Source organism: Nymphalis io, chromosome 23, assembly GCF_905147045.1.
Source record: "Nymphalis io chromosome 23, ilAglIoxx1.1, whole genome shotgun sequence".
Taxonomy (NCBI): Eukaryota; Metazoa; Arthropoda; class Insecta; order Lepidoptera; family Nymphalidae; genus Nymphalis; species Nymphalis io.
This window is the reverse complement of record NC_065910.1, coordinates 2762596-2825093: the sequence shown is the minus strand read 5'-3', so window position 1 is coordinate 2825093 and position 62498 is coordinate 2762596. Positions and strand designations below refer to the sequence as shown.

General features: G+C 32.9%; 2 protein-coding genes across 2 annotated transcripts; both read right to left on the bottom strand.

Annotated features, from left to right (window-relative positions):
* Positions 1-3650: 3650 nt before the first annotated feature.
* On the bottom strand, positions 3651-32215 carry LOC126777444 (odorant receptor 67c-like). The gene is made up of 9 exons (XM_050500454.1): positions 32048-32215; positions 30820-30916; positions 30527-30631; positions 29733-29821; positions 26835-26901; positions 4688-4792; positions 4350-4438; positions 3903-3969; positions 3651-3716 (listed from the first exon to the last, which is right to left on the bottom strand). The coding sequence occupies exons 1-9, from the start codon at positions 32209-32211 to the stop codon at positions 3651-3653; spliced, it is 849 nt and encodes a 282-aa protein (XP_050356411.1). The 5' UTR covers positions 32212-32215.
* A 17078-nt stretch (positions 32216-49293) lies between these two features.
* LOC126777664 (F-box/LRR-repeat protein 14) lies at positions 49294-51956 on the bottom strand. Its single transcript, XM_050500785.1, has one exon. The coding sequence runs from the start codon at positions 51775-51777 to the stop codon at positions 50446-50448; it is 1332 nt and encodes a 443-aa protein (XP_050356742.1). The 5' UTR covers positions 51778-51956; the 3' UTR covers positions 49294-50445.
* Between the last annotated feature and the right edge of the window lie 10542 nt (positions 51957-62498).

Below are 62498 nucleotides of genomic sequence, written 5' to 3'. Positions count from 1 at the left end.
CTTCAGGGCCGTGTGAAATAGGATACCACTTCACACACACCACACCTCACGCATCCACGGTACCAGGGTTACACCCGATGTTTTAAGCCCCGGGCGTTGGGGCTGTGGGAAAGCCGAGACGTCACCGACGTCATCTCCGCCGAGCAGGATCGACCCTTTTCCATTCCCGCTCCACCGTATTCTCCAAAACAACCGTGACCGGTCATTACCTGCGTAAGTCGGAAGGTGACCCCTCGCTTTCGTCTCATCCAGGACGCTCGAAACCTTATGCTTACTCGTCTGACGCTCGAAGTTTCAGTTAGACTACCACGTACCAAACACTAAAATGGTTACATCAAAAGCTTTATAAATGTGAGAGGATACAACAGAAGTACTATTGATGAGATTTATAGTAATTATTCATAACAACAATAAAATAAAACAGCGTTGTGAAGCGTAAAGTTGGAATAATTAAAGTCTCTTAAAAAAATGGACGTCGCCCACTTAGTGCTAAAGTACTGTAAGTATACTGTTAAGGCCTTCGTAACAGACGGAGGTTTTGAAATCGTAAGTTTTTGCAGTCCCGTGCCTCGGAAAACACATAACCCTGACGTTGGCGCAACTAAACTCTCTAGAGTCGTGCCGGATTACGAGAAATTACGAAAGTGAGGGGAATAAAGTACTGTGTAGGCACATATTTATGATATTCCCGTTCACACGCGCAAGGACGGACGACGTTAAATCAATTATTAAAATTTAAGCAAAAAAATCTAATTTAATTGTATATCAGTGTATCATGATTTTTTTTTAATTCATTCAACAGACTCTAACCTGATAAACCAAGTTACACGATTCCATTACCATCGTAAAATAAAAAAAATGGGTCATTGTGCAGATTGTAGATCAAATTTAGTATTTCGCGCGCTTTCCACAAAATACCGGGAACGTGCAAAAGTGAAGTTTTGTTTTGTCGCGTTTGTCATGTATCTTGATGGGACGTGCAACTGCGTACCAGGAGGACTTTTTTTTATCATCTGTGACTTAAATTGATACAAATATATTTTACGAAAATACTCATTTTAGGATTTTTTAAATAAAATAATAAAATTTAAATCGAGTCACGCTAATTTATTTATCAGAATGAGTAAATAAATGTGTGTGTAATTTATTTCCCGGATAAAATAAATATGTTCTAAGCAAACCAAACTATTAATTAGAATCGTCTTGACCATTTTCTTTTAGAAATATTGCTTACAACACTCAGAATTAATAAGCTGTGATTCATTCATAATATAATATCTATAGTCTTTTGCGCAACATATTTTATTCAAGGTAACTTAAGTAACAAATCAATGTAATATAATGCAACGCCAGACAAAGCAATTGATAGTAAATATGACACCACTCTTCAAATAAATATTATAAGTGTTATTGAAATATGATTGTGTTTAGAAATACGATAAATCGATGTTATATAATTGTCAATAACTTGTACTCAATTTAGTTTTTCTGGTAATTTATAGCAAGACAACTTTTTTTAAAGATTATTTTTCATTGCAAATTATGATATGTTTATGATTTATATTTAAATTGTAAATAAATCTCCGCTAATAAATAAAGCTGTTCATAAATATGTCTCGTATATTTCGTAATATTACGAATAAATTGTCAAAGTTATATCCCAAAATAACTAAAGTAATTAGTAATATGATTTCATTATTATAAAAATGTAAAAAATTTGTAAATGTAAATTATACACAAAATAATTCATTGTAAGTCGCGGCGTGTAGTTGAACGTCCCTCACACCCCTGCTCCACTTGTTGCTTCAACTCGAGACTTATTGTAGCTGCGACGGGACGCTGCACAGATAAAAAATTTCCGCCATGTGTTTTTTACTTTTTATAATTACGCTGCTTCTGCTCAAGAGATTGTTTTTAAAGCCACAGCTTTGGATAATAAAATATTAAAGTATTTTAATACCAATATTAACTATATTTTTTTATTTGATAAATAATTAATCTTTTCTGTCATTCGGGTTTCAACTTTCATTGTTTAAAATGGTACAAGAAAAGTATTTTGTCTGTATGTCGTAAAAATGAGAAAATAATATTTGAAACATACCTACATTTAAAATGTATTTTTCAAAGATAAATGAAACCTGTTTTGAAAAACACATGATTAAAGAGTCTATGGCTCTATGCATCAAGCACAACGCAACTTGTTGCATAGAAAAGAAAAAGTTACTGAGCACCGCCAGACCTGTGACTGATATTTATTAGAAGTGACATCAATAGTCTGTTTTTAATCTTTATTAAATATCTAAGATATTATGGTAATCCAAACGATTGCCATATAATTTATAGTTATTTGTAATAATAAATTTAAATTATTCAAAGCGAAATAACGTAATATTATATATTATATACGTAATATTATATACTTAATATTTAGACTCAAGTCAAGACAAATAAGAAAATTTGACGTAGAATTTGCGCTGTATTATTGGTCGAGATCTTGATAATAATTTCGCAAAAATAGGGCCTTTTTTAGTCTTTGAGTTTTGGTGAGGATGTTTACAAATTTTTGGAAGTAATATTTATGTTAAAAACTAGTTAAGTGGAGTTGTGAAGTATTATTATAAGAAAATATATATTAGTACAATAGTAGATATTCTATTATCCAGTGTTCCGTGATCGTGTATTCCAAACAACCGAAAAAAGATGGCCACAAACTGATTTATCCCCGTGAACGATACAGGACGCTCTAAAAGACTTCGTAATCCACGTGCTTTTAAATGCACAGATTAAAAAGTACTAACAGATATCACGTCGCATTTATTTTCAACGTTTCGTAATAAAGGTAAAAGTATAAAATGAATGTCTTTATAGTGCGCGTATCGTTACTGTGTTACCGTCATTTTAATCATTAACCGTTATCGAATTTGATTCCAAATTTTGACATAATTATCAAACAATAGACCGTAGCTATACTGGGTAAATTTTCGGTGCCTATTTTTTTTAATTTAAATTTTTGTCCAAGGTCTTCAAACATACTATAACAAAATATAAATTACTAATAATTAAAATGTATAACACATTTATAAGTGATAAAAATATATTAAATACTAAGATAATTTTCTTATTTGAAGTTTACGAGATAAAAGTTTTATATAGTTAGAATTGTTACACAATAATAACGGTAAAAATAAATCGATGTTTGAAGAAATAAATAAATAATAATAGAAAATAAACATTAAAATGTCGTCCAAAGCAAATATGAAGTATCTATGAAAATTATTTTTTGTCAATGAATATAATATTTTGTGACAAGTTTTTAAATATTTAAAAAGGCAACGTTTCCCTTTTTATTATATTTCTTTATTGCACGGATTCCTCGGGGCGAAGTATTTTTTAACTTGGCTTTTATATCTTTCAGTACACTTTGGCACTTGTTTAAATTCTTAAAGTACTATGTGGTATTAAGCCTTAATAATAAATGAACTATAAAAAAATTAATAACAACATTTACACTATAGCGAAACATTATATTTTTCTTCAAGAACAGTGTGACAATTCTATTAAAAAATTAATAGTTTTGAATCAAATTCAAATCTATTTATTCTTCCTAGCCATTAAAAACAAATTAATAAAATAATGACAAATTTTAAGGCCTAATTTTTAGTTGGATTGTAAATGGTTTTGAGTAGAGCGAAATATGACCAGGAGCTGCTTAATATCTGAAAAACAAAACAATAATAACATTACGTAATAAATTCATTACAAAACTGAACAGTTTCTTAAAAAGTTACGTATACGTCATTCGAAATTTAAAATTGGAACATAATAAAAAAAAATTAAACTCTTATACAACAGATTTTTGAACGGTTCTGAAACATTTCTAAAATTAGCCTTACAATACGCACACTCATAAAAGCCCTGAGATTGACGTCAGAGAACCCGAAGGCAGTCAGCTTGCAAGGTTTTTGAGCTCTGAAAAATTATATTGAAATAGATTAAAAATATAAAATGGTACAAGAAAAATTCTAATTTTAAAAATTAAAATATTAAAACGTTAATATATAAAATCTTCGACTTCTGATTTCAAAATTTTATGAATGTAGATTTTACAAAGAGCTTTAATACTGGCCGTAATGTATCTGCAGGAGCCATTAGTATTCGAAAAGAGAACAAAGAAGGTCATAAATGTTGGTGTATATATATATATATATATATATATATATATATATATATATATATGTGTGTGTTATATAAAGTTAGGTTCATTTAAGACACAGTGTTCCCTGTAAAAATATAATACACAAATAAAATACACGATTTCAAAAAACAGTTCATATATTGTATTCACATACCTGCTGTGTACGATTATCAATATTTTCCGCATTTTAGCATTTAGGTAATACCATTTACAGTTATATACAGCATCCTTTACTTCCATGCTCTAAAAATAAAAAAACAGAACTGCAGTGCTATTCTGTAAGAACACACTTCATTACCCGCCCGTGAAATGTTGACAACCGACTTATGGTGATATTATTTTAATGCATGTATTCTTAAAAGGCATTCTAAATGAAATTATAAAAAATCATGGTCCATCTCATGGGATATAATACGTCGCGGTCCTTGTCTTGTTATATACATATGTACGACTGTCGATGATGAGTGTGGTACCTACACTTGTGTAACTTACAGATTTCATCAGAAGATCACCAAAGAAGCAAAGTAAATATATTTGTAGTAAACTCGCAGTCAGAAACACGAGGAACGTGATCGCAAACGTGACATTTTGTATAGCCTGGAAATTATACAATAAATATTTAATTGTATATATTTGTTCAAAATAATGTATATAATTCTTTACATATGTGGAGAACACACACACACACACACACACAATAAATATATATATATGTATAAATTTAAAAACAATATTATTTAAGATGCAAACCATAGTGGTCGGCGTTGTTAAAAAGTAACGAAGGCTTGTGCCTACGCGCCGTCCACGATCGTCGCAGCGGGCAGTGATTTTTTACTTGTATTACCCTCCACAAGTTATATACTTCCATCGCCCTTAAGATAATTGTTTTCTCATCTAGGTTAAAAATTATCGTTAATGCGATTCCAAATATTCTTTCGGTTCTGATTATCGTGATTGAATTTATACGTACATTAGTGTTCTCCTGACTGTATTGTGTCGTGAATTATATGTGTGCGTCTGAAATAATTAGTGACTTATTTCGTCCGGTAATAGCCTTTCGAACATAGTTAAGAGTTAGTTGCATTTGAACTGCCATCACAACTAAACATAAAATACATAAATGGTTATTATTAACATAGGAGAATTATTGATAAATTTATCTAGGGCATGAAATTATTGAAAATGTCTAGGTTAGGGCTTGTTAAAAAGGTTTTGGTAAGTAGCACTCACTCACCAGATATTCTACCACATAACAGCTGTACTTATACTAAGTACGTATATAACATATGTATGTAACAGCTGTTATGCGTGTTGTGTTCCGATTTAAAGGGTGATTGAGCTAGTGTAACTACACGAGGATACATAATATTACTTCTACACTGCGAATGTCTTGGTGGTGACCACTTACCATAAGGTGGGCCGTAATCTGATGTGAGTTTTCAAGATATATTTTTATATAATAAAACATGAACAAAATAAACATTTTGACATATCATCCGCAATCACTAATTGAATTTGTTAGTCATCTAAATTATATAAAATTTTAGCTGATCGCCCCGGCTTCGCACGGGTAGATAAAACGAAAAATGTATTTTGGATAGGATTTGCGTAAAATCCTTAGTGAGCGTCTACGTCGGGGAAGGAGTAACTGTGACAAATTTCAAGTTAATCGGGCGGATGGTCTAGGAGATCTCATGATGGGTGGTAAATCGCTTATATAAACAGATAATAAATAAATATCCTGGGACTGTGTGAATAATTCACACACGGCCATCTGATTCCAAACTAACCAGAGCTTGTACTATGGAAATCAGACAGTTGATATACTACAAATACTACTTTTCTTTTATAAATACATACTTATATAGATAAATTTAACTAATATACATATATAGATGGATTTAATGTTACTCGTGCAATTGTCATATATTTACATATCCTGCGACAAAAACACAAATACAACAATACTGAAATGAGAATTTAATTACAACTACGTTGAACCCCGTCAGACAGATGAGTACGGAGCTAGAGATGAAATTGTACAACGTTGACTTCGCATAAATCATTTCCAACTTATTCGACAATCTGCGGACAATCAAATTACATTAAAATAATCAAAAGTTACATAATGATGCAATTATTAATCTCATGACTTAATTTACGCACATCGACCATTCGTACCGGAGACTGGTTAACCAAGCATGATATTTTATTATGAGCACAGACTTGTGCACTACACAAGTCTGTGCTGAAACACAAGTTCTTTCTCTATATTACTCCATTTTGTTAATACGGTTGGTTTGCATAGAATTTACTTGTTGTTAGATCTTTGTGCATTACCAAATAGATTACTTATAAGAGTTGTATTCTGATATGAAGAGTGATTGAACCAGTGTAACTAAAGGCACCAGGGACATAACATCTTCGTTTCCAAGGATGATGGCGCATTGACAATGTAATTTGGGCGATGGTGTCCACTTACCATTAAGTGGTCCATTCTTTACCTATTTTATAAAAATAACAGGAGCGGAAGGAGAATAAACCTTCTAAACTATAAAACAAAAGTTTTATTTGCTTGACCCGAGAATTGATTCCGTCTTGAATTTTTAGCCTGCGAATTATCACCAAACGAGAAATAAAAAAAAGTCCATTCTTATTATACCTGTTAGAGAGAAACATCCATTTTTAAAATTTCTTATAGCCGTTTAAAAAACCAAACCTTTATGATGATGCCTTCGTGTCTGTCTGTCGCTGACTATGTCCAACTTAGCAACCGAAAGAAAACACTTAGTACTACCAACGGCCTGGGCGAGATTGCTACGGCGCCCGTGTAACCGCTAACCAAACCCAAGCGAAAAATGTAAATAAAAAAACAAAAGCAATGAATGAAATTATTAAAAAATTAGTTACTTTGGCACCCTTACTGGAAGAGCTTTGTGCAAGCTCGTCTGGGTAGGTAGCACCCACTCATCAGATATTCTACCGCAAAACAGCAGTACTTGGTATTGTAGCGTTCCGGTTTGAAGGGTGAGTGAGCCAGTGTAATTACAGGCACAAGGGACATAACATCTTAATTCCCAAGGTTGGTGGCGCATTGGTGATGTAAGCGATGGTTAACATTTCTAACAAGGGCGTTGGTAACCACTTACCATCAGGTGACCCATATGCTCGTCCGCCTTCCTATTCTATAAAAAAAACCCTGGGCCATCACCCAAACGTTACTGTCACTGTTTGTTAACAGTTATAGTAACGGTTAACCTATTGGTTAACACTAACAGGTGAAGTTTAATAGCACATCTTCTCACTAAAATGTATCAAGAAATGTAGAAATCTGACCGTATCAATACTTGATGCCATTTGATCAATTCGACGAGTTCAGCTTCAACCAATCCGAGATCATGGTTCGATAAGTAATTGTTCTTCTTGACGATATTGCTCAAATCGTGCTGCAGCAAGCGAAACTGCACGCGAAGATGTGTACAGCTGACGTAGAGGATATGATCCGCACCGCAGATATTAGCCAGGACTACGGCAACTAAAATTATAAACATTAAAAGGATTCCACAGGCTGAGATGGGGGCTCAATCAAGGAGCCACATCGCTCTGGCCGCTCTGGACCGCGGCACTGGAGTGAACACTCGTGTTTGCGCCCATACTTGTGCTTTTTAATTTCTATTATGATGTACTAGCTGTGAGACTGGCCAGTGTGATCGATTTCAAATTAGTAGAACTATATTTTATAATCCTTTATGTTCAAGTTTTTTTTTCGTATGTATTTCAGTCATTAAAATCGGTCCAATGGTTTTCATATCTAAGTTTTTCATTTTCTATACATGTTTTTTTACAAAAAAAATATGTTTAAACTCACCCGACCAAAATTGATGGACATACACGAACGGCCAATATCTAATATCGTGTGAATCAAAGGGATATTTTATCAAAAACGGCAACAATAAATCAACTTCCTCTGTTTTAATATAAATCATTACAATCAGAATAAAAGGACTGATCGTGAAAGCCATTAATAGTACAAGATTCAATATAAAAGAGGATTTCAAAATGAAGTGTAAGAAATTCAAGGCGTCACTCCTTATGGCATCTCTTTTATCGTCGATTTTATCATCTCTAGCTTCAAGTTCTCGTAATTCTTCAATTAAATCACAAATATCATCTTCGTAGTATATTATGCATATTGCTTTGATGTTCGCTAAAAAGCTGAATGTGATGCATGGCGCCACATACGTCACTTCGACAAATGTTTTACCGGTTGTAATACCGTCAATGAACCAGCAAATAGCACCAAGTAAATCACTATTCAGCCATATAAAGTTAATTATATATATCAGACGAGTTTTAATTTTTTTTATCTGTTCTAGTTTTTTGCTTTGCACCATAAGGCCGCTGCAGAGTAGTATGAAGTTCATTTTCTTTATTGATTCGTTTAAATAATTCTGGTTACGATCTTCCATATTGTACTTCTCAATTTTATGTTACGAATGCGGTAAGAAACCGAAGACGGGTTAGTTTTTAAAGACTGTTTCATGTATTTAAACGCTCTGTAACGCCTATTATAATTATTAATTATTACACAAACATGTTATTAGGTGATTAAATAATGATTTTTAATATTATATGTAACTGTTTTTTTTTTAATTTCATTTCTTCAAAGGTATATTCGATGGCACAATGTCTTTTCAATGTGTATTTATGAGGTTATTAAAAATTTTCAAAACGAGAAAACTTATCTTGATTTTCAATTGCAATTAAAACTATTTATTGAGTGGTAGGGTTTTTACATAAAATGGGTCATTTATTTAAATAAAAAATTTTTGATGGAATTCAAATTTTAGAATTTTTTCGTTCTTTAAAGATTTTTTGGTTTGGAAAACGTGGCCTAACTTGTCGCCGCCACTTATAGACATTGGCGCAGTAAGCGCTATTAAACATTCCTTACATCGCCAATGCGCCAACCTTGGCAATTAAAATGTTATGTGCCTGTAGTTACACTGGCTTTTCACTCTTCAAACCGAAACAATGACAAGTATTGCTGTTTGACGGTAGAATATCTGTTGAGTACCCACAAAGTTTCACAAAGCCGTACTACCAAGTGTAATTTTCAATTTTTCTATATATATTGTTTTTGTTATTTAATTTTTGTGATTGGATTGGTCGAGTTTTTATTTGAAGCGTATATTCAGAAAAATATTTCGATGATAGACTTAAAATTATTTCGGGAATAAAATGTTTTATTTCAATCGTATCACATTCGAAATAAGATTTATATTTATTTTTTAGGGAAACATACAATGTGATGACAATTATAGCATAATATAAAATAATAAATATATCAGCTAAGTGTCCACAGATAATAAATCAGACAATCTTCAAAATTTATAATAATAAAAAATAATAAGTAATAACAAAATAACGCGAATAGAACTTATGCCTGAAAATCTTTTTTCATAGTTAAAAAACTACGGATTCATTCCGTCGTGTGCATATGACGCTAAATGTGTTAATATTTAGCTTAAATCCAATTAATATATATTATTAGGCGCTACTTAACGTGTATTATATTGTTGAATACAAAACGTAATTAAAAAATAATTTACATACAATAAGGTGATTATGAAGCGCGAGTTCCATTTACATTTAGATTCTATATAAAAATAATACTAAGCATGTATTATGTATTGGTACTTGCCCGGGTTTGAACCCACGATCATCGGTTAAGATTCACGCATTCTAACCACTAGGCCATCTGGGGTATATTTAATAAGAATGTTGTAAATTATTAGTTATATCTTATATTAAAATATACTTTATAAAGAAGGATTTTTACAAACACTTTCGATCCGTTTCAGGTTATATTAGTTTTCGTCAGCGGCTTCGTCCGCCTGTCTGGGGGTTGAGCAGGAGTTTGGTGAGAAAAAAAGCAGCTTTTGTCCTTCCTTGTGATTCAAGCTTGCTTCATACTAAAAATATATCCACAATAACCGACTTACATTCCATCTTAAATTAAAATGTTACACCGAGAAGTCGATTGACAACGTACGCAAATTATATATAATTTATCGTCACCTAGAATAAGCTCCAAACCTTCTCCTCAAAAAGGAGAGCCTTAGCCCAGCTGTGGGACATTAATAGGCTGTTACTGTACTGTTATCGTCACCTCGAAACATCGTTAGAAAATATTTGTCGTCCATCTACTATCGATACGCAACAAAAAAAACAATTTTCGAATATCTTGTTCGTGTTGGTATTGCTATTGCCTTAGCATATAAATTAGGTACATTCTACATTGATATTTCCTTATGTACCTTATTTAAATTCCTATCGATGAAACTTGTATTACGTGCTAAGGCCGATGGTAGTCCGTGACAATTAATATCTCTCTGAGTTATTATGTTTATATATTGTGTATATGTAATATTTAATTAAAGTAAAGTAATAACCTGTGAATATCCCACTGCTGGGCTAAGGCCTGATCTCATATTTTTGAGAAGGTTTGGAGCTTATTCAACCACGCTGCTCCTATGCGGGTTGGCAGAATTTCAGTGAAATTAGACACAGACAGTGCAGATTCTCTCACTATTTTTTTCTTTACCGTCAAGCAAGAGATGAATTATGAACACAAATTAAGCATATGAAAATTCATTGGTCAAGCACCCGGGTTTGAACCCACGATCATCGGTTAAGATTCACGTGTTCTAATCACTAGGCCATCTAGGCTATATTTAATTAGAATGTTGTAAATTACTTGTAAAATCTTTTATAAAAATATACTCTTTAAAAAAAGATTTTACAAACACATTCGTTTTAGGTTAAATTGGTTTTCGTCCGCTGCTTCGCCCGCCTGTTGGAGGGTGTTTGCTATAAAAAAGTAGCTTTTGTCCTTGCTTGGGAAGCTTGTTTCATACTAAATTTAATAAAAATCGGTTTAGTGGTATAACCGTGAAAGCGTAACAGACAGACGAAATTACTTTTGCATTTATAATATTAGTATATGATGTAATGCTACCAATCAAACCAGTTTTCTGGTGAAGTTCGATCATTTATCTTATTTTTATTATTGATATGATGTTATCATTTCCTACTGAATATAAATATTTTGTTATTTAAAAAAAGACATAATTTATATATTTTTTTATTAAAATAAAACACAATTTTATCACTATATTCAAGCTATCAAAGATAATATAATCACAACGCCTTACAGATAATTAAAATATATTCAAACCATGGCATTTACATAAAGATAAAGATTGTCGCCATAAAAATATATATTACTTCTATATACTATAGCGCTTTCACCGCGACTTCGCTCGTGTTATTCAGAATTACTAAATACCAATTTCCGTAGCTCTTTCTTCAAAATTTTTTTTTTTTTATAAAAGCTTTCATCCCCATAGTGACAAACACTACTCGTACCTATAAGGGTTAAATTATCAAAAATCCTATCCTACTCTGTAAAAGGTAGGCACATTTTAATACTTCTTCTGGTGGTTTTTTTATGTTATAGGTACGAAGACAAATGGGCCACATGATGTTAAGTGGTCACCACCACCCATAGACATTGGCGATGTAAGAAATATTAACAATTCCATACATAGTCGATGTGCCACGAACCTTGGGAACGAAGATTTTATGTCACTTATACCTGAAACTGCACTGGCACACTCGTTCTTCAAAAACCGGAACGCAACTGAGTATTGCTGTTTACCGGTAGAATATGTCACTTGTATACTTTAATGTGTAGATTATGAAACATTTGCACGAGAAAAACTATCTCGATATCCAATGTCGACGTGACTGTAGACACATGCAGATTCACGAAACATAAAGAACGATATTTATGTTAAACTATCACGAACTTAACATAATTATAGTGTAAGAAAATTATCAGTTATTATCTTTTATATTTTAGGGTTACTTGATATAAAAAATAATCCGGTAAATTATATCTTTTGTAAAAAAAAAAAACGATTGTGGTGTTGATAAGTTTTAAATTACAACGCATTAAAAAATTCTATTAAAGAATCTCTTTTTCTGTCCGTTCTTCTATCTCCCTCTCTATGTATAGATGTCTGTAAATTGTGATACATGACGTACTTAAGTTATATGATTGAAAAACGCATTGCAAGATTCAATTGACGAGCCGATTGGCGTGGTTGGTAGATACTTGCCTTTTCTCGCCGAAGGTTGTGGATTCGATTCCCATCCAGGACATCCCATTTGTGTGCATGAACATGTCTGTTTGTCCTTAGTCTGGGTGTAATTTTCTATATAAAAATGTATTTACAAAAGAAAAATAGTATACATATACTATCAGCATATCAGTTGTCCGGTTTCCATAGCACAAGCTTTGTACAAGCTTAATTTGGGATCAGATGGCCGTGTGTAAAAATGTCACCAGGATATTATTATTAATAATTGTTTTTCTGGTTTCAACAGCAACAGGAAAACATTGGTAAAAATCACTTCTGTAAAAAATTAACATCGATATAATTGAAAATCTTCGCTGAGGTTTATTTTGTCGAATCATTATTACTGGTTGTCCTTAACACAGCTTATTGAATTAGCCTAACTAGGATAGCCAGTAATTGATCTTAATTTGATTTAATGACAATGTTATTGTCCAAGATCAAACATTTAATGTTCAAATAGGTATTTTAAAAAAATAAATTTAAAAATCTTCAAGATGCTTTGAAAAACTTTTGTGATTTATTTATTTTTTGTTAATTTCTATATCTTTGACTGATTAGTTGATTAGTGAATCATATTACAAAATCTAAATTAAAGGGCGCTTTAGGCTTTTCGGAAATACACAAGTTTTAGATGAAAAGGAAAGATGCGTCTACAGTCAAAATGACTTATAAAACGTTGCTTAGTAGATTTTCCTTCAAATCATATTTGTAGTTTCATGAAATGTCACAAAGGATTATTTCCTTCAATTCAACTATACCTACGCATGACGTCATGTTTAGAAAATTAAAAGTATAATTGAATTCGAAATCACGTCCTTGAAATCTATCACAAGAGTCAGTTGTTGTCAAATTTGACTGATATTTATATGAAAAAAGGTATAATAATGTCTAGGACACTCACACTAGTGTGTTTTTGTACTAAATCTATGTATGCGTATGTGAGCGCCCCCGCTGTGCGACAGACTGCGTATTGACTATGGGAATTTTGACATAGGGTTGATTCGTTTAGTAATTTAAAAAAAAGATTAAATTTTTATATTTAATCTGTAATAACGTATAAAAAGCTGTTGAAATTAAAATACTAAAATTCAGACAAAACTTCGAACTTATATTTAATCCTAACTAATGTTATAATGTAGCCGAAATGGCCTACTGGTTGGCCTAGTAACGCCTGAATCTTAACCGATGATCGTGGGTTCTAGCCCGTGCAAGCACCACTGAATTTTCATGTGTTTAATTGGTGTTGATAATTTATCTCGTGCTTGACAGTGAACGAAAACATCGTGAGGAAATTTTGCCACATGTGTATTCTACCAACCCACATTGGCATACCTAACACCTTACCCCTTAAGAGAGTTATATAAATGAATATATATACGGATCTCGCTAAGCGTTTGAAAACAAGATAAAACATTATTGTTTACTTTTGAAGCTTTAACGAATTTATATTGAAGACAAAAAACGTTTATTGTGCTTTATATAAATCATGGAATCCATTGTATTGGCTACATAAAATTTAATAGTTTAGTCAATTAACAATTGTTTATGGTTTAATTAAAAGTGTGTTTCCCTTTAACCTATAAACACTATTAAAAAGTTAATATATTCAAATTGCATAAAACACTTTAGTATGTGTCTGTTTTTTCGCTTATTCATTTTAAACTTGAAACATTTGGTATAATTTATTGACATTTATCAAGCACGTAAAGCCTTGTCCTGCCCCGGAACTCATTCGAATCGTGTCAGATTATGTGAGTAAGAAAGTGCACCTGTGTTTGCGCACACACTTGTGTTCTATAATACGTCCTGCGCAGTCGACTTGAGATTTGCCGCCGTGGTCGACGTCTGTCAGGAAGACAACATGTGATATTTTTAATAATAATGTTGTGATTTGTTATTTGCATAGTGTAAAAGTGTAAAAATAAATTGTTGTTTTGTTGTTTTAATACTTTATCAAGCCCTATTATATTGCTTACATGACTTACTATGATAAAATATAGGTTACCTGTTATTTGGCGGTAGAGCCTTATAGTACAAGCCTTTCTGTTTGGATACCACCCACATATCCCAATCAGCAATACATAATATTGAGTTTTGATTTGAAGGGAAACTGAGCGATTGTAACTACAGGCGTAAGGGATAAAATCTCTGTTTCATTAAAATAGTGGTGCATTTTAAGGGATGTTTAATATTAGTACGAGATGTCCGGTCGCCTACCTATTTTATATATTAAAAAAACAATAAGCAAAATTTGTTTATGTATCAAACCTGTGTTTACCGGATTGACACCGGTTGCGACGTGAATGTTGACAAATACACCACGAGTTTTATCGAGGATGTGTATCATATCGCTTCAACTAAGTCTATTTGGAAAATGGACTTGATATATAACTTTTTAAGGGAACTTACGCACTTACACAGCATTTTTACTGGTGGTAGGGCTTTGTGCAAGCTCGTCTGGGTAGGTACCACCCACTTATCAGATATTCTACCGCAAAACAGCAATACTTGATATTGTTGTGTTCCGGTTTGAAGGGTGAGTGAGCCAGTGTAATTACAGGCACAAGGGACATAAAATCTTAGTTCCCAAGGTTGGTGGCGCATTGGCTAAAAGCGATGGTTGACATTTCTTACAATGCCAATGTCTAAGAGCGTTGGTGACCACTTACCATCAGGTGGCCCATATGCTCGTCCGCCTTCCTATTCTATAAAAAAAAAATCCTTTATATATGTATATGTCACCGCAAAAGTTAATCGTTATTTTATAATAAATCTTGACATATAAGCTATCAAACAATTTTGAGCAGTGGGACAGTCACAGGCTGTTGATGTACTGTTGCTGTATATAGTTTACTATAACGACTGATAATTCCATGATGATAAGTGATCGCCACCACCCGAACACATGAGCACTATAAAAAATATTAACCATTCATTATAACACCAATATCAACCTTGGGCACTAAGATGTTATGTCCTTTGTGTCTGTAGTTACCCAGGCTCACTAACCCTTTAAACCGGAACAAAACAATAATAAGTATAGCTGTTTGACGGTAGAACATGATGAATAGTCGGTACCTACATAGACGGGCTAGCACAAAGCCCAACCACCGAGTAATATTCCGTTCCCTATAATATAATGACCAGATCACAATATCTCCAATGAACGATAATTTTCCAATTATGAGCTTTTGGATTGTACTGCCTTTACTTCAACAATTGACAGAGCCTGAGAGGATAGTATTATTTTTGTAATTCAAATATTTAGTTGAAATAACACAAAAATTTGGTTTCCTAAATTTGTCGTCCTCAGATCTAGGCTTCCTAGGATTAAACTTAAATTCACCACTGATTTGATTATGATGATTGTGGCCAATAGGTCGCTGCGCAGGTCATATTTTAGTGCACAAGTGTTTGCGCAAACAGTACACTTTCTTTTCGTTGCCTCTCATAACCTGATGTCTTAGCTAATAGAAGAATTTTAACTTTAACTGAAAGAACTTTAACTGATTATAATACTCTTAAATCTTTGGCGAACTTTTTGGTATAAAACTTTTTTGGAGGGTACAAATTTCGAGACCGAATTTAAGTATAAAGTTATCCTATTACCATGTATAGACTTGCGTTGGCTTTACTTTCTCTATTAGGTAATGTTAATTATCTTTTTTTATTTATTAAATTAAATAAAAAAAAAAACCTAATTTAAAATGAGCTCATCGACAACCCTACGTTCCCATCACACCCCTTACCCGTCAAGCCCCTGCAGTGTTTGGCAAGTGCACACACGCACACAATCAGACACGCACACAAAAAATTGACATGCCATAAATTCAAAGAACCTGTTCTTTAGGGCTATGTCGTATTTATTTGTGGGCCATTATAAACAAACTTTTGATTAATTTATACATCTGAAATTGGACTCTATATCTATGACGACAAGACTTATCTAAAATGTATTATTAATTTTGTAAATAGGCTTAATAAAGTTTAGATATAGACCGTATAATTACGGGGATAAAAATCAAAATTCAGTGTCTTTTAAGTGTCGAATGTCAAGGCATTTCTCGTGAAATAGTGTAATTATAAATAGATTTCTCGGTTTTTGGTTACATTTTTATAATGAAATAGACGTTAGAGGTGACTTTTCTTTTCAATTTATATATCCCAGAATGAAATATGAGATTTACTTTTCAAATTCAAAGAAATTAAAAAAAAACGCAATAAAGAAATTACTTCTAATAGGAAGCTACCAGTACAGTTCTCTTTCGACGTTGTGTTAATGGCGGCCTTAGAGAAGGAAAGAGGAAAAATATAATTTAATTAAGTAAAAAAAACAGAAGGCAAACGAGATTCCCACAAGGTAAGTTCACTTCTGACCTTGATAAAGTTAGCTTAATACAGTACATGTTATGTTAAAGCAGGTTTGTATACCAAAAGTAATTTATATAGTATAAATTAAAAAAAAAGCGTCAAAATTTATCGAATAGGAAACCTATTGTTTGATAAAAAGCTTATATGAATTCGAAATATTTAATTACCCACCTTTTTAACTGTTAAAGATTTATTTCACTTTATAAAAATACCGATGTTTATTAGACACAGTATACCTTCAGTATAATCATAATTTATAAAAAAAATCAAAGCCATTTTTCATTAACTTACTTTTAAATACAAATAATAATAATGTCCTCCAGACCGATTTCATTCTCAAGAGAGATTAGCCAACTACGCAGATATTATAGTGCACAAGTGTGTGCGCAAACACAGGTGCAATCTCCCCTAGCTCTCATAATCCAATGGGACAGCAATCCGACACGACCGGAAACAGTTCAGGCGCAGGACAAACGGCTTTACGTGCTTTCTGAGGCACGGGAGTCTACACACTTCCAACTTCCAGACTCCGGGTTGCTACTGAGAATTGTCACAGAAAAACCCAATAACTTTTTATTGGCCCGACCTGGGAATTGAACCCTCTGGTCTGCAGCCTTACATCAAGCGATTAGACCAACGAGGCAGTCAACTTTTAAATACATTCATTTCGAAATCCTCTATTCAATACACCCTTAATTTGTACTAAATATACTAGGTTATATGGTCTCCAGAATATTAATTCATTTGCAAGAATTAATCAAACGAACTACGCGCGAATTTAACCAAAACGAATGTTCTTTTAAATATAAAGTCCACAATATGAGTATATCTCACGATTGTCTCATATGCTTACAATGTAAGCAGGCCCACTGCATGCCGGCGATCCCGTGACACGCCCCCCCCCCCCCCAAAGATACGGAGTGAGTCCCGCTGGTTTTAATGGAAATTCGATTGCGCCGAAGGCGATTTCATATGGAGGATAACCGGCTCGGAGAACCAATGTTAGGGGTTACCCGGTAGTATTGGTACTGTGAGACTTCAAATTAAAACAAACGAGTATGTATTCTGGGATAGTGTAATTGTTTTCTAATACTGAATTTTTAAAAATTTATATTGTACTTTGAAAAAAACATTCTTATAGCGCGATGTAAAATACATCTAACACCATCTATAGACGAGAATATAAACTAAATAATATTAAGCATAATGTATTTCGATCTTGAACACACGTGAATGCGTTTTTCCAGCGAGAAAAAAAAGGCAACTGCAAACCAATGCAAAGAACGAAGCCGCTAAATGCCCATACGTATATTAATATGATTTGCCCATTTGTATCATTTGATACTTTAGTTTTATCACCGCGGCCGAAAGGTTTTGGAAAAACACAGTTAATTTCAAGAAGGTTAAAGAAGAAGATTGTTGTTCTATTTCACGAGACGAAGTCGAAAGAAGTTGGTAAAAAACTGTGAAAAACTTTTTTATATATTATTATACTCATTAGTTTAGTAAGAAATAAGGAAGAGCTTAGCTACCGCCTGTCCCATGTCAAACTGCGCGCACCACGGCCCTATATGAGATTAATGAAATGGAATCAATCGGAACATTTATATAAATTATATAAAAATATCCACTTCAATAGTAGTATTTATTTTACATTATTATTACATATAAAATAATAATACTTTATACAAATTTAAATATATATAAAAACTATTTTATCCCTAGAATCAATTTTTAAAGAATTTAATAAGATTTCAAAATATTTTCGAATTTGTTTAAAATTAAAATCAATTCTATTTTATTTTTTTTATTATTATTTATCTCATGTGTAGCAATGATTCGTTGCATTCCGTCGCACACGAATACTCGCTGCCACATTGCGTGCAGAAATCATTTTCATTTGTTAAACCTAAAATGAACCTTATTTCGTTGTCACAAGGTATACTGATATCTACACCGAGAGTTATAATTTTGTATTTTTACTATACCAATAGACCTCTGTTTTGTTATTCGAAAGTAGCCCTTATATCATTGGGCTTGAGGCGAATAACAGTACAAAGCCGCGTGGTTTTTAAAATCAAACCTTATTAATACAAGGCTTAAAGTAAAATTTTGATTGTTTTATCATTGAGGTTCACTTTGCAAATGTATGCTGCATTTGATTACCTTTAATTTGAGCTCTATTTTTTATGCAATACGGTAGAATGTATTCTTTTTATTAACATTGTAAATGGACCCTTGAAATCGCATCGAGCCGGCCGTTTTCTTTATCAACAACGTTGGTTAGAATAGTCTCACGTCTAGCATTCGTTGAAGATAGTGACCTAAATACACATAACGAGATTCTAGTTTTGGAAACATTTACAAGACGGTTATAAAAAATATATTAAATTCGATAAATTATTAATTATCTGTTCGAAATTCAAAATCTAGAAAAATATTGAGTTATTGTTTTTAGAAAATAGCGCCAAAATATGACAGCTATTTGTTGTGTTCACAAAATTTTAATATGTTAGATGACTGCCTACATAGAGGCCGTATGTGCTATATATAAGGGCGCAAATCCCGAGGTCCTGGGTTCCAGGTCGGGCCAATAAAAAGTTATTGGGTTTTTCTGTGGCATAATCACTGGTATATCGGATTTTCCGTCCCATTGGATGGAGTCGGAATAGAGAGTGCATCTTTGTTTGTACGCACTTGTGCACTAAGTACAATATGACCTGCGTAATTGGTTAGTATCCCTTGAGATTGGCTACCGTGGCCGAAATCGGTTAGGAGGACATTATCACCATGTTAGATACTTCACACTATTAATTGAGAAAATTTCACATGCGTTATAGCGTCGTTAACATTGTAACCTACTACGGCTGTATTTAATTAAATTTTGCATACAGTATAAATAAATTTAACCTCAAACATAGGCACACATATTTAAAAAATACGAAAGCACAGTTAGAAAAAATCACTCGCTACGTGTAACAATAAGTACGGTGATAAAAAAATAAGATTTCTGGTTTATATAACATTTTCATACCTATTCTTCGATTCCTTATACCTTTCATTATTAGTTTTAAGTTCTAAACACAGCAAAGAAGTATCTATAAGCGTTTGATAATATATACATTTTAATGTCAACACAAACAACACACTCTCTCTAATATCTGCTTCCATTAAACACCAGTCACCATGCGTTGCGTCCGGCTCTGATTATTCCATCACTATCATGTCTTGCACTATGAGATGTATTTTGAGTTTTGTGTCCTGTCTGAATACAATATCTTGTCGTTCTTTAACAGAAAAAAAAAAACAAAAATTTCAAATGAGGTTCAAGATTTTTGTTAGAAAATTAAAATGATTGCTTAATAAGGAACCACGTCTGATACTGCAGAACATTGTAAATAATATAATATCGATTCTGAAATATCTTAAAGAAAGGTAACGTATTGTTTAACGCTTCGGGCGAAAATGTTAGGCCGCCCTAAAATATCCACTAAAATGTTGTGACGAATAAAGTCTCAGTGCCGCTCCGGGCGATCACCCCCGATGCCCTTAGGAAAATACTCTTCCTGGAAATTATTCCGATATAATTTATTATGCTCTCTTATGCAAACCCTGTGTTATTTACGTATACAGATAGCCAGCATGCCACTTCGTCTAATCATTATTAAAAAATATAGAAATGGTTGTTACATTCAGACATTATTTTTTAACTACCAAACGCTTAAAAAAAGAAAACACAGTGTATTTTTCTAGCTTTATTTTCTTAGTACTTTCTTTCGTATTATTTATACTTAAGTTTGAGGTGATACTGTTTATATCTTATACAAAATTTACTTTAAAATATCGTAGTTAATTTTCTTCATTAAAATTGTGAAAAAAAATATTATATAACATAATTAAAATTAGCAAACAAACATTAGAAAGCTGCTGTTTAATTTTAGCGCTATTTTGTAAGATGAAAAAAATTATTAACAAATATTTTTTAGAATAATTTGAATTTAGAACATTTAATTTTAATTTATAGTAGATAAATAAATAAATTCATTCAAAGCGTAAATTATGCGAAAATTTTAAAAACTAGACAAAATATATACCAACCACGTCCGTGAAAAAATACCTGACTAACAAAAATTATTATTTTTTTAATTTTAAAGAAAAATATTTCTTTTCATCTCTTATTAAAATAGTATCATGAGAGATAATACTAGAATTAAAACCTCTTGGGCCAGACGTTATTATTTCTTCAGGCCATTGGGTCACTTGGTTGGACCAGCGTGAAGGCGGAAAGCGGATGTGGTAGGACCGGGAAACCTCACACGTTGAGAGAAGCCTCTGGCCAGACTGCGAAATGCTGAGTATTAGCAGTAAGAGAAAAAAAGAGAATAAATTTATAATTTATGTGTTTTTTTATAAGTATTAGCAGAAATTCAATACGAAATAATAATGTTAATAACACTTACAAACATATCATGTGAATTTCGTAGATACTTGCCTTTCACGCCGAAGGTTGTGGGTTCGATTCCCACCCAGGACAGACATTTGTGTGTATAAACATGTCTGTTTGTCCTGAGTATGGGTGTAATTATTTATATATCAGTTGTCTGGTTTCCGTAATGGCCCAGGAGATATTATTATTATTATTTGTCAACATTTAAATTTCCAATCAGACCAATAAGAACAAATCGGACTTTAAAAACTAATTGTTAACTAGTTTTGCAATATAGTATCTGAATTACAAATGAACGGACGGTCAATTTATGTAATATTTAAATGGTACCTTCTAAGAAACTAGACCGCAACAAGTCGACTGTATTTTTTCAAAATAAAGTAACAGCCAATTTAATATCTGTGGCTTATTTTTAGTTTCATGCAAAATAAATCTTATCTTTATTCATAACAGAGTTCGCGGTCACATCTACCCATAGACATTTTCGTATATTGTTAATTTTGGGAATCAAACGATCGCCTTCAAGTCGCCTCAAATAATAATGTATAAAAGAACAATTTAGATTAAAAGAATATTACCGCTGAGTTCTATCGCTGGTTTAGGTTCTTATCACTTGAGATGTTTCTTCTGAATCGATGGTAGATATTTGGTATTCAATAAACTGTTATGCATCTATATTGAATAAAGATTTTGTCTTTAGATTTAAATATGGCTTTTAATACGTTGCTAGCCATCTTTATTATGTATAATTGTCTCCTGAATACATTGGTTTACCCACTTAACAAACAACAATACGAGGACGTGATGTTTGAGCGTAGAATAGAGAGCGAAACAATAAATTTAATAGAGGGTATCGTTTGTGCAAGAGTGCACAAAGCCAACGACTGAACTTGTAGTTTATCAGACGAGCGAGAGTCTAATGATTGGTTATCAACTTGCCAACTACGAGATCCGGGGGATCAATTCTACTAACTCATAACGTTTTCGATACGTTCTCGATTCTATTCCGATTCGATTCGAAGCACAACTGGATCGTTTTGTTAGTTAAATAGGAAAACGGTTAAACGACAATAATTACGTTTCGATATAATCGCGATATTGACAATTTGTTTGTAGAATTTAACCCGGTTGTTGCGAGTTTTGTGCTTATATTATTAAACACTACATAAAAAATATATTTATTTGTTGAAACTATGAATGCATTTTTATAATAAACAAAATTAAAATGAATAGAAAAACAAAATACACATTACAAATTTATAGCAAAAACACGCCGTCTAAAAGATTGTCCTGTGGCATTGTACCGAAGACGCTGGCACTATTGCCTCTGCACCGCTAGACTCAGCCTTTGGGCTACATAAACGTCAGCTCTTGGGTCACAGATTCAACATTCAACACTTCATTCTGATTTACAATTCGAAGTAATATGCTGTCTAGCTAAAATAACCATAAAATAAATGTGTGATATCTATAATATTCTTAAACTTATGTAATGAATAATGTCTTATTGAAAACTTGTGACTTTTTTTTGTTATAAACTTTTTTAAATTAAATTATATATTAGACTAAAGTAAAAAGTCTCTTACAAGGTTTTGAAGTTGTGCAGCCGTAATGCATAATATACTCGTATGTTTGTAAGTATGGGGTCGTTCCAACGTTACGTAAGCGATGCCCGTTGTGGGGGTTAAGTACTTCCTTATTTCAACTGATAAGCGACAAGGGGAAAACAAAAATGTAACGTTCGATAAAACTGCAAGGGAATACAATATTTTCTAACTTTCTCTAAATCGACGTTTTGTTTAAATATTCCGTAATCCGTAATTCCGAAACAGCCTGTGAATGTCCCACTGCTGGGCTAAAGGCCTCCTCTCTTCTTTTTGAGGAGAAGGTTTTGAGCTTATTCCACCACGCTGCTCCAATGCGGGTTGGTGGAATACACATGTGGCAGAATTTCAGTGAAATTAGACACATGCAGGTTTCCTCACGATGTTTTCCTTCACCGTAAAGCACGAGATGAATTGTAATCACAAATTAAGCACATGAAAATTCAGTGGTGCTTCTTTTTTTTAAATATAAATATTTTTAATTATTAAATTAGTTACGAGCTATTGAAAAAAATCTAATTATAAAGTCTGTTCCGGTTTGAAGGGTGAGTGAGCCAGTATAACTATAGGAAGGTTAATATTTATTAAAAGGCCAAAGTCTATGGGCGTTATAAGAAATATTGCCAGCCTTGCAGAAAGGTTTCTTTTTAAAGGTTTCAAGCTTAGGATCGTATCTCACTTGTAAAATGTTGTAAGCGGACTTACGTTGATACGCTACTTTGATATTTGTGTCCTTTAAATGTTATAACCATAACATTCAATGTCGTATATCACTTTCTGACAATTTACGATTCTTTTTTGCGAATTTGCTCTTACACAATAGTTCCGCCGATTATTATATCAAAAATTATTGTAATAAAACATCACATCTCAAAAGTAAAATTGTATTTAATTTTGAATTTTTTCAAGCTAATATGCAATATTTTGCTTACAAAGTTATGACCTCGTGTGTTTGTGTGCGTGTATTGGTATGTATGTGTATGTGTGTGCAAAGATTAATAATTGAGAGTCATAATGAACTAATATTCAATCATACATTGTCTTCAGTAGAGCGAAATATGACCAGGAACGGCTTAGAATCTGAAATTAAAAAAAAAAGTAAACTAATTTGAAATTACTAACTACGTAGTGGTTATAATAATATCTATTAGCAGCTTTTTTTTATTTCACATCAGTAGGCATACCGGCAAATGGACCACATGATGGTTGACATTTCTTACAATGCCAATGTCTAAGGCCGTTTGGTGACCACTTACCATCAGGTGGCCCATATGCTCGTCTACCTTCCTATTCCAACCCAACCACCAACCAATGAGGCAGTCATCGTATTATTATATAGTGATAAGGTTAGTGCAAGCTCGTCTGGGTCAATAGCAGAGTTTTAAGTGTGCAACAATCTCTTTTAGAATTCGGTGCCCCAAGATTGTAATTCATTTTATTTTTTCATAGAATAGGAATGCGCACGAGCATATGGGCCACCTGATGGTGAGTGGTCACCATCGCCCATAGACATTGGCATTGCAAGAAATGTTAACGCTTACCAATGCGCCACCAACCTTGGGTACTAAGATGTTATGTCCCTTGTACATGTAGTTACATTGATTCAATCACCCTTCAAACCGAAACACACAAAATACTAAGAATTGCTGCTTGATGGTATAATATATGATGAGTGGGTGGTACCTACCTAGACGGGCTAGCACAAAGCTCTACCAAGTAAACTAAAAACTAGCAACTTTCCTTTTGACTGAGTATATGCCGTTTTTCAAATTTATTATTATTTTAGATAATGTATGCCATAAAAGTATATCTTATTATTAAAAAAAAAACATATAAATATTTTTAGAACATTGTGTTAGTATAATGTTGCTATGAAATAAGACTAACCACTCAATTGAGACTAAATATCTGAATCACGTCTAAAAATAGAGCAGCGCTACGAGTCTGTTATTTAGAATTGTTTTAACAAGGATATGCCACAGACAAAACAGACCAAATCGCTATTCGTAACAGTGCTGACTTTTCACGATTATTTAATTTAATCTTAAGATTATTTAAATAAATACATATAACAAATCAATAAAATACTTGACAAAGTAACGTCTTGTAAGCTACTGCGCACCCACCACTGGGCTAAAGCGTTTGAAGAAGTCCGGAGCTTATTCACGTGCTTTAATGCAGATTTTGCATTAACTCATGCAAGTTCGCAATATTTTGTATACCGCTGAGCATGAAATGTTATAAACAAAGTTGCAATTTCAATGCGATTCAAATTGAGACATATCAGACACCACTGAGCTTTACATTCCTTATTTGTGATTATAATAATAATTCATCTCGATGAAGTAAAACATCGCGAAGAAACCTGCGTATGTCGATCGAAATTCCGTCACAAGCACCAATGAAACAATGCTATTGTTCTGAGGGACAGTCCTACTAATCTATAACGGTAATATACGATACGATCCAAATTCTATTCCTCACGAAATTAAACTTCAGTGGAATCGTAATTACCATTTCTACTTATTTTTACTGGTTACGATACGTTTTCGATCGAACTTCGACCGAATTGCAACCGGATCGTTGTGTAGAATAGAAAAACCGTTAAACGGCAACGATAACGTTTCGATACGATTGCGATAAAGGTATTTGTTAGTAGAATTTACTGTTAAGTTTGTGTTGTTTTATTTTTGAAAATATTAGTACCCACTGCCTTTTTAATTGCTATTATTTTGATTGACCGATAAGCGATTGTAACGTTGCTTAATTTAATGTTCTGAAATAATTGAATGATGGCCCAGTGGTGAGAGCATGTGAATCTTAACCGATGATCGTGGGTTCAAACCCGAACAAAAGCACCATTGAAATTTCATGTGCTTAATTTGTGATTATAATTTATCTCGTGCTTGACGGTGAAGGAAAACAAAACATCGTGAGGAAACCAGCTTGTCTGAGAAGTTCTGCCACATGTGTATTCCACCCACCCGCATTGGAGCAGCGTGGTGGTATAAGCTCCAAAAACCTTCTCCTCAAAAAGGATGAGGCCTTAGCTCAGCAGTGGGATATTCACAGGCTGTTACTGTCCTGTACTGTAAGTACGGAGTATATACGTCTTATATAAAAGTTATTTTGATTTTTATCGAATTTTTATTTTTATTGTTAGTATTGACAAACAAACAAAACTTATTTTATATTTACAATAATATATTTATGCTAATCATGTTATTATTCAATTTAAAAAATTATTATACAGTAAAATTTAATACAGATGCAATAAAAAACAATTTATTATGATTTTATACGAAATACTTGAAGCAATAATCACCTAAAACTCTATAATTTATAAAATATTAATGGATACATCAACAATATGATATCTAAGTTAGAATAAATATTTATATAAAGAAAATAACTAAAGTTAAATAACCCGCGACACAAAATATTTTGTAATATCTATAAGGCTGCAAAATGCATATCCCGAGATACTAGGTTTTAAAAAAAATCTGTTTAAAAAAAGCCTGGAATTAGTAAATTGGCTGAACCACAACTATCGTCTCAGCAAGCGCCTGATATTTGAGGTCGGGTCGGTTGTCATCCGATCAGATTATGATACTGAGGGAATAAGGAATGTGTTTGCGCACTACTATAATCCCCTGCGCTGTTAGTTACGGCCAAAGCAGTTTATTCCCCATATATTTTATCATAAACTAAATCACATCGAACGCTACTTATGCAAGAGTGTGAGGCACGTGGTAACTAGTGCAAACTGGTTTATTTCGGTTTTAGCCTCTGTGTGTTACTACTACAAACGCAAAAACGTCTCCAAACTGATTTGCCTGTAGTCTTGATTAATCACCAATCACCATAGCTAGCTAAGACAGCTAGTCACAGTATATATGAAGCATCTTCAGGCATTGTCATTACGTACGTAGCTATTTGAATTGCGAAAATATGGTATATGTTTGGTCACAAGTCGTATTTAAATATAACTCCGTTTTAATTATACTTACAGTTGTAAAAGCGGTCAAATTAAGCACAGCGAAGTTTGCAGCAGTCACCTTACAAGGCTTACTAGCTCTGTGAATATAATAATAATAATAATGTAATAATAATATCCATATAGTAAAAAAAAAAGCCGAGATGGCCCAGTGGTTAGAACGCGTGAATCTTATCCGATGATCGTGGGTTCAAACCCGGGCAAGCACCACTGTATTTTCATGTGCTTAATTTGTGATTATAATTCATCTCGTGCTTAACGGTGAAGGATCACCGTTAAGATGAATTATAATATAATAAACATCGTGAGGAAACCTGCATGTGTCTAATTTCATTGAAATTCTGCCACATGTGTATTCTACCAACCCGCATTGGAGCAGCGTGGTGGAATAAGCTCCACAACCTTCTCCTCAAAAGGGAGAGGAGGCCTTAGCCCAGCAGTGGGACAGTAACAGGCTGTTACTGTAATAATATCCTGGGACATTATTCACACACGGCCATCTGATCCCAAACTAAGCAGAGCTCGTACTATGGAAACCAGACAACTGATATACTACATATACTACTTGTCTTATATAGATAATTACACCCAGACTCAGGACAAACAGATATGTTCATGCACACAAATGTGTGACCTGGGTGGGAATCGAGCCCACAACCTTTGGCTTGAAAGGCAAGTATCTACCAACCACGCCAACCAGCTCGTCAAATAAAATATATTGTCAATTAAAACATTACTTTGTTATTGAAGACATAATTACATGTAATTGGCAGTTTTATGGTTTCGAGTTAATTACTCATACAATTCATCCATTATTTATAGTTATGTCTTAAAACGTGAGATCTGAAGGTACCACCATGTGTACAGTAAAATATTGTTGCAACATTCAAAATGTTTATAAATGCGATAAAAACTGCGTCCACTTATGGCTTCGATTGTTCTATAATTAAATGATTAACTGAAATTGTATTAATAATATACGTACGTTTTTTAATTAAATTTGCTACAGATGTCGATGCTGATGTCGTGAAATGCGACAGTAGACATTTTAAAAGAATAACGCCTTGCGAAGTATCATTGACTAAGCAATAAGGGATAAAAAGTATTCGAATTATAAAAAATCGATTTACGAACCATCAATAACGCAATGGTTTACGTGCAGACTAGCGATGTAAAAAGTCCCAAGTTCGATCCTGACCTTTTGGGCTATTGACGTTCCATCTCCAAAAACAAGCTATACGCGTTATTGGAGAGGTAAATAAGAATATTAATAATTTCCTTATTGCAATTATTTATATAAAATACCAAAAAATCTATCACCACCAACTAAACAAATGACCATCTTTAGAAATGGCAAGACGTTATATCTAGAAAAAAAATGGGAATATATATACATACATAGTTTAAATGCTATGTGAATTAAATGGGTTGACTACCATTTGATTTTTTTTAAAGATTCTAAATTATTTAAAATTCGAATACCTGTCCAGCACTTAGCAACCGACATACTCTCAACACTATTTGCATATTCGTCTTTATTATATCCTCTTATGAAGAAAAACTTAAAGTTCATTCTTAAGTACTGCTTTAACATTTAAATATTTTTTAATTGTGTTGTTTATTGTTATATTATGAATATTTGTTCATTTATGATGCTCGTTTCATTATGGCGATCCTTGTCCGCCATGTTAGATTTATAGTGACGTCACACGGCCGTGGATACGGATCTGTGCCATCAGCCTATTAAGAACGAGGCGCCCTTTTTGTATGCATTTTGTGTATGAGAGTGTTACATTTAAATTTGTTATGAAAACTAATATATAATGTAAAAAAAAATTAATGTTCATGTTAACATAACATCGTAGATTTTTTTTAAATGTCCCAAAAAGCATTCACTCGAGGCCGTAAATAGTTCAATCCGCCCGAGGATTTTCCCGCGTATTGGGAGGAGCAGGTGTTAGGTATATAATAGCCTTAAGCTTGCTGTAGTCAAATTCCAACAAAATCGTATCAGTGGTTTAGTTAAAACGTAACAGACACACAGAGTTATTTTCGCATTTATAATAATAATAATTTATATAATATTAGTTTATATTTTAAATATATAATCAATCCTATCGGAAACACGAATGACTCAAGCTTTAGTGCTTCAAGGCTACTTTATTTATTAAGCAATCATCTCACGATGTCGCTGACGGTTGTTTGTAGAACTATTGTTGTCTTTTCGGAACCGGGAGTAGTTTTTTCGTAATATAAATTTGAATTTGACGTTTCCTTTCACTGTTCATATCTTTGAAGTGAAACATTTTATGCCCGCTGCACATTGAAAGCCGTGAAACGGAAGTCTAGATGGTTTCGCGGCTTCGCGTTTGCTCTTCGCGGCGTACATAGTCGATGTCGGTTTTAAGTCGAGTTACTTTAGTCGGTTAGTATCTGAATTTCGCCGGTTTTTCTCAGGGCTGGGTGTTTCTTTTCCAAGCCGTTAGTTCTAATTTGACTATCAATAAATAAGTGTAATTCTTCTGTGTTGAATAAAGTAATTTGATTTGATTTAGTGCCACGAGGCTTTGCGACGGGTTTAAACTTTTAAATGTAAATGAAACTGTGAATACTGCTAGTTCAGAGCCGCAGTTTTCGCAGAGACCACACGAATTGTGGCTGAAGTTCACGACCGCAATTCCTCGGCAAGTGTAGAGCCGGTCTTAGACGGTGATTCGATAATCGATAGTTGGACGAGAGTTTAGAGTACAATTTTAAGGACGCATCACGCTTAGACATATATCGTTAGAGAGAGAAGGAAGTAGAAGAGAATATGACGAAAAGATAAAGAGTAAGAGAGCTATACCTTTTAAGAAGTTATACTTCTTACCGCAATTTTTTAACTAATTTAAAGATCAGTCTTATATAATACCTAAATTGCACGAGGAATACACTTTTCTTGATATCTGGAGGGGCGTCGTACCATCGACAGTTATATACTGCGTCGCGCATCTTAGTACTCTATAAAGAAATGTGGTATTGTTAATTGTTATTTACATAGGTTGTATATAATTTTTTTGAACACACGGTACAGCCACTGGAGATAATTCTTCTAAACGTTGTTGGAATAAAAAAAGCATTTGACTAATCCTTCGTTTTTATTATAAAAAAAAAACATTTACTAAACAATTTAATCAACTGTGGCGGATATAACATACTTGGGATTTAATTTGTTCATTATTTATATTATTTAGCAAACCGTATCTAATGAGAATGACCTTGTTCTAAGCGGCAGAGAAGAATGCATCTCAATCGGGTGGTATTATTAACGCCGACTAAAGGTTTGTTAATTATTCTCCACCATTAGTCTGGCGAAAGGGCCTCAAAGGTCTCTTAGACTCATGAGATTCAGTCAAATCCAAGGCATCAATTGATTGGAATCGTGACATGCAAAAAATGAACGATGATCATTATGACCTTAGTAGTGTTTTTTTATATTAAACGTGACAGACGGGCAAATGGCCCACCTGATCTTAAGTGGTCACAACTATAACCTTGAGAATAAAGATGTTGTGTCCCTTGTGCCTGTAATTACACTGGCTCACTCACCCTTCAAACCGGAACGCAACAAAACTAGGTATTGCTGTTTCGCGTTAGAATATATTTAGAAGGTGAAATGGTAGTACCATTTCACCTTCTATTAATGAAACTAATAATAATTCTCACCGAGGCCATTAGCATATCTCCGTAGAAGCATGTGAGGGATATCTGCGTAAGGCTGACCACGAGGAACGGTATGAACGCCAGTATTGCGGTCGTCTCTGCTACGATCTAAATTCAAACAAAAAAAAATTAAAAAAGTTTGAAGTAAAAAGGTTTTATATATAAGCAATTTAATTTTTTTATCATTCGAAATTTAAATTTTTTTTGAGTACATTATTTTTTTTAATGTAAACAATGATTATTATTTATATATTTTTAGGTATACAACACATACTCACTCTAATTATAATATTTACCGTAATATTGAATCCACTTAAGCAAATTAAAAGCGAACTACTCAGTATATTGAATAAAGTCGATTTTGAATACAATGTCTCCAGTTGGTTTACTAACCTGTAACATGAAGATGTGTTCAGTTAACGAATAAATATTTACAGTTAATTTACAAACTAATCTGGGTCGCCATTGGAGTTTGCTTTGTGGCTTACAATTATATACTCTGGTGCACAAATTAAGACTTCCTGATTGAATTACGGCCACGGCACACAATATGAAGTGGACACACAATTAACGTAATGCACAAGCCTGCCTTTACACACTCGTCTTCCATCATATTCACATTGTGATAAAACCTGCATGTGCTGGATAACTATGAAGCAGAGTGAAGTAATAAGCTTCAACTCTTCTTCTAAGATCGAGGGTGGCCTTAGTATAGCAAAAGGACATACACAGATTTTCCATAGGAAGGCAATCCTCCACGTTCTGAGTGAGAACAAATGCAGATCCAATGTCTTTACGTGCATTTTAAATCACTGCAGTGTAGACAGTTGCAGCTGCTAAACCAACGAGACAGTGTCTCGTCATCATGTCCATGAACAGAGTACAGCAATAATACGCAAAAATCAACTATAGCACCAATCAAATAAAATAATTTTCTTGGTAGTAATGCTTTATGCAAGCCCGGCTGGGTAGATCCCACCCACACACCATGTATTCTACAACCAAACAGCAATACTTCGTTTTGTTGTATTCCGGTTTGAAGGGTGAGTGAGCCAGTGTAATTACAGGCACAAGGGACATGACATCTTAGTTCCCAAGGTTGGTGGCGCATTGGCTGTAAGCGATGGTTGACATTTCTTACAATTCCAATGTCTATGGGCGTTGATGACCACTCACCATCAGGTGGCCCATATGCTCGTCCGCCGACCTATACTATAAAGAAAAGTACATCTTTGTCACGTTAGCTGTCTCGTGAGTGTATAAAACGTTGACAAAGGAAATATCAAAGTTAGACCTTTTGAAAAATTATCTCCAAGATATAAAGAAAAAATAATAAGATCCGAATAATAAAACAAGGCATACAGCGATTGAATAAAATTATTAAGTAACTCTCCCATAGTGCTAATGTCTATGAGCGGTTCGGATCAATTACCATGAGGTGGCTCATTTGCTAGTCTATCTACCTATTTACAATTAAAAAAATAGAATCTTCTAGAAGTATTAAAACAAAAAAAAGAAACAAACTCAATCAATTCTTGATGTCTCCGTATGCACTTGCGCATCTTCTCTCTCGTCTCGTCGTGTGAAGCGCAAACGACGTTTTCAAAATGGTAGCCAAGTATCCGAAAATGCATTCGTATGTATGTACAGAATACATAGAAAAATGTATCAATCGCGAATATGTTCATACAAACATTGGTAGCTGAAAATAATTAATCATATAAGTAAACACATATAACATATGCATTTTTATAAGATTTTTTTTATGAAGCTGCGCAAATACTCATGCGCCGCAAATAATGGATATATATGTATGTATATCCATTTAACGTTTAGTTATTATTATTTTATAAGAAATGCATATTTCAATATTCATCGAAATCCGTTCAACGTTTTTGGTAATAGATTAACAAACTTCCAAGCATACAAAGTTTCTCATTTAAAACCAGCAAACTTTAGGCTGAAATTGTAGGAAAGAACGCTTGTAATTATGCCAATTAACAATGATTTTACAGAAAAACACTTTATGTGTCAGTCATACAAATACAATTCATACATAAATATATATTATATATGTATAATATGAAATTAAATACTAGATGTTTTTTTTTCTTATCAGTATAACGGCGCAGGTATGTTCACCGCCAATGCAATCAGAATGCATTTGCGCCAGAGCTTCATACCAAACATGAAAAAAAAAAACTAAAATTAGGCGGTAAAATACACAAAAGCACTACGCATAATTTGTTTTAAATGTCTAAATACGACAGATGTTTCTAGAATGTCATTGTTTTAACAAAACGGTTTCATTATTGTAATCGTTGGTTCATTATTGATTGCAGCTTCGTTTTTCAGTAAAGAGAATAAGTTAAGCGATTTTATTTTTATTATTTATAATCATACCGGTAATTAATTTGTGTTTTAACCTTTTTTTCATACCTCTAGTTTCTACGCTTGTCAAAGTCATATTTATTAAAATAACTAATTACAAAACGCTCATTGGTCGCCTATTGCGTCATCGACTGCCATCGACCAATAAAAAATAATATTGGAGTTAGTTAATTTGACATTGATCCTTGGTTGTTTACTCGGATATAACTGCCATAATATTATACCTATATATCTAAAATATTATATTTCTTACAAAGTATATAAAATTTCGATCCTTCGCTATCTTACTTCAAAAAAAAGCTAAAAGTAACAAAAACATTTATAATATTCGACAGGGTTCCAATTCAATGAGTTTATAATGGTTACGATACGTTTCCGATCTCACTTCGACGGAACCGCAGCCGGATCGTTTGTTAGTAGAATAGGAAAACGGTTAAACAGCAATAATTACGTTTCGATACGATTGCGATAAAGTGACAATTTGTTAATAGATTTCCAATTAGCCAGTAGATACCAGTGATGAATGAAACGATATAATATCGTTATATAGTTTAGTTATCTAAACAGGATATAACAAGTTTGCGACGAAGATCAGGGAAAATTGACGAACGATAGTGGGGAATCTGGTAATACCACTTTCTAGACGTGGCTAATTTACGCCTGTCTCTTCATATGTTTGGGTAGATCCAATGGCTAATGTGATGCTGAAGGATAACCTGTAGCACCAGGTCCATCCTTCCATTTTTAACTACATCTTTTTTTTTATTGACCTAGTATAAGGTATTTTTACACACACACTATTGTCCCGGTTTTTCATCATGACACGTCTTCCATTCGTCTCCCTCGTGTTTGAGCGTGTGAGTGCGTTTGCTTTCGCTTGTTCGTTGTGTCTAGCGTTTATAAGGTTTCCTTGAGAACTACTGGTGGGATATTTTGGAAGCTCTAGTTGTTTGGGTTATATTCGAAGCTGAATAATCTGAAAGTACGTCCGGCATGAACTCTTTTTTTATCTCGCTGGAAAATACGCATATGCAGGTCTCAACCGTTGGTTTTGTGATGCGGACTGCGACCAGAAAACCCGCTAAAAACCAGCGCTACCCATTCCATCTCAATCCATCATATATTCCATCTTGGGGACGTCAAGCGTATAACGTGACATCCAGGCGGGTCTTGTCTGAACCCTAACATAATAATTTATCTACTAATGCAATAATATTATTATTGATGTCATTACACACCTACTAGCATTTATGCGAAATTATAACTACAATTAATAAATATGAAGAAAAACATATGAAATTGTAAATACTACCCAAATATCATATATGGACCACCGAACAGCGAAACTTAGCATTGTTGTGTTCCGGTTTGAAGGGTGAGTGAGTCAGTGTAACTGGCACGGAGACATAACATCTTAGTTCCCCAGGTAAGTGCATTGTCGATATAAGAGATGGTTAATATTTCTTACAATCCTAATGTCTATGGCGGTGATGATCACTTACCATCAAGTGACCCACAGTCTGCCTTCCCAATACCATAAAAAATATAATATTAATTATTAATACCTACAAATTAAGTTCGACGTCACAAACACTCGTACTTACTAGACCAAACCTGATGAATATACATAAATCCCCATATTTTCGTATTAGCGTAGGCGTCAAAGAAATACTTAATTAGAAAGGGTAACTTCAAATCTGCTTCTCCCTTGTAATAGTAATCATAGGACATCAACATGAGTGGTAGAGTCGAGAAAATAACAACCACCACCGCAGAGCAAATGTACATAAAACTTATAACGAAATTCAGAAATTTTAATGATTCCTTCACGACTTTCCTTTCAAATATTTCGTCTTTATTTTCAGTTTTATTCGATGCATTCGGATGCATGTTTCTTAATTTTTCAACTGTGGAATCCAATGTGCTTTTATTCAATATAATAGGTAGTGATTTCGCTGTCGCTAGCAAACAGATCGTGCTGCAAGGGGCGATCATAGACAATTCGTCAAGACTTTTGCCCAATTCGATCCCTTCAATTAACCAAAATAATTCGCCGATCACATCCGTGTACAGCCACAATAGATTAAAATAATACAATAATTTCAATAAAAACGTCATTCGTTCCGTTTCACCAATCGCTATCCCGGATAATAGACACGCTTTTTTTGATAATTTTATAGAATCGTCGAATTCATTTTTTGAAATAAGCATTTTTTTTAATCTATATTTTAGACTGAGCAAGCTTCGCCGCTGTCTCGTATAGAATTAGAAAACGAATGATAAAAAAATGTTGATTTTAATAGAGATTTACTTTAAACAGAATTAATTACAAGCTTCAAACGTCAAAAGGAATAATAAAATACTTTGTTTCATATTCTGTTTCGTGCGTTAAAAAATATTTCACTTTCAAATTCTCTTAAGTGTCAAGACTGGTTTGTGTGTAATTAAAAGGATACTAGTTCTCACTGACACGACGACAGATATTGGACTTTAGTATTTATGATAAAATAATTTCTCTTTAATTTAAAATTAAAGTCATAAATATATTATATTTCAATTAGAAAGTCTTTTTATCTTATTTTTTTATTTTAAATAGCTGATAAAAAGAACATTAAATGTTATATTTACTTATTGAATGTCTTATTTGAAATACTAATAGTGTCTCTATTTGTAGATAGATTTTGGCTGTAATGGAATACAAAGTGGTTCTGTGTTTGCACTACTTGTGCAGTATTACAGTTTCTGTGCTGTTGGTATTCCTGTAAATTGGTCTCTGTGAGTTAAAATGACTTAAGATGTAATATAGTGATTACGTCCCGACACTTCAGGATAATTTCCATCAATTCATTGTCCGTATTTATACAAGTATAATAAATAATTAAATAAATTGGTAAGTAGAGTGTAATATAAGAAAAAGATCGAGTAGAAGTTTGTAGTTATTTTTTTTTATTACCAGCGCAGGCGCAGGCATTAAAATTGTTTATATAATAATTTAAAAATATTTTTAGAAAACCTATATTTTAATTCAAAATGATTTAACGTTTTGAAAACGATTAATTTAGGTAATTGTTATGGTAAAACTAATATTAACCTCGGCTTAAATCTTCGATCCTTAAATAAAAATAATTGTCGTCATAAATATGACGACAATAATTTTAATTGTTTCTTTTATATATAATCGTCTATTTTACTACCATTATTGTCAGGGTAACAATAAATGGTGTTTGATCCCACCGAAACTTTAAAGCAAAAAATATACATATCCATATTTGCAGATATAAGGCGGTGTTTAAAAGTGTCGGCTTTTGAAAAGGGATATTGTATTTTACCGTTAGGGCGTCGCGACCGTATCTCGAAAACTTGTTGTTAAACTAGTTACGGATTGCGGCTCCTTTTATGTAAACAATTCTAGATTAAATAATCTTTATCACAAGATAGAGTGAACTATTCTAAAATATGAACGCGTTCTTATTTTCTTATAATTCCATTTTTGAACAGCGTTCGAATAACTTAAAAAACTACACTTGAGAATTTTATTTGTTTTTTTTTTATATTATTCGAATATTTAAACGAAAGGAACAACATTTTTATTTTTATAATAAATCTAGCCAGACAGTAAATTGTCGATAAATTATACACGGCAGATATTGTTTTTAAAATAACGGGCCAATATAATTTGAATTATAAACACTAACCTAACGTAACACAAATTATTATAAACTATAGAAATTGTATGCGTTTTATGGTACACAATTTTCTATAGTTAAAATATGTACATAGTATGAGTTTTTTTTTTCTTTTTCAATAGCGTATTGTATGGAATTCTCATTATAGTCACCATTTGTTCTATTCGAGAAATGACAACAGCAAAAATATCATAATGACTCATGACCAAAGAGTTTAATAGCATCATTGTTTGTCATTACTTTAAATCATGCGTAATGAAAAACGCAACGATTAAAGTTGACATAGTCCGCGCAATTTTATTTATTTATTTATTTAGGCTATAATTATTTATTATACATGACATACAGCAATAATTACAAATTAAAAGTTTACAAACTAATAAACTAGCTCTAAGGGTAAAAGTTGCCATACTTATAACCACGATTTGCAAATGACACTAAGCATCTAAAATAATAATGAAAGAATAAATAAATAAAATAAAATTAACACAATTTGGTAGTACAAAATGAAATGTAAATTTTAATTTTTCTTATAATAATTATAAGATTTACATTCACGGTCCACATTAGATTAGGTCAGTTCCTTAATTAAGGTTTAACAAATGTTTTTAAATACGAACAATCTGTAAATTGTATGAGAGTTACTTAATAATTATATTCATTCGCTATATGCCTTGTTTTATTATTCGGACAAAATAATAAGATCAGGAGACATTGGCAGTGTAAAAATTTTTAACCATCGCTTATATCTCCAATGCGCCACCTTGGGAACTAAGATGTTATGTCCCTTGTGCCTGTAATTACACTGGCTCACTCACCCTTCAAACCGGAACACAACAATAACAAGCTGTTTTTCGGTAGAATATCTGATGACTGGTTGGTACCTAACCAGACGGGCTTGCACAAAACCTTACCAGCAGTAAACACCATGTATACTCAATTTTCAGTTTTAATAAATGGATTAATATTGAAATATATTTAATTTTATATGATTGGATGCTTGATCTTTAGGATTTCCTCGTCACGATTTTACAATAAAAGAATTAATAAATTTCAATTAAGGAAGATAATAACTACAACATATTGAATTTTGGTAAACAACAATAATTATATATATATATATATATATATATATATATATATATATATATATATATATATATATATATATATATATAGTTAACGTAATGTTTGCGCGGATACAGCAGGATAACTTTCATTCAGTGTTTTCAGTGTAATAACTAATACAGTAATAGTACAGTAACAGCCTGTTAATATCCCACTGCTGGGCTAAGGCCTCCTCTCCCTTTTGAGGAGAAGTTTTGGAGCTTATTCCACCATGCTGCTCCAATGCTCCAATGGTAGAATACACATGTGGCATAATTTCAATGAAATTAGACACATGCAGGTTTCCTCACGATATTTTCTTTCACCGTCAAGCACGAGATGAATTATTATCACGAAGTAAGCACATGAAAATTCAGCGGTGCTTGCCCGGGTTTGAACCCACGATGATCGGTCACTAGTTCTAACCAATAGGCCATCTCGGCTATATAATTAATAGACTAAGTTTAAATTAATTTGAAATATTTTATTAATTTTAACTTAAAAAATAAGCAGTCATATTAAGATCTTATAATACATTCACCTTTACATTTTGAACAGACCGCACTACACGAAAGAACCCACGCAACTTCTATTAGACTTGGTGTTCTGTGATGTCTCATTGAAGCGGTAAACAAGCTACATTGTTACCGAGGTCTTTGGCCAATGCGAAACAATAGCGTTGTGCGGAACGAAAACAAATACAGCACAGAGTTAGCTCTTTCACAAACACTGACAGCGTTACTCGTATAATCGTTGCATAGCGAGTTTAGTTAAACGTTGATCTCTCTTTCTATCATCATATATTTGATATTCGGAAGAATAAGACGCAGCTAGCATTTAATCCTTAACATAGTTCGCGTTTCTTAAGGAACTAGCAAGGCAAGTTGTAAATAAATAATCATTAAAGATTCTACGGATTGGATAAAATTTATTTAAAACGCAAATTAAATACTTGAGATGGGATGAAAGTGCTTGCCACAATTACCTGCCCAAGGCAGCGGCTGCCCATTCCGAAAAAAAAACTCATAAATAAGCAAATTAATATAAACTCGTGGTAGCCCAGATAAAATTCGTACATAAAAAATATTGAAAATTTTAGGAAAACATATAACCTTCATAATATGCCGACGTTTCTTAAAAGGTAATCTAGCTTCAATTGGAACCTTGAAGAGGATACTTGTTAATTGACAGAACCAATTCATTGCATTAGCCGAGAGACGCGGGTCTAGTCCTCAGGCTTTATCAATTAATATAAATGGATATATATATATATATATATATATATATATATATATATATATATATATATATATATATATACAGTACAGTAACAGTAACAGCCTGTAAATGTCCCACTGCTGGGCTAAGGCCTCCTCTCCCTTTTTTTTTTTTTTTGAGGAGAAGGTTTGGAGCTTATTCCACCACGCTGCTCCAGTGCGGGTTGGTGGAATACACATGTGGCAGAATTTCAGTGAAATTAGGCACATGCAGGTTTCCTCACGATGTTTTCCTTCACCGTAAAGCACGAGATGAATTATAATTACAAATTAAGCACATGAAAAGTCAGTGGTGCTTGCCCGGGCTTGAACCCACGACCATCGGTTGAGATTCACGCGTTCTTACCAGTGGGCCATCATGCCTTTTTTTTCGTGCTGATAGTCTATTAACCTGTGGTATTTACTATGGATTTATGAAAAAATTAAATTAGAAAGGGGTTGTATTACAACTGTCCGTGCATAAGTGAAAAAAAATATATATAAAAAAACGAGCAAACAAAACAGACAGATATACAAATTATGGTAAATACGTGCCAAAGAGTGTTCTGTGGCATACCAAGACGTTGGTGGTAATTTTCTGAATTGCAATGCTCAGTCTTTGAGCTAAGTAATCGTCAACCCATCAGAAGTGTAGCCCACTTTCTTGGAAGGGTATTCTGATCACTTTAAGTTTCAAAACCCAGCCAAATCATGCTCGATATGAGTAAATTAGAATCTACCAAATTAAACGCATCAGAATAACAAACGAATAATCATCCTATTCGCCGCTCTGGCCCGTCCTGTTATCAAATAGCCGTTAACCCTTGATACGTAAAATCATAAGTACTAAGTCAACATGTTGTTTAAGAAATAATCTTGAATCTGGGTTAAAGTAAATAGAAAAGACTTGTATTATATTCAAATTATACTTTATTGTACACCACAAAATAAAAATATGAAAGTAGCTTGGGACTTATAAATAATTGCATTGTATAAAAAGTTGTCTTATGGTTAGCCGTGATATTTTTAAAGTATGCATAATCCTACCACCGGTTTGGAAAGTAGTTTCTTCCGGGACAAATAAGAAACTAGCTACTTTTCTTTATTGTATTAATAATAACACAAAACAATTTATATGATGATGACGTTCGCCTAAATGAGTCCACCGCGGCATTCTCGGAGAATAGCTTATACTGGAGATATTATAAATGTACATAACACAGGTGCACCCTCTATTTCCTCAGTCACATAATCCTATGGGTCATTCGACATGAGCGAAGAGTTCCGGTGCAGTACCCTGGCTTTTCATCAACAAGCGGGTAGAACTGCCAACTTCTACACTAAGGGCTGCCACCAGGAATTTGTTTACAGACAAACGCTTTTATAGTCTGTAATTATAACAAAAATTATGTCGTCACAAAGCTGTTGGCAAATGTAAAATATCGAAATTTATTATTCTTACAATAATTTATAAACTCATAATGTAATATGGGATAAAATCAATAAAATAAATATAAAATTTTCTTTTCATAGTAACAATAATATATAACAAAGAAGTATATATTATATGCGCATATAAAAGGAAAGAGAGATCGGTGACGAAGAGAGGTTATGTGAGGAAGTCTCTTGCCGTTTCTTCTTGGTTGAGGCTTTTTTCCGAAATGGTGGTTATTTTATATGTTTATTGTTAGTTTTTTTAATGACGATTGCTCGATTGATATGAGAATAGATTATGACACCTTAGACTAAGAAATAAAAAAATATAATAAATGGAACACTGCGTTTCAAAAACATAAGGTCCTTTTCTATGACATTACCGTTTTACAGTACCGGCAGTAAGATATTAATAAATCAGTTATGGAATACCAAATTCATATTCATATCATACAAAATGGATGACAATGGAAATAATACCTATATAACAACGATCTCCATAAGTACTAGTAGTAAACCAGTACGTATATAGGCAGAGGAAATAAACCAGACAGGCTAAGGTGACCTGAAGACGTCCTGAATGACAAAGGCGATGTGATCACAACACTAGCACGGACGACCGACCATACATCGTCGCCGACGGCGGGCACGATGTCCTCGGCTTGCGACGTCTCGACGACAGACGTGACGACCGCATGGCACCGCTCCCCATAACGCCTCCACCCTACTTAGGACGTCTCACTGCCTCCCTTTTGTCGGCAAATATCAGAATTTATTTCATTTATACCATTAAATGTATCTTTTTATATCGTTACCTTAATTTCAATTAATTTTGGTAAATTTTCGTATAAATAGTGAAAAAGGTTCCGATTAATGTCGATTTGGTTCAGGCAGCGTTTTGCAGCAGAGCGTTTCAAATTAACAATAACAGATAACATATGCTCGTGTCTCTCTACGGAGTTGTTCAAATTCATGAAGACTGCATTATTACGAGACGTATTTGTAAAATAATAAAACTCAACTAATTTACTTGTGCTTCTAGTTTTGACCAAATGATCCATTATAACTATCTGAAAACAAGAATGTAGCAACACTTTCCTGACAAATTCACGTATAAAATTTTGTATTATAATTTATTTCCGTCCGTATCCGTAACAGCCTGTGAATGTCCCATTGCTAGGCTAAAGGCCTCCCTTCCTCTTTTTGAGGAGCAGGTTTGGAGCTTATTCCACCACGCTGCTCCAATGCGGATTAGTGGAATACACATGTGGCAGAATTTCAGTGAAATTAGATACATACAGGTTTCCTCACGATATATTCCTTCACCGTAAAGCAAGAGATGAATTATAATCACAAACTAAGCACATGAAAATTCAGTGGTGCTCGCCCGGGTTTGAACCCACGATCATCGGTTAAGATTCACGTGTTCTTACCACTAAGCCATCTCGGCTCTTTATATAATTTATTTAATTACATATAATTCAGTAGCTTCACTGTAATATTTTATCGTTTACTTTTGAAGTTTATGTAATCGATACTTTTTGGTTGTTACGGCTTAAAACTTTTCCTGCGGTCCCAGTTTGTTCCATAATTACCAGACATTCAAGATTATAAGTCTACTGTCAAATTGACTGATAATAGACTATCCTGATCATTGTAAAAAGATATGAATTGTTAACGCATCGTGCTACAATTAATATTGAAAATATGACATTTTAAAACTGGTGACAACTAATTATAAATTCGATTGTCGAATTAGCAAGTCTTTTCTGTATGTACATTTGTAGACACTCGAAAGTCTTTGCAGAATACAATTATGAGATGCCAGAAAATGTTAAGCGACATTGACTATAATAAACTAATAATAATTTAAAAAAAAATTAAGGATACACGTCAAAACAGCGCGCTGTTGATTGGTTCTCATAATTTCACAACAATATACAAAGTGAGTGCATAGCAGCATCATAGATAATTTAGAAGGTGCTAGGGTACAAAGTTCTATATAATATTTGCTATAATATCTCGTTACCACGGGGTGATACTTTTTTCCGTGCAAGGCTAAGAAAAAAGTTATACGTAAATAGTATATATATATATATTAAATTTAATTTAAAATTTAAATACTCGATAGCCGGTCTAGTTCATAGAAAAAAAAAACACTGGTTTGTTGCAGAATCTTTAGTTTGTGGTTTCCTCGATAAATATTTAATCTTTTTAAATAATAAAAAAATTGTCTATGCATAAAATAAAATAAATACATTTGGTGATCTTTGATTCAAGATTATTATTATAAAAATATTCTGACATTCTTAAAAAATGGAAGATTGCATACTCGGTTCTAATATATCGCTAAGTTTCACATCGCAGAATTATGAGGATTATCAACGTTTTTTTTTTTTTTTTTTCATTAATAATAGTAGCACTAACAGTGCTCTTATTTTAAAAAACCAAATACAATGCTGATTAAATATCGTTAAACATACATTTTTGGTATTTATGGCACTCTCATTAAGTACCTACATAGGAAGTCATAAAATCTTCTTGATAATTTATTCTTTTGGTACAATAATTATATTTATATTACATATTGAAATGTAACAAAGTAACGCTTGAAGCATCTGTTCCGTATCAGGACATTGACCTATCAACTTGAAAGTCGATATTCTATATCTATTGATAACAATGCAATTTGATGTTATTATTTTTCTTTCTTTTATAACTGAAATGATATAATATATAACAATAAACATTGATAAATCAACTAAATTGTATAATTAATGAATGAATTATAAATATAATTAATGAATATCGTTAAAGATATATAAAGTTCCTTCTATGTAGGTATATGTATATTTTACTAAATACTAATCCGAGTAATATTACAATTACTCCTATTAAAAACATAAAATGGGTTTAAAAATACTTTCTTGGCTTTCTTCTTAATACCTTTTTGAGAATGATGTAGTCGAAAATCAACTGTTATTTAAAAAAAAACAATAATTAAAATAACTAAACAAAGTATAATTAATATAAATAAACAAAGTATTTAGAATTTTACACTTCCTATACAATATAGATAACAAAAAATAATGATCGCTTATAATGCTATTATTATGAATGACTGCAACTTTTTAACAACATTCCTAAAAGTCATTATTTTAACACTTTATTACGAGTTTATAACTAATTTTTATTTTTAAAACAACACAGAATCGTGCGTTGACATGTTTGGTCAAGACTATCTCGTTCGCGCATATTATATTTTGTATATAGCCATCTAGCTTGCACACGTACCTGTCTACCGACGGCGCGTGTTGTCGCTGCGAACGAATAGGAAAGCTATATATGGAATAACGCTAGAGAGAGCGAAACAGATAACTTTGCCGCCAACTATATACATTTCTTGTCACAGAATAAATACCCTTTAGATAGTGAAGTTCGAACAGACGTTTTTTTTTTTTCTTCAATGTGAATCAATATAAATTTTTTATTGAATTGTAGTTGCCTAAGAATGATTTGCCGAGACCATTGAAGCTGTAAAAATTTCTCTTTCACGTAAAGTAGAAAGTTGTGAGAATTTAAAACTCAATACAATACATTTCTTTGAAGCTTTGTATTAAGTTATTTGAAATTACTTAATATGGTTTCTATAATATCGAGAAATTTTATTGCTTCTTATAACTTAGAAGAAAATTGTGCAATTTTCATTGTTTTGATTATAATAGAAAAAATATATATGTTTTATTAAATAACGGAAACCTTAAGCTTTTTAAGGAAATAAATGCTTTGAAATTTGTTTTTAAAACTTCCATATCAAATAAATCAAACAAACGAATAACATAAAGTTACGTAACGTTTATGAATAAAATAATTAATCGTTATATATTTTATTAGTGTACGAGTTATATTGTAATTTAATAGTACGCGGACAAAATAGCACAAATAATCCGCTACGAAGTTCATATTAATTCCTATCATACACTATCAACTTCCCATTTAATGCCAGAGACAATATTTATCTATTTTGTACGTTAATTTGTTATTTTATTACAAAATATTATGAAGTTATTATAATTAGGCATAATGAGATAGATCGTTTGTCAACTAACGCTTGACAAAATAAACACGATATTACATAGATTTTTTTTTAAATTTAGAATTAAATAGAATGTCGTAGTGAGTTATTCTTACTTATAATTTTAAAACCCGTATCTGCTTCTCTTTCATGCGTGTACCACAAATATATAATAACAAAAAACAAACACAAATTTATATTTACTGTAATAATAAATAGCGGATCTGTAAATGTACGAGCAACTTTACTGGAAAATTACATTTAATTGACTCTTGTTTTATTTTCCGTTTTAAACTGAACGCAAAATGGGCGCGTTCGCATGTTGCGCACACAAATTTTTCACAAGTTTTGTCTCTAAAAATATTATAAGTATATTTTAATATAATACATTTCGTATATATACACACATCTACAATAATGTTAATAATTCATTATTTTTATAAAACAATTTAAATATTATTATGCTGTATTAAAATTATTTTTATTATTATTATTTCAAGTTATCGCGTTATTAATTGAAACGTATACGACGGATGACATTATATTTATTACTGTCAATTTCATAAAATACTAAAGGATTGCGAAAATGTCATTAATGACATTTATAGTCAAAAAATCAATCGCTCGCTTTGAATTTCGATATGCCTATACATATTTTTATATAATAGTTTGTCGACATGCTTTTGCTTTCGTTTTCGCCTGTTCGCCGATTTGCTTTCATGGCTTTCTGATTTTAATGTTTGAGGATTTGTTAATAATTTCAAGATGCATACATTATTACGTGTATGATGTACATTAACGCTAAGACGTCGTCTTAGTTACAATCTATAGGAAAATTCACAAAAAAAAAATTGCAACAGGTTCTTAATTTTTAGCCGATAAAAGATAGCTGTACCGATACACGGCATTACAATATCTTTAATATACATCTTAAATATTGCTATTTCAAATGTAACATAACCAAATAATGTCATCTGCTTTAAATATAAAACCTACAGTAACAGCCTGTTAATGTCCCACTGCTGGGCTAAGGCCTCCTCTCCCTTTTGAGGAGACGGTTTGGAGCTTATTCCACCAAGCTGCTCCAATGAGGGTTGGTAAATTACACATGTGGCATAATTTCAATGAAATTAAACACATGCAGGTTTCCTCACGATGTTTTTCTTCACGGTCAAGCACGAGATGAATTATAAACACAAATTAAGCACATGAAAATTCAGTGGTGCTTGCTCGTATTTGAACCCACGATCATCGGTCAAGAATCACGCGTTCTAATCACATCTCGGCATATAAAACATAGCATTTAATAAGATATTTTGTTTGAAAGTGTACATGTTTTATAAAAAAAAATAGCGCTTCATTATTCTTCATATATTTACAAATTGAAATTGCAAGTTCCAGACAACTGAATTAATTTTTAATAAAGCTACAATAAAATTCTACATTTGGCATATTTGTTAAAACCGTTTTTCGGTTGGTAAAGTATCGGGCGTTTTCCTTTAACAATGGTTATCAAATAATTTTAAAGTAGGTATTGTTAACACTGGCAAGTTAAAAATTGTTTATAAAAAAAAAACTAGTTCATTAGACGATTACTGAAACTCGATTTCGAATATAAATTAACAGAAATGTTTTTAGAACTACTGATTCGAAATTTGAAATAACAAAAACGAAATAAAATAAACGTTCGAAATCCAAATTCAATTCATTTTTACAAGCTTCAATCGTTCATTGCAATTTTTAACCCCCGAAGAAAAGAGGGGTTTTTTAAGTTTAGAGTGTATGTCTTTGGCATCGTAGCTCCGTCACGTATAAATCGATATTGATTAAGTTTTTTAATGTTTAAAAGTTAGATCGACAGTTTTATTAGCAATGATTGAAGAAAATCATTTCAGCTGATTAGAGTACATCAGCTTTTTTCTAGATGTTGAAGAGATGTAAAAAACTTCCATTGGTCTGATCGATCGAATTTAGTATCCTGTGACCTTAATGATATGACAGTAACATGGGTCACCACGTTTCATCTGAAATCAGCAGGATATCCACCACCCTATCTTAAAGCAGGGAAAACGTTGAGAATATTGAATGAATAATAGGATATATAATATATGCTTTTTCTTCAAGGTTTTTATGAGCCCGTTATTTTTATTTATTTAAGTTTTATTTAAGAAGTCTTTGGATGCGTTCAACAGAATGTATAACGTTCACGGTCATATAAAATTATTAAAAAAAAGTCAACATAAATGTCATTTACACTAACATCACTGTTATAATTCATACATACCTATAAAACATTTTTTTAATTATATTTTTATTAAATATAAAATTAAATGTTATAATATAACCTCTTTTAATATTATGTAGTTCAAAAGGAAATATTATTAAAGCGAAATTAATTCTGTACGCAAGAATTGTTAGAAAAAAAAAAAACAGTCTGCGTCGTGTCATGTCCAAATGTTTTGATATGACGTCTGCATTACCACACAGATAATAATCTTGAAATGTAATTACGTTACATTTATGTAAGTATATTTGTAATTATATTCGAAATTCAAATGAGTCTATTTTTAGTGTTTTTTTAGAATGACGTTTCTTTTGTATTATATTACCGTTGTTTTTTTTTTTTAATACAATTTGACGATAGAGCTAATGCTGAATAATAAACAACCCAAGATATAATAATTGCAGTTTAAGTCATGGCCGCGTGAATTGGTAGTAAGAATGCAGCATTTCCCCGTTAATACGTAATTAGGATTCTTTAGGTGAAAATTGTGCCCTTCTGCCAGTGAAGGCGATGAAACACACAATTACAAAACTAGAGAAAAGACGATTGCTAATAATGAAGAATTTTTGTTATTAAATCGTTTTTTTTTTTAAATCAATATAATATATATAGACAAGAATTTTAAGGATTTACTCTTAGTACGCAATGGATATTGTTCCGATATAATTTCACGCGTTGTCATGATAACCAAAATTAAAATTCTAGCCCTTTTTTTTAAGTATCCAGTTCACGAATACTAAACACTTTTTGTAAAGGATAATAGAAGTATTAAGGATATAGTATATAAGACAAGTCTATCGACAATAATGCAAGGTTTTCACATATATCCATTTCGAAATTGTATTTTTCTATCATTTAATAATATCATGTATTTACATAATGCTTTGTCGCGCCGCTTGGCAATTGTTGTTGTAATATTATGTTCTCATGTTAGTAAATGTGTTTCTTGATGAGAATAAAGTCTTTAACCCCAAGTATTATATATATGTCACATATTTGAAAATCGAATAATTAACATACAAAATTGTCTATGACGTCAGTTATATTTTAAGACCCGTAAATATTATATAATATTCGTACGCATACGCGTTACTCACATAGGCATGGACATCATATTTGTTCCATTTTATATTTTTTATTATTTCTTACTTCTCACTTCATACATTTATTTTTGTTTTTGGTTTATATAAACGGGAGTGGAGGCCTGGTGTCTTGTAGAACATTTTATCTATTGCAAGCACCAGTCTTATTATAAATTCCTAAGCAAATACCCTTTTCAGCGATTGTTTTTATGTATTAATTAATAAAAAAAAACGCGCATTATTCTTATATTAGCTCATCGAGTGTGAGTGCTTACCCTACATAACTAAAAATCTGATGGGACGCCGGCTTGAAAATAATAAATTATTTAATTATATTCGTTTCTCGCTTTTCATTGGGACGATATTATATTATTATATTGATAGCGCTGTATTTTGTGAATTATTTAAGATAATTCCAAAAATTAAAATAAAAAATTGTTAAAAGAATTATATATCGCGGTAAGCATGACTTTGCCTTTTCCAACTACATTCGACAGCAATTACAGTAAATTCCATTATTAACAATACATAAAATTACTCTTCAAATAAAACTATTTCTATTTTCAAAAATTTGATTATGTTTATTAGGCAGATAAATAATAAAAGTGTTAACTGTCAATATATAAAATAATTTTCTATTTTTCCGATTCCTTTGACAGAATTAATTTACTTGTAATTCTGCCAAAATTTAAATTATATAATTTTTTTATAAATAGTTTTTTTTTTTACATTTTAAAAGTGGTTTCAATATGATTTTTTAAATCAAATGAGATACCTTTAAACGTTTACATGCATTTATAATAATAATTATTCATTTTAAAATAGCATTTTTTAATGTTTTACAATTATTATTTTTACAAGATCACGTTTTAATTAGAACAACTAGCTATTAAATTTCCCCCGCAAAATCTGAAAAAATATTTCCTGGCTCAGCTATGGAATATTCATGATTTGTTTTTCCATGTATTTCATATTTACTTTATTGTATTTGTTAATTATATTATGTACATTTAATTTATTAATTATAATGAGGACATTTAATTTTTTGGTAGAACGAGATTAAACATTACATTAGTTCATGAAATTCGTATTTCAATGAATTTATTTAAAAAAATGCAGATAATTTGTAGTTCGACACTTCTTCCTTTAAATTATTTAAATTTACCTGGTAGGCGTTTTATTGTCTACTACTATAAACAAATAACCAAAAAGTCATAATATTTGATAAAAATCTTTGGAGCACCAAAATGGCGGCGAATTAATTTTTTTTTATTTCATAACCGTGGTCATATAATATAACGCTTATATAATTATTCCAATGCATATAAAAGCCTTCATGAGAAAATATTTCGTTTTATTTATATATTCACCATAATAACACTTAGTAATCTTAGATATAATCTGTGTATTATTTTTGTCTGTAAACAGGAAAGAGGTAAAATAAAATGTCTCAAGTAATTTGCAACTTAAACGATGACTTTTAATACATTTTACCTATATTACATTCGTTTTGTACAGAAAACAACATATCATTGAAAAAATAACTTATTTTTAATTCGACCTTGTGTTTACATCACAATTATTGTAAACTTAATAAAAAAAAATAACAGCATACAATATTAAAAAAGAAATTTACGTATAAACGAGATCGTAACAAATAAAGGAGATATTTTATTAGATATATTTTTTTTTTCAATTAATTTGGCTAAGACGCGAATAGAAAATGAAGTTTGTTATGATATGACTTCAGTTTTAAATACTCATTTTGTTAAAATATAATTATTTTGAACGGATTTATTTCATGACATTGTAACATATCAATTTTCAACAAACAAATCTCAAAAATAAATATCAATAATTAAAATATAAATATATATACACTATGTGTAATTTAAAAAAGTTTTATCTCAATTTTAGATAACTGTTTTTTATAAATATTACATTCAAGAGGGTACAAATACTTGAAGAAATCGTTAGCTTGGAATGTATGTATATTGTTAAACTAAATATTTTCTACAGAATATTACGGTATATGTATTATAAATACAAGCAAATTAATATATATTTAATATCATCGTTAAATGGTTAGTTATCCCCGAAAATGAGCGGTAAAGTTTAGGAAGCGTATCAATAAATTAGTTCCCGATCAACATAAGGTCGAACTAAGAACAACAATTAGAATGGCTAAGTATCTAACTAATGGAGCAATTACATTGAAAAACCAGACCTTTTCGTAATCGCCGATAAGATTATATTTAATATCTATAACACAGCGAACTAAGCAAATACATGAGACTAAAAATAAAAAGATCTAGCTTTTCATTGGGACTAGGCGTCGGGGCAACTTTCCTTTACAAACTCAACTAAAGTAAACGGACATTTTAAAATCACAGAATACAACAAACTTCCAACGATAACTCAACTGTTTAAAAACATAAACAAGAAAGCGACCCCGTTTCCTAACTATAATTCGTTAATAATATCTTATAATTGGTTAATTCCTTATTCGCTGTCCAGTATACAACCTTGGCGGTTCCTTCACTTAAACATGGCCGTCGCACTAACACACGCGAACGTGACACAAGACACAGTTTAATGTGTGTGTGGTCACCGCACATGCCACAGACCGAGGTTAAGTACACTGAGACGCGGCAACTTCACGATATGGTCCAAGCCTTGCGGAGTGATACACGTACAACCATACAAGTCTATTGCCTTTAAATTCCGTAGGCCTTCGCCTAGTGCTCGTAGTCCTCTATCCGTGACCCGCGTGCACTGGCCTATATTGAGTGTCTCTAGCTGCGATAGCCTCGCCACCCTTTCCAGGCCCTCATCGGTCAAACGACAAGCGCTCAGCGATAACGAACGAAGCCCAGAAAGTCCTAACGTCGCATGCGATAGTGCTTCGTCTCCGACTTTATCACAAAAGGATACATCTAAAGCTCTCAATCGCCCGCTCTCTGCCAAGTGAGCGACGCCAGCGTCCGAGACGCCGTCGCATGCTCGTAAATTAACGTCTTCTAAATGTGGAAGCCTAGCGAGATGCCTCAATCCCGCGTCCGTAACGGCGACGCAAAATGAGAGATTGATAGATTTTAGATTCGGAAGACCGGTTGCAGCGTGTTTCAAAGCCTCGTCCGTTAGCCTTTGGCAGTCTTGTAAACCTAAATGCTCTAATTCTGGGGTACCTCTCGCTTCGCCGCCACCACATAGATGTGCTATTCCATCGTCGTTAACGTGCCAACACGACCGTAAGTTTAAACGGCGGAGTTTTCTCAGACCCCAAGCGATTAATAATAGTCCGGTATCAGTTACGTTACAACATCCACCTAACTCTAACTCTTCTAGGTTTTTGAGTGACTGTGCTATTCTGCCAAGAGATGAATCTGTCACCTGTTTACATAATGAGAGATCTAATCTTCGGAGTGCTGGCAGTTCCGTTGCAAATGCACTCGCTAGAGCAGCATCGGTCACGCTGTAACAACCGCTGAGAGAGAGAGATTCTAGTCCAGGTAATGCGGCCACCGCATCTCTTAAGCCACGTCTTAGCGACAATACCTGCAGCTTACGTACTCCACGTCTCGCTAGCGAAGCAAACAGGATTGGAGCTGGTCTTCTAAGATGTAACGCTGCTTCAACACCGCGCCAAACAGACCTACGGTCCGCTGCATCTCGCCACGCGCGGCAAACTTGCGCCGCTCTTCCTCTGTCACGCACTGGCAGTCTTTCAAATATCAAAGCTAGTAACTCCGGGTATAACCTCGAGATGTGAGTTCCTTGCGGCTCCGGGACGGGTTCGGGCACGTGAGCCGTCGACAAGTGGGGCCGATGTAGCCTATAAGGCGCGGTACGATTTTTCCTTCTCGTCGTGCTCGGCAACTCGGTCAGACCGAGCCTCTCGTCGCGCCATGACAACACTTCCTCCGTCCACGCACTCATGGCACTGCACTATAACATGACACGGGTTGGCATCGGACCGGTTTTCGGTGAAATCGAGCGGTGGGCGAGCGAACGACCGTCTCGCTTGGCGAATGGTCGTGCACTGGCAGCGGAGAGCGGCCCCCGCCCGCCGCTCGTTCGCTATTGGTCGCGCTCGACAGCACGTGACGCGCGGCGTATCGATTCGGAGGCTCTGCGGCGGCATTTTTAAGTTGGCGGGCCGAGAGCCCGCCTTCGCCCCGCGCGGCCCGCAACGCCCGCCACAAAGATTACACACAAAGCAGACGTAGAAAATCTTATTTTTAATAAAAAATTTCAAAAAAAAAAGAATAAAGTAAGTACCTTAAATTGAATACCAATGTGAACATATACATCTATTTACTTATAATATAAACTGCATTTTTAAATAACTCATCAGTTAGCATTTATATACAGGAACTTGTTACGCCATATTTCATTGAAAACTACTGAAATAAATTTCATTGATTAAAAAAGAATATATTTAAAGAAATTATACACATCAATGAACTAAATGATTGGTTTATCTTTGAAATATGTTTAACATTAAAGAAGTTGATAAAAACATTATCATAAATTTACTTATTTAATTATTTAACAGGATATTGTTTATGCTCTTATACTATTTCTGAGAAAGATAAAAGGGTATAAAACGATGTTTACTATAACCGTGTAATCTATGGCTACAGTGATAAGGCGGCAAAACAACTCAGCGCACCGTATATTTTCGTTCGCATTGCACTTGCCGACGGTTTAGGACCAGCTTATAAAGACCCCTATCATTGTCCGCGACAGCCTTTATTACATGGAAATAAGAAAAACACAATACTATGACATGGGTCATAAGAACTGGCCGTCTGATAACATCAGCCAACTATTACAAGGGCAACCGGTTGCTGGCTGAATATGATATTCGAAATTCGAATTCAATCGGCCCAGAAAGGAACCGGCGTAGTCTGTTTTAAAAATTAACATTGCAATGTTATTCTTTTTTCAAAAAGCTCCTTTGTTGTGCTCGAGTTTTAGTGACGTATTACAATAATTCGTTTTTTGTTGCTTATTTTAATTAACCCAAAGAAAAATTCCATCCATTAAATGAAGAATATAATTTGCAATGAATATTGTCAACATCAATATTCTTTTTCGTAATGCAAAATCTTATTTACTTCCTATTAAAAAGGTTTTATTATTTATGAGTAGTTAGAATCATTTAACGAAAGTTGCTAGATTAAGACAAAAACTAATTATTTGAATTTAAAAGTATTATAAATAAAGTATTTGTTTACGTAGATAATTAGTTGTATAATGGAATATGCCTTTTCTTTTATTCATTATTATTTTTGTTTTGTATGCACCTCTTATTATTTCACTAACGACGTTTCTATCCTAGAGTTAATCCCTTTAAGGATTAGCTGCCTTTTTTACTTAGTTATCTTTTATATATCGTTTATAATACAAATAATGAAGTTATTAAATTTATTTATTACATTTTTTGTTCATGTATGATTAGGTAAGCAGCTATTTTATTATTTACCGACCGCCACAAATCGAGACCTTTCTACTGATCTAAGTTCAAATTTCTTAGACTCCATTCAACCCTGGATGGATCCTGCCTTCCTTCATCCATCCGGTTTAATATATGTATATATATTATATATATAATTATAATTATATAATAATAATAATATATATAATTATAAAATACTTTGTAATCGATTAGACATTTACAATGCCTAAATAATATTTTCCTTCTGTTCGATTCGATTACTTAAATAAAAATCTATGATGTACCCACAGCCTGTACCAATAGACAACATTTTTAGTATAATTGCTTCCGTTAGACAGAAAGTTATTTAAACTCTTACTATTATATAATGCTAATTAATACTATAAATGTGAAAGTGGGTCTGTTTGTTTGTTACGCTCACGTATTAACCTACTCAATCGATCATCACGAAATTTTGATAAGTCCGTGATACAAAAAGGGACGTAGGGTGTAGCTTTGTGATGTGCCTCTCCTCACACGCGGACAAAGCGAAGCGGAAAATAGTATGTTATAGTCGAATGATAAACAGTAGACTTAATATAGTTTGTAACGGTGGAAATATTGATGCTGGTGGTAGGGTAGGGTCGTCACGGCATGTGAAAGCGATCCCGTGGCGCTCCTCGCTAAGACGGAAAGGGTACCGCTGGTTTTTTAGTGGGTATTCCGATGTTCGGGGCGCACTCGGCGCCTTGGACACCGGCGAGCCCCACATACCTCCCACTGTTCCCGTGGGGGAAACGCGTAACGCGTTTTTCCAGCGTTAAAAAAAGGTAGGTTAGGACGGTGTGGGAGTATTGGAACTTAAAATTTACCATTTATCAAATCTTAGTGTATGATATAATATAATTACCTACTAATTCCTGACACAGATAATACATAGATCTTATTACAAGTAATATGATGATCCAAGCTGTTCCACGGAACAGCTACATGATAACATGATTGGAAGGAACTATTCCTCACAGTACTTCTATGTATGCTCTATGGATAGTGGTGATGTGCCATTAAACGATTTATATCTTTCTGCCTTCTACATTAAAATACCGTCTTGGTTTAGTTCCGGGTGCGTCCGGGTAGGCAAGCAGATAGTAAATGTCATTGGACTTATCTGCTTTAAAAAAAAACGATTAAACAAATGTGCTAGTACATATAAAATGGGCTGTGAAATAAAAATAAAAGCTTTGTAATAACTATGCAGGTTTTATTTAACTTTTTATTTTAAAAATAGTTTCCGATATCCTTGGACGAAATATAAAATTTTCAATAAGTATTTCGATGACTATAATATGATAATATATGCTTTAAGTAGGAACGAGCTTTAATTATAATAAAATAAAAATAAGTCGGCCATGTTTAAATTATAATACAGGTAAACTAACGCACACACACATCGAATTATACGCAGCTGTGTTCGACACACGACGAATACCATATCCGTTTCAAATCAATGTAAAATAAACTTTAAATACAAGACGTTATAATCGTACATTGTAAATCAATAAAAAGGGACACTACGGTAACACAGCCCTAAAATAGCACTTTTGTAAAATCAACCATATGTTCAAATACATAAGGCTAATCATTGAATAGCTTGCAGTCCATAAATAAACTGTTAACACAAATAATAATCAGTCTTATTATAATGGACAAAGGCTTAAATTTCTATGAACTCTACGCAAGATAAACATAGAATGTAAATCAGCTGGCGTGAATGTGTGAGTGGATCGTGCGTGCAGTGGACTCGGCCGTTCCACTTGACTCGTTCTGTTTTTGAAATTACAATTTTTTATTCGTTGGGAAATAGTTCGCGTATATTTTATGGTGACACAAGTTTTTTTACAATACCGACCGATTTCTAATTTTCTACATAACAAGAAGATTTTTGTTTTTTTTTTTTTTGTTATTTCACTCAATTCCGTCATGTTTCACTTGAATGTAATTTCTTGAACAATAAAAATGTAGTGAATTAAACTTTTGTAACCAAATTCATATCATATTATATATTCGGCCTCGACCGAATACCAAACATTCGGACAGTTGGGTGGCCGAATAGCCTTACAATCGGCCTGTTCGAAAATTGGCCCGCAAGACGATTTTTCTGCACCATAACCTACGATTCATTGCTTCTATTCTATAACAAAAATATATAATAAACCAAAAATATTAATTCAATTTAATATGTAAAATTTCGTCAAGTCGAGATGGCCCAGTGGTAAGAACGTGAAACTTAACCGACGAACGTGGGTTCAAACCCGGGCAAGCACCTCTGAATTTTCATGTGATTAATTTCTGTTTATAATTCATCTCATGCTTCTCGGTGAAGGAAAACATCGTGAGGAAACCTGCATGTGTCTAATTTCATCGAAATTCTGCCACGTGTGTATTCCACCAACCCGTATTGGAGCAGCGTGGTGGAATAAGCTGCAAACCTTCTCCTCAAAAGGGAGAGGAGGCCTTAGCCCAGCAGCGGGACATTAACAGGCTGTTACTGTACTGTACTGTACTATGTAAAATATAAATTTACAATTTCTTCGAAAACTTACATACTACAAATAATAAATATTAATTTTGTTAGTGTTTATTTAATCATAACTAAAATTACGTAATAAGTTTACTTAGCCATTTATGTGTTAGCTTATCGTTAGATTTTTATTGGTTAGTATATAATTATTTAAATAATTTAATATTATGTATTGACTTCGATTTTATGTCGTAGGGCATTGTGCAAGCCCTTCTGGTAGGGTAGTTACCACCCACTCATTAGATTTTCTACCAAAGAGTGGGTGAACCATAACTACAGGCACCAGGAAAAACGTCTAAGTTACCAAGGTTGGTGGCGCATTGGCAAAGTAAGGAATGGTAATTATTTCTTACAGCGCGAATGTCTATGATGGTAACCACTTACCATCAAATAGCAAGTGAAAATGGTTACCTGCTTGCTTATTAATTCTTAAATATTTTACTTATATGACTTTCAATTTATATTTTAGATGCGCAAAGAGAAAAAATACGCATTCTAGAAATAATAGATATTTAATAGTAATGTATGTTTAGCATTATTAAATGTTACAATTATAAATTTCCTGTGTTTTTGTTATTTGTTTTTTAATTTACCGATTGCGTTGAATACCGAATAGCACAACTCTAATACAAAAGATTTTTTTAACAGGACTAACTCAAAGTAAGCTGTTGTTGAAATTTACTTGTTTAATGAAATAAATTTACGTAGTAGGTATTCTTTTTTTATTTGGTAGTTGATCATTTCGTTTAAATAATTATTGAAATTATTAAAATTTATTTCATCTGTTCACAATAATAAATTTTAATTATTCTCGAAACTTTTTCCATATTTAGTGTTACAAAAATATTCAAAATTCGAACGAACCTATCATTCCTTGAAGGTATCAGACGAGTGATTCACGAAGGCGAAGCGACGAACTTTTTTTTTTTTCATCGAGACTTGACGACCGGAGGCTCGGTTTTTGTATCACTTTTTTCCCTACCTGAGATGCCATATGGTACTGTAACCGTGTTTATCGAATTATCATCTTTATGTTCTATTTACATAGAGCTGATAATGGGGTAAATGTCACTCAACGTGGTGGGTACGGAACTTCGGTGTTATTTGTAAGCTTGTTCATATTTTCTTGTATCCTTGTACGTAAGGCAAATTACAGTTAAGTTTTTTTATAATGATATATTATTATTAATTTATGTTTTTAATTCTTTTAATCTAGAAATCAATTTTTCCTTAGACGAGTTACATAGATGTATAGTGACTATCTGATAGACAGATGCATTATACGTATATATCGTTTTTTTAATCTCTAAAAATGTCTACCTAAATTAATGAAACGAAAAGTGTTAATGTCCATACGTAACATTTTTGCTAAAAAGTTCAAGATTTAACAAAAATACAAAGATAAAATTTAGTATTTGTAATAAATGTAAATTAAAATGTAACGATTATTGCATAGCACTGCCATCTTTTGTTGAATAGAATAAAAAGCGACATCTGTTGTTAAATAGCGCTAACACTTGAAATGTTATGTGCTGTAATAGTTACATTAAATATGCCATAGGTGGCGCTTTTCACAAATTAATGCTGCTTAAAATTATTTAATGTTTTTGTTCTTGATAATGAAATAGAATATTTTAATTTGTTAAGTACCTATTTTTATGCTAATTTGGGTTTATATTTTTTCTTTTCTTTTTGGTTTTTCTAGGCAGTTGATTAAGATTGTATTAGGAAAAATGGCAATGAAAACAGTACATCACAATTGGTTATTTAATTATTTACATCAATATAGCAAATAGCAAATAGTCCAATCCAATAGCAAATAGTCCAATTTAGCAATATCGCTCCATAATGGCAACGCAAAATAAATGTATTACTTTTAATTTAACGGCTTATTTTCATTGCGTCAAATTTTAAATAAATTTACATAATTTTTGCAGCAATATTAGTAATATTTTGAATGGACAAAAAGAAAAACAAATGTTTTAGAGGCTATAATTTTATACTAATCGTAGTGTTTACCGCTTACTTCTCTTGTAGTTAAAGTGCGCTTGCGTGTAGAGCCTAGGAACGAGATTGTTCAGGGGCGGGCTCGAACTTATAAAAAGTAAAATCATTCGATGCTATTGATAAATGTTAAATGAACTGCCTTCATGCGTAAAACACACGTGATTACAATTTATTTATAATGATATTAAAGCAAGTAAACAACGAAAACTATAAAGATATTATTAATAGAAATCGAACTCGCAACGGCTTAGAAATCATTTGTATATTTCTTTTTATTTACTTAGTTTACATTTTATTTATTTAATACATAAAAATACGTCGATAATGAATTATACACCAAAAACTTCCTCATGAATCATTTCTACCATTGGTAAAACTGTATGAAAAACCGCTCGGTTATTTTTGAGTTTATTGCGTTCAGTGGGACAGATACAGCGGAGGGATTTTGTTTTATTATATGTAGAAGCATTGCGACTAAATTCATATGTCCCTTGTGCGTGTAGTTGCACTGGCTCCCTTAACCTTCAAAACGGAACTCAATTGCAATACTTAGTATAGGTATGCCAGTAGGGTTTCCACGGAGCCCTACTGGTAATGGAATAGAGGTATTAAATATCAAGCGGGCAGAGTGAGGCGTTGCTAGTTTATTTCTATATTTAACCATTAAGCCAAGTCCACACCTGTCGATCTAACGCTCTGTAAACACAACACAAAATAAAACGAACAACCGAAGTATTGCGTAGTATTTATTGAAGGCTCATCTCCAAACACTCGACTCGGCTGTGCTGTTTAAAACAAACTCTTAAAGATTATAATGTCTCAATATTTGTGACAAATATTTATTTGTTTATATATTTAGTATATATTGAATTATGACTCGTTGGTCTAGTTGCTTTATGTAAGGCCGCAGACCCGGAGGTCCTGGGTTCAATTCTCAGGTCGGGCCAAAAAAAAGTTATTGGGTTTTTCTGTCAGGAAATTCTCAGTAGCAGCCCGGAGTCTAGAAGTTGGAAGTGTGTGCACTCCCGTGCCTCGGAAAGCACGTAAAGCCGTTATTCCTGCATCTAAACTCTTTCCGGTCGTGTCGTATTGTCGTCGCATCGGTTTTTTTTATAGAATAGGAAGGCGGACGAGCATATGGGCCACCTAATGGTAAGTGGTCACCAAACGCCCTTAGACATTGGCATTGTAAGAAATGTCAATCATCGCTTACACATCCAATGCGTCACCAACCTTGAGAACTATGATTTTATGTCCCTTGTGCCTGTAATCACACTGGCTCACTCACCCTTCAAACCGGAACACAACAATATCAAGTATTGCTGTTTTGCGGTAGAATATCTGATGAGTGGGTGGTATCTACCCAGACGAGCTTGCACGAAGCCCTACCACCAGTACAGAGTTCTACCACCAGTACTAGTATAGATTAGTATAGATGAGTGTGCAAGTCCTAAATTTTTGTACTACATAAATATAATATAGAATTTTATTTGCTTCTCTTTCCTGCTTCAACTTCAATTAACCGATCTGACGGAACTCATATCATATATCTTCTGTGAAGATTAAGAGTTCAGTCCGGTTTTGGAGCTTATTCCACCAACCCGCGTTGGAGCAGCGGAATAAGCTCCAAAACCTTCTCCTCAAAAAGGAAGAGGAGGCCTTAGCCCAGCAGTGGGACATTTACAGGCTGTTACTGAAGAATATATATAGAGTTATGTTCCTTATGAAAGTCGCGATAAAAATTGTTAAAATTAAAAAAAAAACGTAATCAATGAGATTGAGCGCTAATGCATTACTAGTTAAGGTCGTTTCAGATATTTGCATTATAGTGTGTCGACGGACTGTTATATTGAATATTAATCAATTCGCCGCTTAAAAGGGAATCAGGTGGTGTCACGTGACCCCTTCGTCTCCTTTGATGTTACAATGAATTGTAAATTGATTGCTTGATATGCTGACCATGCAATTACATATAATTTAATAAAATTGTTGATTAGTACAACTTGAGTTTTTTTTTATTGAATACTTAATAAAATATGGTGTTGGAATAGTAAGTGAGACAGTGTCACTCTTGGCACCGAGATATAGCTAGTATAAATCTTAGTTCCGAAAGTGGCGTATTGGTAGGAATGGTTAATATTTCTTACGTTCCCAATTTTCTAAGGGCGGTGGTGATCACTTAACTCGAGTGTCCCAACTGGCCGTCCATCCAAAGTATAAAAAATTACGTCTTCCTGAATGATAGCCGCTATGTCGATCATTCTACACGGAACAACAGGCTGGGATATCATATTACAAATTAAGCACTGAATTATTTTCTTAAATCGTATATAAATGTTTTTATTTTCAAAATAGGAACGTTTAGAAATTTTTTATAATTAAAAAAAACTTGTCGAGTATGTATAGGTAAGTAGGTCTTCTTGTAGCACGACGAAGTTGGGGCTAATGCGTTAGCAGCTTCGAGTGAAACGAATTACGACGTTTTGTATATAAAGAGTTATTAAATCGAATTAACTATTTAAATTAAATAATTATTATGAGGAAGTGATATAATTTTTAAATTTGGAACAGGAAGACACATTTGGAAATATTACCCAACGATAAGCGCTCATAGCGTATAGATTTTGGCACTGCAAGATATATAGCATTTTGTTCACCAAAATAGCAGCTTTAATCAGGGGTCATATTGAAGATGTTATGTTTCATGAATTAATATATTTGTTTTGTTGTATCTCTCTATTGTTCTAAAAAAGATGCATTCACTTTAGTCACGGTGTATTGTGTGTGTTTATTCATTGTTTTTTTTTTCTTTTGTATTATTTGTATTAAATATAATCTGTTCAAGTTAGGGTTGACTGAAAGAGAATACCTTTTGGCATTACGTATGTCTTTGCATAATGTATGCAAATGGATTATAATACAACAGGGACACATCAATATTGATGTTTCGTGGTAGGAATATTTGATGAATTATAAGTATTCTGTGCCCAAAACCTTTAAAAAATATTAATGATACCTTGAAATCTAGTTATATTATTCATATTGCCCCAATTAAGATTATCTTACAATTTGTTTACTTTAACTTTATATTTATTGAGTATTTCGAGATGCTACCGCAAAACAGCAGTAATTATCTTTGGTGTTGTCGTGTTCCGGTTTAAGTGAGTGAGCCAGTATATCACAAGACACAAGGGCACGGTATCTCAGTTCCTTAGGTTGGTGGCGCATTGGCGTCGTGAGAGAAGGTTGATATTAATATCCGATTATCAGGTGCCCGACCGCCTAACTATTCTTTAAAAAAAGTAATCAGTAACTTTAATAAATATCAAGCGATATTGTTGAGCAGTTTTCCATATTTTCTCCAAGTAGTTTTCTAGTGACCCGAAAAAACAGGGTCGTTATTTTCATTGGCGGCGAAGTTTCGACGGATTTTTGTCGAAACCGTTGTCGAATCTTGGACTTGTAGCGGAGACTGGTTAAAGCCGAAATAAAATCTGGAACTACTGTCATGTATTGCGGGAAATACGGTTTGCCATATATTTGCTGGAATAATTGCTATTTATAGGCCCATATTGATTGGATCACCAGACTCCAAGTTATTATCATGCCAAGATCTTTCCAACAGAATTAAATATATCATTCTTTATTTATTTATTTCTAAATAATAACAACTTTCGAAACTGCTGACTTATATTGTATGGTTTAGAAGTCTAATTTTAAGTTTTTATAATGTCGAAACTTTTTGGTCTGAAATTAATTCGCTGAGCGTTATTCTGACTCCCTTTTTAAGAGTTAAATAGGACTCCTCCATTTCTGTACACTATAATAGCAGATAGGGCTACCCTTTTTTTGGCTGTTGCACCGCGATGCTCTAATTGGCGCCCTTGTTAATAATCTTGGGATAATAGAGACCTTTTAATTTTTTAAAACCATATTATTCATTGATTGTAATGTAACATGTATTTCTTTACTGATTAAAGGCAAAGGCAGCGTTCAGCCATGGGAAATTGATAATTCCCTTGTGCCTGTAATTATACACTTGCTCACCCTTCATATTATTGTTACTGTAAAATTGTGGGGTACAAACACACGCACACTCAGGTATGGAGACAAGGGACGCATCGAACTCTCAATTAAATAATACTTTTGAGCTATTTTGTTTTAATAATGCATTTATACACGTGGGTAACATATGAGTGAGTATGATATAATATATATAACAGTTTTTTGGAGTAAAATAAAAGTTATCTTCGAAAATTATAATAAAATGTAAAATAAGGCCTAAACATAATAATAATTAATATTCCATACCTTAAGCGTAAAGTCAATGTGATTGTTTTTTTTTCAAATGGGTTTACAGATTGGATATTAGACCATCAGATGGTAAGTTTTCATTACCGCTCGTAACCATTTGCCAACGCGCCATCAACTAAGGGCCAGAATTAGGAAACTAAGATGTTTTTTTCCTTGCGTCTACACTGTGTAGTTACTTTGATTCTATAGTATAGTAGATTAAAGAAATTGATTTGATCATGAACTGAAGTGTCTGCGCGGTATCTTACATTCATGTAAGCTTATGTTATAAAAACGAAAGCAACTCTGTCTGTTCGATACTGTTTCACAACTAGA

Bases quoted from the DNA above. Each gene is read 5' to 3' on its own strand.
- LOC126777444 (XM_050500454.1), bottom strand. From the start codon at position 32,211: ATGAACATATTCGCGATTGATACATTTTTCTATGTATTCTGTACATAC. The intron at 26,902-29,732 runs GTATTATATAAG...TTATATTCACAG, and splicing joins GTATTCCTCGTGCAATTTAG to AGCTAGTAAGCCTTGTAAGG. The intron at 4,439-4,687 runs GTAAGTTACACA...TTTTATTTTTAG, and splicing joins GTGATCTTCTGATGAAATCT to AGCATGGAAGTAAAGGATGC.
- LOC126777664 (XM_050500785.1), bottom strand. From the start codon at position 51,777: ATGAGTGCGTGGACGGAGGAAGTGTTGTCATGGCGCGACGAGAGGCTC.